General features: G+C 48.1%; 3 protein-coding genes across 6 annotated transcripts; 1 reads left to right on the forward strand and 2 right to left on the reverse strand.

Moving 5' to 3' along the window:
• Positions 1–7,388: 7,388 nt before the first annotated feature.
• SNX5 (sorting nexin 5) lies at positions 7,389–24,912 on the reverse strand. Of its 3 annotated transcripts, none has more exons than XM_056357180.1 (13): positions 24,757–24,912; positions 15,842–15,946; positions 15,242–15,352; positions 14,546–14,667; positions 14,099–14,222; positions 13,338–13,433; positions 12,362–12,467; positions 12,207–12,282; positions 11,307–11,346; positions 11,129–11,215; positions 9,876–10,035; positions 9,037–9,122; positions 7,389–7,955 (listed from the first exon to the last, which is right to left on the reverse strand). In XM_056357180.1, exons 1-13 carry the CDS (start codon positions 24,787–24,789, stop codon positions 7,908–7,910), a joined length of 1,194 nt encoding a protein of 397 aa, XP_056213155.1. In that variant the 5' UTR covers positions 24,790–24,912; the 3' UTR covers positions 7,389–7,907. The 3 variants fall into 3 exon arrangements, with proteins under 3 accessions (XP_056213155.1, XP_056213156.1, XP_056213157.1); XM_056357181.1 differs by lacking the exon at positions 24,757–24,912 and adding an exon at positions 23,834–23,966; XM_056357182.1 differs by lacking the exon at positions 24,757–24,912 and adding an exon at positions 23,834–23,966 and having other exon boundaries at positions 15,242–15,375.
• A 72-nt stretch (positions 24,913–24,984) lies between these two features.
• MGME1 (mitochondrial genome maintenance exonuclease 1) lies at positions 24,985–34,536 on the forward strand. 2 transcript variants are annotated; one of them, XM_056357183.1, is made up of 6 exons: positions 24,985–25,306; positions 26,542–26,733; positions 30,074–30,675; positions 31,875–32,097; positions 32,551–32,683; positions 33,895–34,536. In XM_056357183.1, the coding sequence occupies exons 3-6, from the start codon at positions 30,138–30,140 to the stop codon at positions 34,027–34,029; spliced, it is 1,029 nt and encodes a 342-aa protein (XP_056213158.1). In that variant the 5' UTR covers positions 24,985–25,306; positions 26,542–26,733; positions 30,074–30,137; the 3' UTR covers positions 34,030–34,536. The 2 variants fall into 2 exon arrangements, with proteins under 2 accessions (XP_056213158.1, XP_056213159.1); XM_056357184.1 differs by lacking the exon at positions 26,542–26,733.
• A 4,358-nt stretch (positions 34,537–38,894) lies between these two features.
• On the reverse strand, positions 38,895–47,144 carry OVOL2 (ovo like zinc finger 2). The gene is made up of 4 exons (XM_056357185.1): positions 46,896–47,144; positions 46,070–46,257; positions 43,655–43,844; positions 38,895–39,325 (listed from the first exon to the last, which is right to left on the reverse strand). The coding sequence occupies exons 1-4, from the start codon at positions 46,993–46,995 to the stop codon at positions 39,015–39,017; spliced, it is 789 nt and encodes a 262-aa protein (XP_056213160.1). The 5' UTR covers positions 46,996–47,144; the 3' UTR covers positions 38,895–39,014.
• Between the last annotated feature and the right edge of the window lie 5,551 nt (positions 47,145–52,695).

A 52,695-nucleotide genomic window follows, 5' to 3' on the forward strand; every position in this document is an offset into this window, starting at 1 on the left:
AGGAACAAGAGGAGCTGCAGAGTTAAAAGGAGAGGCAGATACTGCAAATTTGCTAAGTATTTTACTCCCAAGTGAAAATCCCTCCTGCTTCTCACATTAATCAGGGCACTTAAAACTAGTCCCAACCAGCTGCTCCCACTTCCTTTGTCCAGCTCTTCTTCAAACGCACACGCAGCCCACTAAGAAACAGAGCAAATATGTGCAAAGATCTGCAGACAAAAACCTGAGACCTCTGGAAAACACCCCACAGAAGCAAGCACCCCTCTCCCAGCACCGAGGCAGCTGTGCTTTACAGTAGGACAGTTTCCAATGTTTTCCTTCTCTGTGCAGACGAGGGATTTCCTGTCCTCCATGGCAACAACCTTGCATTTACTGAAGGAGGCTGTGCCAATAATCTCCACAGCAGAATGAAAAATTTTAAAGTGGCACTGCCTGTTAGCTCTGGGCTTCAACTTGATGTTTTCCACATCCACGGTCCAAATCCATTCTGCCACCCTCCTAAAAAGGTTTGCGAGTGGGGGGACCTAAACCTCCAGTGCTGCTCTGCCCATGCAAGGGCAGTTATTAGTTTCTCCAAAGTGATGGAAATCTTTCTGAACAAGTGACCAACCACCACCACCACCTCCCAGCAAGAGTTGCCTGTGCACCTTCCAAAGGACAAGCTTTTCCTAGTAAGTTCCCAGTTCAGAGGTGGTCCCCAGTATGCAAACAGCCCTGGATTGAGGTGGCCCAGGTCTTCCCGCTGCAGGGAAGTAAGGGCTGCCACTCTCTCCTGAAAAGGGAAGCACTTACTGGGCCAGCGCTGGCCCAACAGTTTCAAAACAGAGCTGAGCTGAGCTTCCCCAGCATGGGCTCCCCTCCCCACCCCCGGCAAGCCGCCCTCGCACAGGCCCGCCTGCTTCTCCGCTCCAGCCACACAGACTCAGCGCACTGGCTTGGCAAAACGCCTGCCTTCGTTTTGGCCCATCTCATGCCATTTTCGTCAGTTACATCAGCTTGGCACAAGGCCACACAAACATCAGGACCAGCCCAAGGGATGCAATAGGAACAAAACAGGCGGGGAAGTGAGGCCATCCCCTTTCAGTGGCAGCAAGCTCGTGATGAAACTATATCCATTGCAGTCTCAAATTTAACTGGACCAGTTAACTTTATTAGAACACTCTCTGCTAACCTGCTCATTTAACCACTTATGCCTAAAGAGGTTTTGTTTAGCAAGGCCTTGAAAGAGGAGCAGTTCCAGAAAGACCTGGAAGCCCCTAAGTGATACCAAACCTGAGGTATATTTCTGGGCTGAGCCACAGGTGCTATCTAAAGTTGTGCTGGCTTACAGTCAGGCTTTTTTTTTTTTGTTTTGTTTCTCCTTTTAAAATCCCCCAGAGAGGGAGCAGAAGAAACTTGATCCAAACTAAACTAGACACAATAAAGCAATACGTTGTTTTCAAAGCAGGTAGGAGGCTAGCATTAAACAGCAAACAGGAACTTTAAAGCTTTTTTTACCCTTATTTCATATGAGTGAATCAGGCTCTCAGGGGCATTTTCCCCGCACAGAACAGGCTTGGAAAACTGTTTAAGCAACAGCAAAACATCAAATACAAGAAACAGGGAATGAGAATCCCTCAACTGATAGGGAGATTTCTACAGCCTCACTTGAAAAAGTTGAGGTACCACAAGCAGTAAGCGCACACAACCCGGCCACCGTGCTCTACCTCTGAGTGCTGACACACAACACGCTTCCACCTGCCTAGACCTCCACCACCCTCTCCTGCAGAAAGTGACCTTGCAATTTTGCTGCCAAGTAAAACAGACCCACAGAAAAGAGCACTCAAAGTCATTTGAACTGACACGTTTCACTGCACCAGAGCAGAGGCAGAACAGTCACACTAGCAGTTACCGTGTCTCCACAGAAGAGCAGTAAACCACAGCCAAGGAATAGCCAAACTAGAAATCACAAGCACTCATGTGACTGCTTACAACAGCAGTGGATCGAGACAGCAGAAGCCCTGGCGTGGAATTTCACAGCAGGGTGGGGGTGGGCAGTGTCCCCCGGAGCCCCCAGCCCAGCCCTGCTGCAGCAGCTCTCCCAGAGCGGGCTGCACAGAGCCGCCTCCAGGCGGGTTGGGATGGCTTCAGAGAAGGAGACCCCACAGCCCCTCGGGGCAGCCTGTCCCACGGCTCCGACACCCTCACGGCAGAGAAGTTCTTCCCCGTCTTCAGGCGGAGGTTCCCGTGCTGCAGCCTGAGCCTCATGTGCAGATGCGGCCTCCCCAGGGCAGAGCAGAGGGGGAGATAACCCCCACCCTCCTCCCAGCGCACCCCAGGGTACCGCTGGCCCCTTGGCCACCAGGGCACGCCGCTGGCCCATGGGCAACTGGCTGCCCACCAGAGCTCCCAGGCCCTTCCCCGCAGAGCCGCCCCCCAGCAGGTCAGCCCCAGCCTGTGCTGGTGCGGGGGGGTGTCCCTCCCCCGGGGCAGGACCCTGCACTTGCCCTTATGGCCCTTCATGGGGTCCCTCTGCGCCCAGCGCTGCCCCTGCCCAGGTCTCGCTGCAGGGCAGCGCAGCCCCGGGGGTACCAGCCACCGGTCCCAGCTCCGCACCATCAGCAAAGCTGCTGAGGGCACACCCAGCCCCCTCCTCCCGGTCACCGGTGGGTGAGTGGAGCAGGACGGGACCCAGCACTGGCCCTGGGGATCAAAGTAAAGTTTCTGACTCTGACAAAAAACTCCCTGTGGAACAACAGGCAAGTCACCTTCTCCACACTCTACCTGAATTCCCTCCCCTGTAAAACAGGCACCGGTCTCGCTTGTCTGTTCAAGTTACAAAGCAGTGCTAGCAGGGATTATTTTTAGCACGCAAGTACAAAAACCCAGCTGAGCTGGACTCTGATCTCAGCTGGACCTTCTCAGTGGCTTTGTAATAGAAAAGGTAAACAAAAAGCAAGGCTGAGCCACACCAGGGTTCAGCCACTGGACAGCACTTTTGATAGCAGCTGAACCACCATCTTCAGAAAACAGTGAGCTGCAGGTCCAAAGCTGGAGCCAGGCAGCCATCTGAAGGATTAAGATGGATCGCCAGTATCTGCATTCATTGACTGGTGAGCAGTCCGTTCCAAATGGACAGATTTCAACTCCACTTCAGACATTCCACTACCACCAAGCAACAACACAGGTGTTAGAGCACAAGTTGAAATAACTCATAACCACGCTCTCAGACACAGCAGCAAGTACTGGGATAGCCGGAAGTACTGAAAGCTACATCGGAGAATGGGAACTCTGCAGAGCTCTGCTTCACAACCTAAACAAGCAGGTCTTCCCAGTCTTTTGAGAGAGACTGCAAGTGTCAGAATTTAAGACCTGCCAAGAAAACCTTTCCAGCTCCATGTTTTGGGAAACTCACATTTGCTGCTATCAGAAGCACAGCACAAGGCTACAAAACTGCTAGAGGTCAGAGCCTTGGATCACAGCTCCCCTGCAGAGCCTGCAGTCAAGAAGGAACAGGATGGAATGGAAAGGAGCTAAACAAATTGGGAGCATGTTTAAAAAAAACAAAACAAAAACAAACAAGCCATGATGAATCTCTACTTAAAACATCAGTAATCATCCCAAGGCAAGTCAGGCCACAGCTGAATTTCTGCCCCTAGTCAGGCCAGGGTGTTTAGCAGTTTCTGCAGCTTGTAAAGCCAGTCACAGCTGCAGAACCACTGCGGGAAGCAACAACTAGCATGAAGTGTCCATGCTCACAGCTCTTCCAGGCTTTCTGTATCCCAAGGACACAGGAACAGTTCCCCGCTTGCTTTACCAGCTTTAGTATCAGTGATGTGTCTTCCTAGAACCACAAGTAGTTGCATAAACCAGGGCAAACCAGCTCTTTCTTGAGGTACATTTGACCCTTAATCATTCCCTTTCTACAGCTAGAAAACCCTGCTTTATTGCACCATCTGGAATCACTATCTTGTGCAATAGAACACATTTATGAGCTCTCACAAGACCAGGTTGGTTCCCATCTGCAGTTTTCCAATATCCAGATACTGCCAGCTCCCTAAGCACACTTGCCACTTGTTTCACCCGCTCTAATGAAACTCCCATTTCAGTGTGCCTGACCCACTGTGAGCACTATACCAAGACTTCTGCATCCAGCTATCCTCCTGCTAGTCTCTGCCGGGTTTGCACTGTGATCCAGATCCACTGCTCTGTGTCCATCTTAATTGCTAGCTCTGCTCCCCTGGAGGCAGCCAGCCTGATCCCTGAACCACCCAAGGACTTGGTTCTTGCCCACCTTGACTGCACCATCACAACAGTCATCACTGCTTCTCCATAAGCACAAATACGCTACTGCTGTCCAGGGACACAAGTCACCTCCTTGCTCTCCAATGCTGAGCACACAGTTGGATTCCTCAGTATCCATGCTTCTGTTGGGAGAACAAAAAAAAAACCATGTTCCTCCCCAAGATGGATGAGAAAAAGCTAAATTGCAAACCTCCTACATGGAGAAAGGGAGCACTGTATCTTATAACACCCAACGCAGCCCAGAGCTGCACGCCAGCAGAAACAATCACCCATAACACAGCCCACAAGCACAGCACCAAGGCACAACGGGATGCACCTCTGCTACCAGCTCTGTTAAGAGTATGCTCTTGACTCCAGACTGGAGCTTTGTACCTGCTGAGCCGCCATGGGGAGAACCACTAACCCATTTCAGGCAAGGCAGGCTGGATTAGCAGAGACCTGCTATTTAAACTCTTAGAGGGAACACGGCTGAAGGGATTTCACAGAACTAACCTAAGCATTTGTGCTGCACACCAGTAGCATGCTTACCTTTGGGTAGTAGCAACATCTGCCCCCATCAGCAACACTACAGCTGAATGTCTAACAAACCTTAGTAAACTTAACCAAACAGTTTTTCCCTCTGACCTCATTCAAACAGACAGAGAAGAACTGACATCTGTCGTGTGTGGCTCTTCACATCAGTTACCATCACAGAAATGAGGTTTGTACCTGTTCTCAAAAGCCAGTTTGCAACCCATAAACCAGAGCAACAAGCCTGTAAAGATAAACTGCTTTACAGATGTGATCAGTAAACAAACACTAGTCAATTCTTGTTTGGGATATCTATGAAACTCTGCTCTCATACCCCCAGCCAGCCTTTTAAATTAAGTCTCAGCAATATTTCAAATTTTTTTTTTCATATTGATAACCTGCCTTATCACACTAACTAGCTTGTGCTGATCTTTTTTTTGCTAAGGCTTTATTCAAGGCTCTGCTACAAGGGAAGTCATATTACATTAGTTAAAAGATTTCTGCCCTTCCTTACGAGTAGGATGCCCACATATGTAGCTAATTTCTCTTACATATCAAGTTATTTCCAGCTGCCAGGTAAGAACGTGGGGTGCACAGCTGCCTTTCCCAGTACCTCATTACAACTCAGTCTGAGGGTAAACGTCATGCAATTAGTTACCAGCAGCTGTCCCAGCCTGCCACCCACCGGCCGCCAGCAACGCGAGCTGTGCTGTCACCAGCGTTTTGCAAGTCAACACATTTCAGACATTGCAGCTGACTGCAATGCACCCTACTGGCATAGATGACACAAAACAGCTTCCTCCGGAGCAACAGCGCTATTGGCAGAAATCTTACAGCTACTGTTTCTTACAGGTTTTGTAAATTAACCATAACTAACTAGAGCATCAGTATAAGGCCATAATTACACCCATTCAAAGTCTTTTATACCCTTTTAACCTGATCAGATTAACACTTTAGTAAAAATCAAGCTATGTCAAGAATTTAGAGTGCAAACATCTCATGAAAAAGCTCTATAAGAGTATTAAAAAACAAAAAAGGTATCTTGCTTGGCTTCAATGTTACTGGCAGTGCATGATGTGCACAATAGTCTAGGCTGCTCCTGGAGTAGGGACAGTGTCATTTGTCATGTTTATACTAGCTGCAGCCTTTCTCTGAGGAAGAGAAGAAAAGCCTTTGAACAGAGTTAAAGTAGTTTAGGGTAAACACAGTCAGAGCTCAACCTCCCCAGGCTCAGCCCAAAGGCAGTTCAGCATATAGTCTGCAAGTTCCTTGCTACTGTCTTTGATTCACAAAGACTACTCAGCTACTGGAGCTAGGTTTAGAAAGACTCGGCATATAACAATATTTTGCTGTAAAACAGCATAAACAACATGCTACTTCTCCTATGCCACAGGTACAAAAGGCCGTGAAGCAACTGTGGCCTCTGAGAGCCACGGCACACTAGAAGCTCATCCCAGCACAGCTGGCACACCAGCAGAGCCCAGGATGAAGTAGCCAGAAGTGAGGGCAGGAGGCACTGTGCACTTTTAGGAAAAGCCAAAGCTTTGCCAGCAAGAATTGTCCAGCTTCAGACCACTCACTGCCCCAGGACAAGGGGCTAGGAGTTTATATGACATCTGTCCTAGGTGACAGATGCTACCTACCAGCTCTCTCCTACACAGGGGCCACACATCCACAAGAAGTATACTTATGTGGCTGCTGCTGGAACGGAGCTATCTGGGTAGAAGCCAAGCGTGAACTCCAGAAACGTTAATCAACCACAACTTGAAACTGTTCCTGTCAAAGGTAAAAGGAGAGAGAATTCAGACATTTTTGAGCTAAACTCCTGCAGGTAAGAACTGCTCTGTTTTCATGAGGTACCAAAAAGAAAAAGCAACAGGTCACCAAAGAGTAAACTACCAAACAATCCTTAGATACTGCCACTGAGCTGCCCATTCTTAGAGCTTCTGATTAAAGATGCTTCAGGCAGTCTGCTCAGACCATAGCCACATAGCCTACTTTGCTTAATTTCTTGTGACTAAACTTCTAATCATGTGCAAGGCTCAGTACTCACTCAGAAAGCTGCCTTTAGAAGGGTATGGCTCACTGACCTATACCCACATACACCAAACGATAGCCAGCCTGTAGAATGATGACCCTAGGGTTTATATGCTGAGTTGCCTCAGCTATGGCAGTGTACACCGAGTTTAAAGTCTTCTTACAGAAGACTGGCTAGGGCTGTGCTTCCAGAATCCCTGAAGGTTTAAACAGCCTTCTGTTGCTAGCAGGAGGTATATAAAGATTGACAAAATATGACACATTGTAAATAGTCTGAAGGAGTCCAAGCGATCTATACATAACAATGCTTTTGAAAGGCTTGGTTTCCTTTGTGTGTAGCATATAAGAAGTAGAAGTTTGAGAGCTACTCAAACAGCAACATGACCCGAAGTCCCCATTTTTCATGTCAACACCCATTTCAAGAACAATCTTAGAGTCAAATATTTATCTCTAGTGCTCTGAATAAAGAGTTCCAGGTGATGAGTAACTTGTGATAGTTCTGTGCCTGAAACCTGTTTGTCATTTTACATCCCACACAAAGTCTTCCCATACAACAGTTGTTGTATCAGACATCTTTATTTAATGTATTGCCCAAGTGTACAAATACTGCATGTAGTTATAGAAATTCAAAATATATTTTGGTAGAAATCTGACTGGGAAGTGGAATGTTAAGATATTTACTTTATAAAGTCACTACACTTATAGAAGTCACTCCCACTTGCAAGTTTTAAATATATTAGGGCTATGAAGAGACAGATTACTTTATGATCCTGAAAAAAGTTCTTCTTGAAAAACATTTTCTGCTAGATGAAGTCAGTCAGCAGCTAATTGATTTCTTACATTTGACTCATTTTGAGTTAGCCAACAGGATGTTAGCTACATCCAGACAATACATACACAATTCAGCTCTCATTTATACCAAGAAAGTCAATGTATCGCTATCAACATATTTAAGTATTAGTCAAACAGAATCTCAGTGACAATATTTATTTTAAGCTAATGAAGTCAAACCAATAAGTTGCCCCTGGCCATTGAGTGCAATTGATGCTTTTTTCACATTTTCAGAATAAGGCGTCTTAGTTCTTGAACAAGTCAATACAGCTTTGCAGGAGAGAGACATTGTTCTGAAAAGGAAGAGAATTAGATTCAGCTAAGTATGACTGATAATTTAAATCCTGCCTTCCACAACAAAGTAGCTTCCAAAATAGTAGCTCCATCCCAGGATTCTGTAGCCCAAGACATTGCTAAAGAGCTTATATTGCAAAGACAAGCATTCAAGCCGTAAAGCATCAAAACTAGATCATACAGTCCAATCTACCTCTTCCTGCAGGCTTGCAGCCAGGACTCATTTTGTGGGAAGGACAGAGGAAAGAGACAGTAGTAAGTTTTGGTTTTTTGGGGTTGTTTGTTTTTGTGTTGTTGTTTTTTTTTTTTTTTAAGTGAGCCAAACTGAGCAGTATTGTCAGGCCTTTCATATGTCACATTCAAGCTCAGTACCAAAGTAGCTACCTGCGATGAAGTCCAGAGCTCTCAGGGAGTGGGAAATTACACTTTCCTTCTTCAAAAGAAGCTGAGGATGCACAGTTACCTCTCAAGTCTTTCTGCTTTGTTCTCCTTGGCACTAAACTAACAGACCCTGTAACCTGTGTACACTTTCCTGGATTAAGCTGGCAGTACATGGGGTGGTCTCTGCAGCCTACTTCAAGCCTGCTCCGTAAAGCGTGGCAGAGGCTGCTACAAAGCCAGTGTCCCCCTTCACTGACCAGCCAAGGGGGAAGGGTTGACAGCTAGATCACAAGCTGCAGGATGTGCTCTCACAGCACTCAAGAACACTTGAATCAGCAGCTGTGTCTAGATGCAGAAGAGATCACACCCCACAGATGAGGCTGCTGATGGGAAGTTAGGTGACCTGCTGTGTACTACCTGCAAAACTTCTTACTTGCAGTGCAATAGGCTGGTGTACTAAGAGCAACAGGTTGAGACCTGCTCTGTGCATGAAGTCTGTTAAGACTGTCAGCATTTGTTCTTTGTATGAACTACATCTACAGTTTTTTACTTCCTTTCCTTCCCCTCTTCAGATCTCAGCTGAAGAGCCCAGCCATTCTATTTTGCACTTTCTAGTTTTAAAGGGAACCCAGCAAACCCTCCAAGTTACACCTTACTCACTTCTCTCAAGCTAAGCCTGTTAAATTCCAAAAAACACACCTTTGCATGTTTTATTTCCAGTTCTGCCATTTCAATTAGGTTTTTGCGGAATGCTGCTATTCTCTTCTGTTTGAAGCTCATCAGCTCTGTAGGGAAGAATGAACAAACAAAGATAAGACAGACATACAAAGTGTGACTGAAGTTTCAGTAACGCCCCTTATGTTTCATGAGTTCTGTTGTACAGCTCCAGTTGCAGTATTCGACTAGAAAAAGGTTCAAAAGTTACACCTTGCTGTTCCTAGCCAGAAATGCATTCATCACACAGCACTGACATCTCTGTGAGGAAACAGACAGCTTGTCTAAGACAGAAAGGTTTTATAGGAAGACAACTGGAATAAAACAGAAGCAAGCCACACAAGCTCTGAGATCACAGAACATTTAAAAAACCAAGAACACCAAAAATGTGTACCATGAAAGTATGTTTCCTCTGTTCTGTACTGTCCAAAGGCATCTACTAAGAACCAGTGTTTGAAACTCTGAATGAGGCACTCAGCTGTACTGGGACAGAGTAAAAGCCTGTTTGCACAGTTCTAATTGAGATAATCAGAAGCCTGAGTAGTTACCTTCTGGTGGAGGCTCAGAACAAAAGTTTAGTCTGGAAAGCAAGTACCAAGGGCTTTTAATTAAGATTTGTCTTGTACTGACACTGCTCTGGCTTTAGACAATCATTCTTAAAAATATTTAGCTGCATTAATTTTACAGGCATCTGTACTGCCCTTGGTATGTCCAGACTACTTGCTTCAGGAGTGTTCAGAAGCTTTCAGTAGCTGAAGGTCAGATGGAAGCTTGGACTGTATTAAGATCTCCCTTCAGCACAAATACAGCAAAGCTTTGTTTACCTTGTTTTGCAGATTCAGAAATCTTTTCAAACTTCTGACAACAATCCTGTTGATGTGCCTCAGCCAGCCTCACATCCTTGCTCTTCAGTCTGGCTTTATCTAGAGCTTTGTTTGAGTTTTCATAGTCAACAAGAGCCCTTGTACGTCTGTACAGAAGATCCTGAAAACAGACAGGAATAGTGCATCAAAACTTTTAAGAGGACCACTTCCCGAACTGAGGTTACAGCTACCTTAGCAGCAGCAGGTTTCAATTCTTTCAGCACCAGATTCTGATCCTTCCAACAAGCTATTATAATCTGCTATGCTCTTAGCACAGCAACAGGAGCGTTTCACCAGTGCAGCATCAAGTTTTCAGGAGAGCCACTCATGCCTTAGTCAAGGAAGTCTGAGGGCTACTGTAGGCATCACTTCTTCCCTAAAAGTAGCTTTATCCTTCTGTAAGGCAGGCCTCTCCATTAAGGAGGAACAGCACTTTCTGAATTCCCTCAGTCTGCTTCTAGGAAGGAATACACTATCATTTCATTTGTTGGTGATCTGACAGTTTGACTGAAGCACTACACAAACCTAGACACAAGCAGCAGTATAGGTCTCAGCACCAGTTCTCTTCCAATTTAACAGCAGTATAGTCCCGATATCTGAATAGCAGTAGATTGCACAGAGCCTGTAGTGAATGTTCCAGGGTACGTGACATTAGAGGTACGATACCATATGAAGAGGCTCATCAGTTTTATACCTAGAAACCATTTCTCAGCATAGTCACCCCCTTGCCAAGTATTGATTAGAAAAGAGTTGCTGGCAAGGCTTTGTCAGTCACATCAATCTATCAAACCGCTCTTGGAAGTCCAGACTCCAGCAGCCTTCCCAGGTTACTGTACATTCATGATTAAGTACTTAATCAGTGGGGATTTACTTCAGGATTTTTAGTTATCACTGGGTTTACTGAGAAGTCATGAGTACTCAGGCAGGGGAAGGGTTAGCACACTGCTGCAGACTCAGATTCAGTTTGCTCTAACTTACTGAAATGTAAAGAGTTCTTCCTCTCTACCCGTACAAAAACTGGTTGGCCATCTTAAGCAGGCCTTCTGTAAGTGGGCTGGGACACAGCTAGCCAACATACAGTTTCTAAGCCACAGCAGAATATAGGAGTGACACATCTTAGGCAAAACAAGGGTCCACTTTCTTATCTTAAAGCACAAAGAATACCATCAGTGAGCCATAAAGATCTAAGCTTCAAGAAAGAAAACCATTCTCACCTTAGCAGCTTCTATATTGAGCATGTAGTATCTCAATAGTTCTGAGAGCTTTAAGTCTTCGTCAGACGAAACTCTACTCTCTACCTTCTGCAGAAGAGATCAGATAGTTGGTATGTAACAGGAAACAGCAACATCCAGATACACGGATTCTTTCCCCACTCCCCAGAGCTTCTCTTACCCTGAGTTTCTCAAACAGCTCAGCAACTTTCAACAAGTACCTAGCAGGGGGGGGAAAAAAAAAGCAAGCATAAATAAGTTTTAGATAGTTCTTAGCCTGATAAATGCTGGCATCAATTGGCAGAAAACCAAATAGCTTGAGGCCGGAGTTCACTCCCACATACAGATCCAGACAAGGGCTTGACAAGAACTCTGGTTTAAGCGAAGACCTAAACAAAAGGTTCAGTACAAGAGATGCTGGATCCCAGCCTAACAGACTAGTACAGTTGAGCAGCTAGACACCATTTAAAGTAACTACACTGATCTCTAGAGCGTAAGGATCTTGTGGAGAATTTCCCCTACAATACCCTCCAGAGGGATGAACAGCCTTGCTCATGCAGCTAAATACTCTGTTTTAACAAAGTCTTGGTGAATTGATAACAAAGTTCAGAGAGGTGGAAGAATTCACCTCAGAAAAGGTGACTAGTTTTCCACGGCTTAAAAAACCCACACCATTCTGGAATTTCCAAGGTCCAGAACATACACTAGGCCTGTATTCTAATGTGCTGTTGAATACAAGCACAGTTTAACACAGATGCATAAACCCTTTCTCCCATATTCTCTGGGAGTTTGTGACCTGAAGAAAAATTCAAGGAAACTTCTGCTTAGAAGGAGCTTTGATGACCAGCACAGTTCAGCTCTAGGGCACAACGGGCAAAAAAGATCAGCCAGTTAAAAGCTGGATGCAATTGATAGTTTTAGGTCTGATGCATCACAAGCACCAAAGGAAGGGAAGTTTCAGTGCCATTTTCTTGCAACTCAAGAAACTCAAACTGGCTATGACTCAACCCCTTGGATTTTACAGAAGGAACTTCATATTCCCAGACTCAGGATATGTTTATGAACGGTTAGAATTGCTTACTTTTTGATAACTGTAGGTTCTTCTAATGCCAGGCTGTTCAAGCAAGCTGAAGTATAAATATAGTCATCTGCAACATCTACAAGAACAAGACAAAATTTTCAGGCTTAAATCAGCAAGACTACGAGATCATTAGAAAGGTCTTTGAAAATATTTACTTTTATGAGATCTTGTCATCTTATCTGCTTTTGCACATGCATCCTTTATTCTGTTGTAGTAGTTTATAAGAAAAGTCTTCTCTTGCTCAAAAAAGTCTTCTACTTCCTGAAAGAGAGTAGGACCTGTTAAGTCAGTTACATTATACAGAATACAACCTCTTCGCTATTTTGGGAAGGGCCAAAGACATAACCATAGCCACCTGAGCATTATGTCTATTGATCTCCATTAAAGAACAGAGTTCAAGACAAGATCCCGAGTCAAGAGTTCAACAAACCAAGCTGTCTGGCAAGTGCTTTTTTCACAATGAAGTGAAGATGGACTTGACATCCAGCTGTTCAATGTAGCTGGTTGTCTGAAGCAGCCACTAAATTGGCACCAGACAGCCCTTAGGACTATCAGCTGCTGAAATTTTATTTCCCAGGCCTGCTCCAACACAGTGGCTAAGCAGTAAGCAGTTTACAAGCTTGCTTCACATCCGCAAATGTCACATGTACTGTAACGTTTCATGACATTGTGTTTAGGACAGCAAATCTATTTGAAAGAGCTACCATGGCAACATGATAGAAAAAGCTCAAGCTGGACCATTTACAGGAGCCTTTGGTATTTGATCTCATCTAGTGCAAGCAGAAACACATAAATCATGTCTGTTCAGAGCTCCAGAGTAGACGAAACCCACAAGCACATTTGCTGTGTAATCCTTTCCTCCCCACCAGTACTGGGTGTTAAGGCAACTCTTCTGCATCCACCAGAAACTTTCAATATACACTTAAATCTTTAACAGCCTATAGCTCCAATGTCTTATTTCTACAGGAGTCAACATTAATATAGACTACTCCACCCAAGCTGGGACATCATTAACAAGGGTTAGTAACTGAGCCCCACACGCTTGAAGCTTGAAGCAGACATACCTAACTTCCCCAGAGCAGGAAACAAGAAGCATCAAAATTAGGGTAAGAGGTAAATCAACTACCTCACCTTGACTCCAGAGAAGAGGACTTCATCAGCACTCTTTACCACACTTTTTAAAAAGCCACCAAACACCTCTTTCGTATTTTTCCTCCGAACACTCAGCTGCAACAGAGAGGCCAAGACAGCTTTAACATTACACCAAGGGGGAAAAGGGACTACTTTGACACTTGCAGTGTAGCAACATCATTTATATTTCACTTATGACAGAGCAGGCTGATTTCCAAGCTCTTGATAATACCTGTATAAAGATGGATCACGTAACAAATGGCTTGACTAATAGTCAAGCCATTTGTTACATGATAGTAATAGTACAGAATAGAATAGTTCAACTGTTCTGCACCACAGATTTTTCCCATTCCCAGAAACAGCTCAGTTTCTCCTCACACATCTTGGATCAGCATCTATCACTCATAATTAGGTATAACACAACAGATGCAGTACTAGCTTCAATACACCTCCATTCTTCTGTTTTAGGATGACGCAGCACACAGCACAGGTACACCTGAATACACTGGCTCCTTAGATAAAGGCATATAAAGTTGGCTTCCTAACCAACTTGACTAGGATTAAGAAATACTGATATTTGTAGCAGGAAAAGGTCTAAAGGTCAGGCTTTCATCCTTCAATCATCTCACAGAAGTACTGGCAGTATTTTCTTGCTGATGATGCACAGATTTACACAGCATTCTGACTGTGCCCAGAAAAAAGTGACAGCACTCCTAACATCTTGCCTCACTTAAAGGAGAGGAAAAAAAAGCACGCCTTACATCCTGGTCATACTCCAGGAAAACATGAAAATTGCGATCTTTGTTCAGCACAGGATGAGAAGAAATCCGCTGAAGGAAGATTTCATGTGATGATACAGTCTTCTTGAAGACAGCGAGGTATTCACTGAAAGGAAAGAACAGACCAAGATCCTCACTTGTACTGCCTTCTTCAATACACAAAGAATTGCTTTAAGTTGATCCAGTGAAAATATTCACCAGCTTCTGAAATAGCTAGCTAGTGATAGAAAAGCTATTTTCAATCTCTTTAGCTAGTAGGTTTTCCAGTTTGAAAGCTTTTGGCAGCTCCCCAGCTCCAGGATTTTAAAAATTATGCAGCGGCAGACACCTTCAAAACAGTCACACCCAAGATCAGTTATCACCAAATAAATTGCTCTCCCAGGAGGTTTCTCTAAGTGCAGCTTTTGCCAGTAGACTCATTCTACTTACGCTTCTAGCTCTTGCTTCATTTTGGCAAACTCTTCTTTTGTCATAGACACTTCTCCTTCCCCTAGTTTCTGCATCTTCTCTCTGGGACCATCAAAGTCAGGCTTTGAAGGTGCTGGAGGTATCTAGCCAAGGAATTGGTTAGTGATAGATGCTAGCAAATAAAGTTTTCCAAAATTACTTCTAGCCTTCTCTGGAAGGAGGCCCTTTTGCCTGGGTCATGGCAAGCCACCAAGGCTCTGCACTCAGGAATTCGAGGCATGCTGATGTCTAGGTCCCTGCTTGCCCCTCCCAGCTCTGTGCTACCCCTGCCCCAGGAGGGAAAGCCATCAAAAGGAACAGCCTCTATAATCCACCCCAAAGCCAGCCATCTTCTGTGGCCCACGGGGCTTCCTAAAGAATCATGATGGGAAGGACAGACTGTATTTTACAGCATTTCCTTGTGTCATCTTCAGGCAGATATGAATACCACTGTAGAGTCAGAGACTCTCAGAGCATCAAGCTTTTTTTGCTGCTCCAAGCTACATGGAAAGTTAACATACCACTCAAGGTGTTTGGGAATTAAGGCAAAAGGAACCATAGGGGAATACTCAAGTCACAAAACTCTAGTAACATTGGTAAAGCAGACTTCAGCTCTAACTAGTATGCGCTTTAAATTACTGTAGTGTTTCAGAATTACATTTTTTAGGAAGTACTTACAATAAGTCCTGCATACTCTTCAGTTTCGGTGAGCGTATCATGCAGCCACACAAAGTCTTCATGCTGCCTTGTAACTGAAAACTCAGAGCTTTGAAAAGCTGGCAGTGTAGTCTGGAAGAGAAGATATAGAAGGCCTACTGTTTTGTAAATTAGTGCTTTTAGAAACAGTTCTGTCCATTTCCAAAGGAAGCTATTTTGCCTAGTAAGAGCCTTGCCTACTCTTTTAGCTGAGCTGGCACTCATTCCGCAAGCCATACCAGCAAGGAGACTATTTAAAGAAAAGGCACTGTTGTGGAACAGCATTTATGCAGTTTATTTTGTGAAGTTTCACAGTAGCTGGTTTCCCCACTCCTACTCCCCAGCCTTCTGGTGTCAAGCTAGGATTCCTTTGCAAAGACAATCTAGTGTATCAGCTACCTTGCCTCTATTTAGAGCGTTCACATCTTCAGAAATCTGAAGTTTCTGCATAAATATACACCCGCAGGCCACATTCAAGTGGAAAATTTCCGTCATTGCCAAGTTCATCTTTAGAGATAATTGTAAATACACATATTACAGTCATAACATTTATGAAGACCTCTTTCTATACCATGATCTTACCTTTGTATGCACAGTGAACTTGACTCTGTCCTTTTCACTTAGGGCATCAGGTATATCAATTTGGAGAGAAGGATCAACGTTCAGGTCTACAGATACAGACCTCAGCTGCAACAGAATTCACAGTATAAGCCTTGGTCAATCATCCTCCTTCCAGTATTTCTCCAGCTTGTTTACTTGGAGCACACCAAGCCAAAGCCTATTACACCATTTAGAAGACAGCAACAACCCGACAAGTTCTCTCTTCATTATCCTGTGCTGCCAAAATAAGGTGGCAGAACAGCTCCTAAGGGCCTAGCCTTATGATCCGTTTCCTCACCCTCCAACCTAAGAGCTGCTTTAATGCAAGGTGAGAAGAATTAAGTGCTTCTATTTCTCACAAACAGCAAGCCATAGACAAGAGCCTGATGCTTCCTCACAAGGCTTGGATTGGTCAACAGTACACTCCAATCTCCCAGAACTACTGCACATGTTCCAGTAGCTGTTCTGACAGCTGCAGAGGCTACATTCTCTCTGATCCTGGGGAAAAGTGGGGCATGAAGCCTCCTTAGGCTCCCACAGAGTCTAAAAGCCAACTGTTTGCCAGAAACAGGACAAAACCCAAGAACACTGTGGCACCATCACTGCATCTGTTTAATCCTATTTTCAGAATACCTGGTATCATATTATTCATTGCTTCTAAAATGCACATTTGCTGTTAAAGAAAGCCCCAATAAGCTGGTACAAAAACTAGCCTCAAAGATATCCGAGTTTTGTTTTACAGAAAGCTATTTACTGCTTGTAACTGCAAGTCTCTTCCGCTCCTAAAGTCAGGTTTTGTCTGTCCTACCCTTTCTAGACAGAGCTTTGTGCCTGCCAACATTTTAGTGCTATTTGTTTCTACTCAGAGCAGCTATTCAGGTTTCTGAGCACACTGTGTGAGGCACCCTTTACAGGAGACCTCCGAGCCTACCAGGTTCAATAAAGACCAGACTTGCCTTCCCAGTGCTTCAGGTAGGCCTTAGAGCCAGCATCTTCCTTTGGGGACTCATTTCTTCATTCCAACAGCCCACCCCCAGAACATAATTTCAACCATACTCAAACTTTTCTAGAGCGGTGGAATAGCATTCTCAGTTGAAGATGCTCTAGGTTACACACCACTAACACCCTCAAGTCATAGTCCTACTGGAATTCCTTGCAAGGACAGAGCTTTCTGACTCTGAGCCAGCAAGGCCTTGGTGCTCAGCCTGCCACCCTGTTCTAGGAAGCGGCCAGGTTGCCCTCATGGGTGGTAACACTCAGCATAGCCACCAGCTCATGTCTCCCTCCAGTTGACAACCTGAATTTCCTTTACCAAGTCATAGTTCACTGCTTGTACCCAACCATTGAGGACAAATGGCTTCAATTCTCTACATGACCTCAGAAGTAAACAAAAAAGTTTAGGCATACCCAGCATAGATTACTAAGGTTCACACATACATGGATGTGCTTGAGGTATGTACTGGATGTATTTAGATACCCTGAATAGACTTTTACAAGCTGTTAGATGCTGGTGATCAGCAGCTTCAGTCAGTCATCTGTACTTCAGAAGCGTGCAGAAACCTGAGCCTATCACATCATGGTGGTTCCTGTGCCATGAAGCCTGTGTTCTGAGAAGCCCTCCCTTCAGTGCTGCAGCATAAGCTCAAAATAAAAATGGTTTGTTAAGTGAGAAACTGCCAGAGATCAAGGCCACAACACAGGAAGTTTGCCGAAGAGTGACCAGAGCCAGGCTGAATCCTAAGGTTATTCTTCAGAAGTAATTCCAAATACCTTCTCAGGAAACAAGCTAGAGAACCAGGCCATGACTGATGGTGTTTCACCACCCTGCAGCACACTAGTACACAGACCCCACCAGCCAGGAGCTTGCCCCTACTACCTGCTAAGCACGGGTTTCAGCATCAAAGCCTCTAAGCAAACTGTGCCAGACAGCATCCGAGCAATCCTGTCACATCACAGACAGCTTGAACACTGCCTTAAGTTCCTGTAAAGCTGCATAAGAACTGTTCAGAGGTTGCCCTTTATAAGATGAAGCTTTGCTTCCAAAAGATTTGAAAGCTCCCTCCCCCTAGTCTGGCCATCTGTGTACTGCAGCCCAGATCTGGTAGATGACAAGTCTCTCTGACTACCTGCAGAGGACACAGCTGTCAGGCTAGCATGTATTTGCCTCTACCCAGCCTGCCCCTGCCTACACTCCCACTACCACTGATGTCTACTGTCATCTATGATTAGGCTCGCATACATAAATGAGGAGTACCCTCATCCTTCCAGCCACACTAAAAAGACTTCCATCCGCTGCATACCAGCTGTTAGCTAGAGTTAGAAGGAGCTAGGTAAGAGACATCTTTTTAAGCCTTATGACTATGGAAGGGCCTTGTACGCAGCACACTGAGCTTACCATTCTGAGTTCTGTGGGACAGGAAGCTTTTATCCCATCCTGGGTATTGCCTTTGCAACAAGCAAGAGTGTTCAGGTTAGAGCTATGCCCTGGAACACAGCTCCTAGCAGTCCCAGCACTGCTCACATCCAAGTGGACATGGTGGGGCTCCAAACACTACAGGGACTCCAACAGTACAGTCATTTCTCTCCAGTCACCCCATGGGACAGATTATTCCCCTACAGGCCCGTGACTCTGGTACTTGCTAGGAAGACACAGACCATACAGCACAAAGGTACATGGTTCCAAGGTCACCGACACTGGTTTAGGCAGGAGCTGCCCCATTCAAGCACTAGAGGAAGCACAGGCCACCATTCAGATACTAGTTTCACTTGGAGCACAGCTTGTCGTGTGTTGCCAGCTGAATGAGGCAAGTTGGTCAGTGTTTCCCAGCCAGATAACACTAGCAGCCAAAGCAGTGAGATGCAGACCCCCAGTGTTTTGCATCCTGCTTACTTATCTTTACTGTCCAAACAGGATCAGCAGTGCTAACAATATGAACTGCTGAGTCTGGAAAGTATGATAAGCCAAAGGAAACTGCTTCCTCCCAGCTAAACTAAGGAAAGGATTACACAAATCAGCCAGTCCTGAATTTGTGAACTTTCTTATTAAGTCTTGCAGAGAAAGTAACCCATGATCAGATGCCGCCTGCACACTCCCTCATGCCTAGCAGTTGCCTGCAAAAGAGACAAGCAGATATAGACACAAAATGGTATTGCTTTGTCAGATTAAAGCAATTCAAGTGTCACAGGCGCTTCTCGGCTGCACTAGCACCATGACCTGCAGAGGCAAAGCAGCAAGAACATAAAACCTACAGCTTCAACAAACCCCAGAAATGCTACTGCAGGAAAGCTTGCTGCCCCGGCTGGGCCTTCCTTAAAAAGAAGGAACTGGGAGTCAACAAGCAGCAGTGCTCAGCTATGCGCTCCAGAGCAGTATGTACTATACATATGGCCCAAAGTGGGATACCAGCCCAGACACAGGGCAAGAGTCAAGAACTCCCCTACATGTAGCGGTGGGATTCTGCCCCTCAGGACTACGTGAAGCCACTTGCTAAAAAAACCTCTTTTACATCTCCTGCCTTAAACATCTGCTGTATAAGTATAGGCTGGGCCACATACATTAAGGCCACTGCAGGCTCAAACATCAAGCCTCTCACTGTTTGAAGACAGGACAGGATTATCACTCCTACCCTTCAGGAGTCTGCTCTTCAGTGAGGGACCTGGAGCCACATGAAATAGAGGATCATAAAACCTGGTCTACTCTAGTCCTGTGAAGGTCACTGTGGGCTTCTAACTCTAGGCCAGAGACCTTTAGGATTACACAATCATAGCAGCAAGGGTCAGACTACAAAGAGAGTATTCACAGTCTGACTTCAGGAGGACAAAGTGCCTTGTTTCCCTACAGAAAGTGCTGGAGCAGCATTTCTCCACTGAACTGGAGGAAAGAAGCCCCCCTCTTGTTACCACAGCTCTACAAAGCACTACCTCAGTGAGCACCTAAAGTAGATGTTTTACACCAACCTTTCACCTACACAAGCACCTGCTCCTGCAGCATTAGCAGCTCACTGCTCAAGGCATTTCATTCTACCACTCATCCTGCACCCATCCTACAAGGAGGAATGAAGACCAACTTGCTTGTGGTCACATGAAGGCTTGTGCAGAGCAAAGGAATTAAACTTTCATCTCCAGCCCCCAGGCTTCTTCCTGTATCACAGCAGGCACCCCACCTAAGGCCTTCCCAGGAAACCACTCCATTTTAGCTCTCTGGCCTGCCATATCTGGCAGCTCCATCATATCTGGAGGCATTTCTCTGCTTGGACATCATTGCTTTTTCCCTGCACTCCAGGCAGTGGGAAAAAGAACTGAGGTTTCTCAATCCCAGTTACTAGAAACCAGTTTGTCACCCCACACCCTCAAGGGGATAATTCAAGATCAGCAACTTGCAAGAGATCATTTCTTCCTTACTTGCAGCACATGCCACAAAGAGCTATAGAGGATGATGACTCTTGAAGCAGCACGGGGGGAAACAGCTGGGTTGGGCTGCAAACTGAAACACTCACCCAAACCCAGCACAGTGCCTCCACTTTGATCTCTCACTTCCCTTTCTCAGAAACAACTTAGAGGCTTCTGGTTTGCCATGACTACAGCAATTGTTACAGCTGCTCTGATGCCCCCCCACTTCTAGGCCGATGCCTCTTCAGTGACTTGTACTGAGATCCCCAGGGCTTCTTGAGGATTCAAGAAAAACTTCTCTTTCTTGAGTAAAGATACTGCCCACCACAACTGTCTGACCTGGAAATTAGAAGACATGAAGCAGAGCCCTCCAGAACAACAATCAGTCATCATATCGATTAACATTTCTAGGCTTCAGGACCAGAAGACTAAAAACAGGTATTATGGTACTAATTAGGACACTGTGATAATCATCTGATCTGGTAGCCCAAGAGATAGCAGAGTGCATTACTGTGACCAATCCAGGTAGCATTTGACAGCACTTTCTTCTATTGCTTGGACATGTTAAAAAAGTAACAAAAAATGTTGGATCATTTTAGTACAATCTGGTGATGACCATCAGCTACCCAGACATAAGTTTTGATCAGGCCTCACCCAGTGCAAATACATCTTCACACTTGCAGGCATTCAGTGGAACGAAATAGTCTCAGCCACTGAAGCTGCCTAGTTCTGTTGAACGGCCTGAACTCCTGCTTTTAAAATTACACCCTTTGCAGTTTGAGCATCAGTTCTAGATGACTCGATGTTACTTCTGCATTCTAACAAAAGAATCTGCCAGTGCAAGCAACAGTATACAACATCTGATTGCTAGGGAAATAAGAATCCATATTTGTTCTCAAAATCAGATTAATCCAGGAGTCTTCCACATAGCTGGGCTCCCAGAGGGAACAAAGCCTTTCCACAAGGATTTACGTGTCACCGAGCTTTCTGCTTACTGTCAGCTAGCTTATAAAAAAACCCAACCTACACCACAACTCTTATGATCAACTCCTTGCTGTCATTCAAGCAACAGCCACAAACAAGACTCCAGTAGTAATTCCATCTGCCACTATCCAAAATCCATCACATTTTTTACAGAGCAGTCTTTCTCAGAGCTGTTTAAGTGTTCTCCAGAGAACACTAAAAGATCATGGTGCTTTCTGGCAGTTTATACCAAGTCCTGAGTTCCAGAGGGCCTGGTTTCAACACCCAGGAGTTAACCAACAGTCTTTAGACTATCTGGCATTAGTTGCTGGAACAACACTTCAGTCATATTCATCACAAGTAGCTTAAGTTTCCCTTTAATCAAGATACTAAAAATACATCTGAAAGTATACTACATGCATGCAGCAGTAAAGAACCAATACAAAAGATGCAAAGCTTTGATTTTGCAGCCTTCGTGACAGACTTGATATTAGCTCTCTGACATTCAGCTGAAACAATCCTGAAGTAATCCCAGTTACATATAACGAGGAAAATTGAACCAGCCTTCTTGCGTGCTGCCCTCATGTTGCTATTTATGCTATAGAAAATGCTTTCCCAAATTTACAGCTTCTGACTGTAAAATTAGTGATGCAATGGTTTAATTATTTTGCTTAAAACAAAGATAAAGAGGGAATAACAGCTCAATTTAGTCACACTGAAATGGCTTTCTGCACCAAGCACAGTGCTTGGCAAGTAAGCAGAAAGCAGCCTCTATAGCCAGAGCACCTGTTGCCACTGGGTGTGCAATAAGCTGGCTGTTCACTTAGCTCTCCTGTCAGAAAGATCATCTGCATCACTCTGCAGAAATCAAGTGGTCACACACCTCCTTACAGAGGTAAGGAGCCGTGGGAAGGACACCATCAATGCTCAAGGATCCCACATTCTGAGCAAAAGCTTCTCTAGCTCACCTTGTTCCACCTAACAGCACACAGGACACCTCCATCCAACCCACTGCTTCCTCAGCTCTAGGGGTCAAGCAACTGCTTTGGCAGTGCAGGCTCTATCTACCCTGCTGCAGCGGTCTGCCTGCAGAGCACAGCCTATAGCTAAGCACTTTTAGCCCATATGCCATCTGCACCACAAAGTACGCCCAGGTAAAATGGAAGTTGTGCAACAGAAGCAAACACCTAAGCCACAGTCAGCATCTACAGAATGTTTTGCTGACCTCCTGCAGTGAGGCCAGAGCTGGTGGTAGGGAGTCTCAGCAATGCAGACTCACCATGCCCTCTTCACCTCCCATGGACATGAAATTGTGTCGTTAGCCCAAACTGCTGCACCAGCTTCATGGAGACTATGTCCTTGACAGTACATCATCCAGTCGCTTTCACCTTGCTAGCGGTTCATCTCCTCCCGCAACAAGCAGAAGCAGTTTTCTTGCAAAGGATAAGCAAGATCTGGAAAGTGATGGCCTACTAGAACATGTAGCAGAAGTTGCCCAGCACCAAGAGCCACTGTTCAGGAGTTGTAACAGCAAGTCCCAGGCTATGACACACCATTTTTTCTTCTGCTGACTGTTCTCAGAAAGAGGGGCTACTACATGCACTCTCAGTATTTTGACCTAGAACAGTTTAACTGCAGACTGGAGCCTTTAAAATACCATCAAGCCACTGACATTAAGAAATACCAGGGTATGTGCACAACCTTAGTTTGGCAGTCCCCATACTCTCTTCACTTTCTCAAGTGCTTTTTCCTCCCCATGACAGATTACACCATCTTTCCCACTGCACTTCCAATCACGCTTATCCTACCCTCCCTTCCTCTTCCTACATATCCTGATCCTCTCCTGCTTCATCACCTCAGGGTCAGTTTTCAGTTTATACTTACCAACAATCCCTATTCAAGGTTAATACCTAACGAAGCTTCTTTTATAGGCATAGGCTTTATCTACTAGCTGTGCACAAGTTCCATGTTGCTGTTTCTTTGCCTAAACAGGGACAAGATAGGAGTATTTCTCTCCTCCCTGCTGCTGGTGGAATCTCAAGACAGCCCTGCTACCAAACACAAGCTAGTTAATCTTTGGCCATTGAGCATTAGAGTTTAAAGCTACTCCAGCCCTCACTGTGGGAACATTTTCCCTTCCCCCCCCAATATTCCTGTCTGCTAAGTTAGAAAGGGCACATAAACACTCGGAGCACTACCAGTTGCTGCAAGGCAGTTGATATTTTACCTTCCCCTCCACCCATCACCTGCAGGTCCTGCAAGCCTATACACTGGCACTCAGTATTCTCAAATGGCAGAAACTTTAATACTAATAGTTTCACATGCAGCAGAAATAAGTTGAAGCACTGGGTAATTCACAGCTCAAAGCAAGTAACTAGAAAACAGTTGTTCAACAAGCTTTTGCATGTTCTACTGGATCAGGTTTTTTTAAACTATTCATATGCAAGAGAAGCAAATGAAAAGAGTTAAAGGCAGGTGTGTTTCTAGCCCTCACATCAGTTAACGTACACCTTTCAAAAAGCTGGAAAAAACACAGACTGAAGAGACTTAAGCACCCTTAGCAACTTAAACACAAGTCATAATCCTGCAAGCGAGTTAAGTTTAGTCACAATACAAAACTACCTTCAGGTGCAACAGGATGAAAGTCAAGTGGACAGCTCACAGATTGTTACAGGGCTATCTTGCCTTCTATTCAAGGTGCATGGAGTAGTTATTAAACCAGGTATTTTAAGCCAGGCAGCTTGTCCAACATGAGAAATAATTCCACACTCTGTCTGCATACAAATACATTAATTCAAACAAACACAGCCAGTTCCCAGTTTAGCATTTAGCTTGCATTTCCTCTGAGACCTTGAAAGTCTTAACTTCGGGTAACATCTCATACTCCCCCTCAAAGACAAGGCGTAAGCCTCCCCGGCACTCAAATCTTCAACGCTACCAGAGAAAGGAAAACCAAGGCAGCTACTGATGTGACAGCAAAGGGAAAAAGGCATCCCAGCTGAAGTGAGAGCTGACAGCCTAACGAACACAGGCCACACACCCAGGAGGCTGGTCCCAGGCACAGCAGGCAGCTGGCCCGCTGGGGAAGAGCGGGTCGGAAGGCCTCGGGCACCGCCGGCACCCCGCGGGGCAGCCCCTGCCTCCGGGCCCCGCTCCCCACCTGCGCTGCCTCACGGCAGCTACACAGCCCTTCCCTGCTCCCCCTTCCCACCCTGGCTTTAGCTGTTCCGTGGTTTGGGGGGTTTACCCCCGTTCCCTCCTTTCTTTAGCCTTCTCTCGGCATCTTCAGGGACAGCACTTCACGCTCCCCCTGGGCGGCTACCCGTCGACCAGGTGCCCTCAGAAGCCCTCGGCCGCAGGAAGCAAGCAGCACGGGGGCTAAGAAAACTAATATTTAAAAACCAAACCCTAAATCGAACAAAACCCCGTCACCGCCCCGGTGCGGCCGGGGGCGGAGCGGGCGGGGAGCCCCCTCGCAGCCCGCGGGGCCAGCCCGGCCGTAGCACCGCCGCTCGCCTCAGCCCGACTCGGGCCGCCGCCCTCACCTTGCTCAGCGCGTCCTCCCGGAGCAAAGCCATGTCTCACCGAGCACAACCACCGCTCACCACCCCCCGCGCCACGGCGGGCGCCGCCGCCTCATATAGCCCAGGGCGGAGCCGCGGCCGCCACACGCCCCCAGCGACACACCCCCACCGTCCCGGCAGCCCCCGCGCCGGCCCGGCTCTCGACGGAAGCCGCGACGCTCACCGCCCCGCGGGTGGCGGCCATCTTGGGTGAGGGCAGGTTGGTGCTTGCCTTCATCCAAGATGGCGGCATTAGACTTCCATTCCTCCCCTCACCCCCTTCCTGTTTTATCGCTTTCGAAGTCTCGGGTTAGGTCTCTTTAGAAGTTTTCAAAGAACACTCAATACAGAAAAGCGAAAGAGAGAAGGCACATTTCCCACACCGCTGTTTTTCGGGGCTCCAGCGCCGACAGCTCAGCGCGGGGCCGGCCTGGTGGCGGGGCAGAACTACAGGTCCCGGGAGGCGGCGGGGCGAGCCCGCGTGCAGCGAGGGGCGGGCGGCGGGAGCGCCGGCGGGAAGCGGCGCGCCGAGGTAATGGTCGCCCGGGGTTCGCTCTCTGGGGTTGCTTTTCGTGAGGGGGCTGGGGCTTCACAGCCGTGGGGAGGGGAAAAGGGATCTCTGTGGGGGCGAGGTGAAAGAGGCCGGCCTGGCCGCCACGCCTGGGCTAGCTGAGGGAGAGCGGCGGCCCGCTGCGGCTGCCCCCGCGCCCCAGCCCGCCAGCGGCTGCCCGCCCTGCCCCCGGTGCGGAGCCGAGCGGGGCTCATGGCGGGACCGCCCCGGGCGGCGGGCAGGGCCGCTTCCCCGGAGCGGCTGAGCCCCGAGGGGGCGAGAGGGGAGAGGGAGGCCCTGCGCACGCTAAGCTACCCGGTGCTATCTGGGATTCTCAGGCACCTGGTGCTTAGGTGGTAACGTGTCCGTCTGCTGCAGGGCACTTGCTGGTCACCGATAGTAGGCCAGCTCTTTCAAAAACGCTTTGCCGAGACTGCTGACTTTGTGTTACAGCCCCGTTGCCCGCTAATTCCCTTCCCAGTGCTGAAGCTTGTTGTCCTTCTGGTCCAGTGTAGCTCTGTGGGCTTGTGCTTTAAACTGAGTTGCTAAATTTAAATCTCCTTTATCACCTCATGCTCTTAACTTCCCAAAAGAGGGAGGTGTGTTTCTAACCTGCGCGGGCTCAATGGTTTAGCTTACAAACTGCAAAGAACTAAGGAAAATGGGTTGGGGGCAGGGAATGGGCAAGTGTGAAAATCCTGAAAGTGATATAGCTGTCGAAAGCCCTCCGTTATTAAGCTGTAACCAGAAAAAAGAGAAAGTGGTCGTTCCAGCAAAGACCATAGATTACTGTTGCCTTTCCAATTCAAATAGTAATACTTCTTTCTAGAGAAAAGCCTGTGATGTTAACTTAAAATTAAACCTTCACTACTGGATTTGCTCTCCTCAAGTTAGGGACACAGAGCAACAGATCTGAAACTATGTTTAGTAGTCCTCTTTATCCCTGAAATAAACTGGTGCTTTTGTTTGCTTGATAGGTGACGCTGGAGAAAATGCTATACTGGTTATTGTCTGAAACCATAGTTGGAGGAAGGTTTTCATGGATATGAACATTTTCTTAAGTAACCCGTTTTGTTTGCCTCACTTAGGCCACTCATTCCTATCCTGGAAAAGCTTCCTCGATTGTGTTGGTGCAGTTGTTGTTGAAGCTGCAAAGTCGGTTAGCCTGGGAAGCTTAAGAGAAGTCCCTCCTCCTTTTTTGTGTTCTTTTCCCCCAGGTTATTTTATTTGTGTTGAGTTCTCCAGCGTGGCTCATCATGCAGTACTTGAAGCAATTCTACCAGTCTTCGAATGCAAACCATTTCAGAGAGAAATGAGACACTTCCCCAGAGAGTAATATTAATTGAATTCTGTTCTTTTTGTGCAAGGGTAGATCTGTACCACTCCAACTCTATTTCTTTCTTTTAAATGTAAGTTATTTGCACAGAAATGCCACTGTAATGTATTGAAAAACACATGGTACTTTATTCCACCAGATAAAAGCATTCTTTATTTCTTAGCAATCCTAGAACCTCTGTCCTTTTGTAGAACAGCACAGCAGCTGACAAGCTTTCTGTTTTCTGGTGGTTTAGTTCGTTATGGGATGCATAAACATTTCCACAGATATTACTCCAGAATGATATAGGCTGTTAATTTCAAATTCATACTAGATGTTACTGAAACACTGTATCAGTGTTATAGTAAATTAGCTCTGCGGCTCTTGTGTGGTTTAATAGCCCTGTGATTCAAAACACTGATCTGGTATAAATTTATTCCTTAAAAAATATTGAGGAGGCAGCTTACTACAAGTGATCTTTATGCTGAATCGGGTATCATTTTGCATCCTGCAGCTGACACACAGCCAGAATAAACTTTTTCTTTTGTACTCTGGCTAATGGAACAAATCCTCAGTCTTGACCCAGCATTTATTCTGTTCTGATTTATACACTTGGGTAAACATATTAATGGTCATCAAACAATAGCCTGAGAAACTATGCGCTTGGATATTATTACATTGGAATAAGCGGGGTTTTTTCTTTTTGTTTTATTTTAAATCACAGTTTCAGCAGCTCTATTTAGACGTAGACCCCAAGAGATAAGATTAATTTTTATGCACTGCTTTTTATGATGAAAAAGTATGGTGAAGCAATTTGCTTATGGTATTAAAGCCTGACCTTTACATATCTCTTTGCTGCTTTTACTGGTTTTTGTTACCTCCTGCAGCAAACTGACACCTGTTGTAATGTGATAGCGTCGTTCTTTATTTCTTTTTCAGCAAAGGGCAGATTCTGTCAGATAACCATCCCATTCCAAAACCAAAAAATCTATTAAAAAATGTCATAGTCTCCTGAGAAGAATGAGTTGCTGTAAATACTGGCATAGTAGCTTTGCAGAAGTGAGCTGCTTTATGATAGTCAAATGACAAAACATGGGAAGCTTCTTAAAAATAAATTTATTGGAACAATTGGTAGCAATAGCGAAGACATACAAAACTCACTGACTGAAAACCTGAAGGGAACTGAGAAATTGAAACATATACTTCATAAAAAGTACCTCTTTATGCTGTAGAAACAGCTTTTTGACATCACATAAGAAATGAGAGGTGAAAAAATTCGGTTACATTTCACCTAAGTTTTTAAAACTTCCTCACATGTTCATGAAATGAAATGGCACAACTTAAGTTACAGAACATAGACAGTCCAATATTTTACTGCTGTGTAACCTGTCTAAAGCAGGTTGTTCAATGTTTTGGCAAAACTTGCATATTTGTGGCAATAAAATGCTTGAAATTGTATGGTTTGTCCTTTCATAATGCACCTGACTTGCACTTTTGTCATGTGCAGGCAGGAGAGCAGTTTTGACAGGAATCTGAAGGTCGGAGGACGCTCAGAGGGTCATGTCCATTCTTGCTGTTGAATACTGGGAAATGAGAAAACAAGTGCAGCTCAGCCTAGCCCCGTTCTGAATAAGGAAAGCAGATTTAGATTTGCTTCAATATTAAGTATAATGTAATGATTAAAAAAGGGAAGCCACACATTCAAAGTATCTTGAATGGTAAGGTTTCCCTTGTAAGGTAGCTTGCTTTATATCTAATCAGTTTGTAAAAAGTCAGTAGCAGAATTAATCAGTTGGTACTTTCATTATTTTCCTCTATTACTTTATTATAGGCCATGAAGCAGTTTTAAAATCATTAACTATTTTGAGTGATATGCATTGTAATTATAGGAAACCCTTACTAAAGACTGAGACCACCTAACAACTGTACGGCAGATCTGGCAGTTGGGCACCTGGTAGTGGGTCAGAAATGCCACTACCACATGACACGAAGTCCTGATCCAACCTAATTGTGTTTTCCTCCTTCAGATTTGCTTTTGACAGGTTAATTTTGTATCAGGCTACAGAGCAGTTATTCGCCCAAACCATACAAAGTAAGTGTGAAAATGTAAAGCCAGTAAAGAAAAGAACGGTGTATCTGCCTACTCCTGATTAAACTTCTACAGCTAGATGGTTTTGTCCTTCACAGATGAAGAGTAATATTTATGGAACCCTGAGTCCAAGGTCTCAGCCTCTTGTTACAAGATGCCTTGATGTAATCAGCTGCAGCGGATACAACCCCATTTTTGCCAGCTGTTCTGTGTGACAGATGCCTGCACCCACGCGTGGGTGTCACTGCAGTTCTGCATCAGCGCAGGACCTGTCCATACAAAATAACTCCTCCTACTATGTTTTTGTTCTCTGTGGTGCCTACGGCTTGGGCAGTGTATAAAGTGCTGTGTAAGAAGTGTGGGGAAAGAAAAGAGTAACGTTCAAGTATTGTCAGGAACAGAATGCTGATGTTAGCTGGCAATGTGCATTCCCCGTAGTCTTTGTTTGCAGTAGATGGAAGGGAACTTTGTAGTGGTAAGCAGATAACTTTCAGAAGAATAGGGCCTCAATTCTGCAAGTTTTTAGTGTTGATTTAAATGCCACTATTCAAGTGTTTACATTTTATCCATGTGCATAAACTTCCCTAGGACTTACCACTGCAGTTACAATGCAGTTTTGAAAGCTATGCTGTGAACAACATTTCTGCTATACTGTTTTTGCTTTTAAACTTCCTGACTGTCTTGGAACACAACTATGTTTGAAACTCAGTTGAGGAAAATACCTTTATATTTTACTCTGATCTTTAAAAGATTTATCTCAGTCTGAAGATAAATCAGTACATCTGGTTTCTCTTTGGCTTTCCCAGTCTCAGGTATCCCAGTTTCAGAAGGCATATATTGCTGCTGTCTGCTTTCTTCTAGGTATAAAGAAAAATGTTTTTATTCTTCAAAAGGTACTTTGCCACCATAGTCCCCTGAAGTTGGGCAACCGCTACAAACTTACATGGTTTTAATACCTCATAACAATAGATCTGCTTCATTCTCTTCTGCATAGCCTTTTTTTTATTTCCCCCTGCCTCTTTTGGGGGGGGTGTTTGTTGCAGATCAGTTATTGTGTACTTTCATGACAGTTCTGATACAGTTGCTGTAAGGGCATCATCTGCTGCAGCTTTTGCAACTTGGAACATCTTTATGTGTTTGCCCTAATTCAGATTTTGCAGTCCAGCACTCATTCTTTTCAGGATTGTTTCTTCTTTTCATTGCTTGTTGGTTCTTTCTCTTACTGTATTATTTATCTAAAGGAGTTTTGGTGGCATAAAGTGTATGAAGACCATGGCAAAGGGCAAAAATAGATGGGTAGCAAGAGTTTCATGACTCTGGAAATCACAAATCTGTTTTTCCACAGGGTGAAAATATGGTAACCTACAGACTGTTGCTAACAGAAGAAAGAAAACTTTAACTACTCACAAATGCTTCCTGTCAGAATGAAATTCCTACAGCTACTGTCCAGGAAACCAGGGAAACTGGAAATGCTTTTTCAAATACCTTTTTGCCAAAAGCAGTTCCCATATATGTGTCTGGGTACCTCCGTGTGTCTTTCTAGTAAAAAGAAAAAAGTCAACAGTTATGAACAAGTTGATCAAGAAAAATACAAGAACTTGGTCTACTCTGTTACATCTTACAAAACCAGCAGCCAAAGACCAGAGACAATACTCGAAGAAGACAATTTGTTATCTGGGCCACCAGGTAAACACAGACCTCCAGTGAAAGGTGGAACAAAAACTCTGAAGAACTGGGTTCCTTTAATAAACCCCAACAAGAGAAGTACCCTTCTCAACAGTGATTCAAACCTCCCCATGAAAATAGCTTTACAAAAAACGAAAATGCCCAGTGTTACCCATATTCTTCAGCAGACTATTTCTCCTCAGCAAGCCTTTTATCTGGAAAGATGGAAGCAGAAAATGATACTGGAACTTGGAAAAGATGGTTTTGCAGAGTATACTAAAAGTAAGTCTAATCACTGTGTGGTTACAAGGTAGAAGCAATAGCCTGGAGAGCTGTCTGGGACATGCTAGCTTAGCTGGAGTATCTGGCCCTGTACAAGTCAAGTGTTTTGAAATCCATTGTTTCCATTTCAAGGGGTGAGATCATATTGGGAGCACACCTGTTGTCAATGAATCTAAGCTATGAACTTTGCTTTTTGTTCTAGGACCACTGAAATGGATTCAGAAACGTGTGGGAAACAAGAATTAGACTTTAGATGTTCTTCGCTCTATCCTCTCTGCCCCTCCTTTATTTCTCCATTTGCTAGTATCTATTTGCAAATAGATATTTTCCAGCTGATATAATTAAGCCTGTTTGCAGATAAAAGCTACTTTGTAGCACGATGGAAATAAGCATTCTGAAAGCATATCGTCTTGAGTGTTTAAAAACCTGTGTGTCTTGCTGTTTATATTGAAGTTCTTCAGAAACTAGTTAGTTTTTCCAGTATATATAGCCTTTTCCATGAAATTGCCATTCATTTAAAGATTTTCATTTGTTAAGACTTACAAAGGTGACTTCCTCCAAGCTGTAGGACGGAAGGGGGTCTGGGAGGACCTGGGGGATAGTAGGTAGTCTCTTGTAGCAAGGACGATAAATACCCGAGCACTCCTTACATGAATTATTATGCTTTTTAAAACTGAATATCCTGTATTTATGCTTTTTGAGTTACTAAGCACTTCAGCAGATAAGGTGGTCTAACAAAACTTACATAACGATTTAAGTTTTGTCTTTCTTGGAATCATTTCCGAGATAAGCTCTTACTCCTAGAACTATCCTCACTCATTTCAGAAGGAGGTTAATTCCGTTCAAATGAACCAATACAGCAGAAGAAACAAATGCAGCAAAAGCAGTCTAGAATAATATTTTTAATTCATATAAATTTAGAAATGCCTTTGAATAACCAATAAATTAAAAATTGTGGTTTGTTTCTGAGTAATTAGTGAGACCGAAAAAGTAAAGTAAGCATTAATATAAGAGATACTAATTTCACTGGTGATGATTTATTTTTCTGTCTCGTTCCCTTCTCCTCCCTGCATCCTCAGGGTTTCAGTACAAAAAGCAGGACTGGTTTAAGAGCTATGTTGTGTGATATCTGTAGTACATGTCCATCAGGTATTATGAGTAGTGTTTGAAATGTAGGTGTGTTTTCACGTTTTTCTTAGATCTCTTCCTCCAAGGAGAGCTCTTTCATGCAGCTTTGGAATCTGTGTTCCTGTCTGAAGAGATGGGAACTAAGGAGGAGAGAGAAGATGTTGATATTTCTGGCTACTTATCAAGTGTGCAGCATGTCTTAAAAGATATCAGTGAAGTGAAAGCTCTGGAAAGTGCAGTTCAGCATGAGACTCTTCAGTATCTGGGCCTGGTAGACTGCGTGGCTAAGTATCGGTGAGGTACTGGTTGGCTAAGAAATCTGATAATGCCAGTGTTGTGTGGTGCTCCATGGTGCATGGGAGGTGTGTCCCAGGATGGAGTGGGTGGGTGTATTGGTGAGCTGCTGGGGGGAAGCTAGATGGACCTCTAAGGGTGGCAAAATGGATGAAATCCCCTGTATGAACCTGATGTCAGAAGTGCTGTTGTTTCTTGTGGAGAATTCCTTACTGGAGCAGGGTATGAGCAGGGCAGGGTTAAGTGATCCTCAGCAGATATTATTAAGTCTTGATTTTTGAGATCTAAACTCCCAGTGTGGAAGAGACTTGCTTAGACATAATGATGAGCAACATGACATCAGAGTGAAACAGGCTAAGAGTGATACAACTTTCTTTGCTGTCTCATCCCTTATTTCTTACTTATGACTAAACTTAAGATTAAAACGTTGTCCTATCTTATTCTCTTATGCAGTGGCCAGTTGTGTGTGATTGACTGGAAAACATCAGAGAAATCAAAGCCATCTCTGAAGAATACATTTGACAACCCATTACAGGTTGCAGCATATATTGGAGCCATAAATCATGATGCCAACTATGACTTCCAGGTCAGTAGGCCTGCTACTTGCCAAGACGAGCAGCAACATTCATGTTATTTTCATTTCTCCCCACCTACTGCCTTCAGCACCTGCTGTCTATCATGGAACTGTTGGTAGGACTTGTAACAAAGCAGCCCAGTCTTAGATCAGGTTAAGCTGACATAGTAAGTCCTCTACTCTTGCTAATTGTGTTGCCTTTGCATGTCAGCAATATATTTTCAGTGGTTTTAAGGAACTGCTCAGTGGGACCAAGGGATGCTCAGCATCTTAAGAAGTTGGATGAATTCACAGTGACTTGGCATCTGGGCAACCCCCAGTGCTTTGTTCTGAGTGGGTTTTGCTTGTGTCAGGAGTGGGAAGCAGGACAAGGAAATGGCATGGGAGGCCATTGCTTACATCATGTGTTGCCATATCCCACTAGCAAATGAGGGACTAAGTGATGTACTTAGTGTTTGGAAGCTGTACAGTGTTTCCTTGGAGGAAAGCAGTGTGTTGTCAATCACTTAAGCAGAAAACGATGGAATAATGTTTTTAAGGACTCCAAATGCAATTCTAGCCAGGCCTGCTTGGCCTGAGGGATTGTTATTTCAATACGGAGCATTGAAGGGGGGGAAATACAAAGCAGAAGGGAGCAGGGTAATTCAGAGGTTGCACAAAGGACTTTCTGGAATACTGTAGAGGTCAGTAAACACAAGTACTTAATGGCCGTGATCCTTACAGAGTGAAATATAGGCAGTAGTTCTAGAATTCTGTTAGCCTCCTGTCCCCCACTGGTTTCTTTTCATGCTGGTGGCTGTTTGGGATTTGGATTAGATGGTTGTCAAGTATGAAGGATGTCAGAACATACCTAAGTAGCCATTTCCATTTAAACTGATGCTGGAGAATGGCATCAGTCTAGTTACGTGACCCCAAGCAAAACCTTTTCAGTCACTGGGAGTTTTACAAGCACCTGCAAGGTTTAAATATAGACCGTGTCACTCTGATGCTCAGAGGTCAAGCCCTCTGGTTTTCACCAAAGTCAGTCAGAGCTTTGGGCTCTTGACTGAGTCATTGGAGCATTTGAATGTTAGTCCCCAAGTGTTTTATGGTAAACTACTGCTCTTTTTTGTTTCCCGTTTCTTATTTAAGATACTTACATGTTAAGGTGATGTGTTTAGAATTGCTGATGGAAGTTGCATATTAATGTCAGATTTCTGACAGCCTTCTGTTTTCAACTGTAGGTTAGTTGTGGACTCATTGTGGTTGCCTATAAGAACGGCTTCCCTGCACATCCGCACTTCATGGATCCTGATCTGTGCTCGCAGTACTGGAATAAATGGCTTTTGCGCCTTGAAGAGTACATGGACAGAAAGTGACCCAAACTGAGCTATGCAGAGGGAAGTCTGAGCACAGAGCCGAAGCAAGAATTCTTTGTTTAAAGCTGCCATTTTAATACACGTTCCTTTTTGAGTAACTTTGGCTAGTTTCTTAATACTAGGGGTTTTTTTTCCCCCCTAAAAAAAAAACCAACAAAAAAACCCCAAAAAACAAAGACATTTGGAAAAGGAATGTGTATTTGCTTATATTGTAGGTGACTTCAGTGGACCGGGCAGGAGAAAGTCAACTTAATTAATCTCTGTTTTTCCACACACAGTTTACACAACCTGAGGTTGATAGGAAAGTTTCTATTATCAAGTAAAACTGTTCAATCAAATCATCCTGTTGTCAATTCTGAAAAAACAAAACAAACCAAAAAATCGTTGCAGAACTGAGGCTTTGAAAATGAAGCTGCTGAACTAAAGCAAAACATCTGCATTGTCTGAGCTGAGAGAAATGCAAATTATAAAGAAAATAATATAGTAGACTGGGTTTCAGTCAACTTAGTTTTTGCTCTTTTCAAAGGTATCATCTATTAACGGGCTAGTTACTATTTGTGGTTTTTCTTACAGCAACAACTGGAAAAACTGCGCTAAGAATTATAATCCAAGTTCTCATAAGCGCTTATTTAAAATACTAAGGCAAAGTGATCATTTAACAGAAGCAGCTTAGCAAAAGAGGAGCAGAATTGTATTCGATACACTTAGACATTGCCATCAAATGTTCTGAAAGATGGGAAATCTGATGGCTTGTAGTGGCTCCTCCTGCAGGTGTCTTAGCAGGCTGTGCGGCCCACATAGAAGAACTGAGAGTGTACAGGGCCTTTGTACCTTAGGCTGTGAAGCTCTGTGCAGGCCAAGGCTGCCACTCTCTTGGCTCTCCTGACTCTGCTGTGGGTCTGAGACGACAAGGAGCCTACCCGTGTGGAACGATCTCCAGTGTCAAGTTATAGCGTTTGTCAGTGTGTGTAAGCTTCTTCATAAAAGCAGGCTTGTGACTTTGAAGCCAGGCCTTCAGAGGAATGAAGGGCTGCTGAGGGGTTTTTAAGAAGTTGGGGTTTTGTGTTTGATTTTTTTTTTCCAAATAAGTTTGTGAAAAAGCGTTCTAAAATGTAAGTTAATTCTGAAGCCTGTTTCATAAAATCAAGTTTTTAAAACACAGCAGAAGCCTTGATGATGTCAGGCAGTATTACTGCTTTGTGTGTTGAACCCCTGGAAAGGTTTTTTCCTCATTTGCTTTCTTTTTTTTTTTATTTTTTTGTCTCCTCTGAATTGTATATATGAGTTTTCATAATACCACTGCAGATTACAAATAAAAATATGACCAACCTATAAGCATCAAGAAAATCAGGCAGAAATATACCTAAAAAAACCCCAATGGGCAGGCTTGCTGCTGAAGGAACTTAAACCTCTGTAGTGCTTAATCTTCTCCAGAGTACTGAACTTTGGAAACTGCAGTGAAACTTCGTTATAGCGGTACTTGCTTATTCAGACTTGGTCTGGTGATGTTATAATTACTCTGTGCTTAATTAGATTTCTATCTAAAAAGACAAACCATGGAGACTGAGAAACTGGGTTCAGAGATGACTAACGATGCGATGCTGCATGAGCACTCAGAAGTCCTACCTGTTCTACAAGTATCTTCCCACATCACAGAATTTTGGCGAGTGGGTGGTTCAACATAGCTGAACACTGTCAATTTTCTGTGAAAGATAGCTCTGTGGATACAAAGAACGTAGGCATAAGCAAGAGGTAAGATGCCCTGGGCAGAAGCAGGAGGTGATAAAACGTGCTGAATTTCCTGTGTTGATTGGGAAAATTCAGAGTGTGGAACAGTTGGGCAATGTTTGGGTAGGATTGTCGCCCTCATCAGTGCATCATACAGCCATTAGGTGTCTCTGAACTATGTAAGATTTCAGCCTCATCCCACCTCCCAATAAATAAGGACAAGTCTGGAGCCTGGGCAGTGCGGGCAACTGTTGGTTTCACCTGTGTTTATTTGTTTAACAAAAGCCTTGTTTCTGAGGAAGGCTGCCAGCTTACTGGCAATGTCAGTTTGTAAACCTATCTTAAAGTCCTGGGTGAGTCTGTATGTCAGAGAGCCAGGAGAAGGCAGGCAGCCTTCAGAGACGGTAGCAGTGGAAGTTACTCGCGTTTAGCACTTCTGAAAGTCTGGCTGCCTGGGGCATTGCTGTGTGAGCACTGCAACGCTTCTGTAGAGGCACAAGCTGGTGCCAGTTTTGTCCCGTAACAGAACTGGCAGATGGCCATTGCTGGTGTCATGCAAACTGAAACCCACTTTGTGACCAGTTTAAACTAACTTGCCAGACTGTTAAATTCACATGCCCACAGCATCTGCTACAGGCAGTATCTGTCCTCTGCAGAAAAACCAGCCAATCAGGGCAATTACTCCAGCTACAACATCCAGCTGTGTTTTTTCTTCCGTGTGCTGCTACCTGCTGCTTTCCTCTGTTGCTGTGAATGTTTTGTTTGACTGAGATCACATAGATGGACCCACCTGAGTGTGTCTGTAGTTCTTTTGGCAGGGACGTGCTTTGGCAGTGATGCTGGAGGGAAATCAAAAGTAGCATGTGCTCCAGGAGGGGGAAGAAAAACCCCACAAACACACACACATAGCCACACAAAATGCCTCTCCAGCTAGACAGGGAGGGTTTCAGCCACACCTCTGCTGCTCCAGTTTAAGGGCTGAGGTTTCGGCAGAGCTGAGCACATGAAGCCGTTCCAGCTAGGTGACCGCTGGTGGCTTTGCTCAGATGGCCCCCACCGAACAGTCCCACCTGGGAGCTGAGCTCAACAGCTCAGTTTGCTGACAGCCCTCACTGAGCAGGAGTGTTGCCAGCACCATTGGCTGAACCAGCTTTTCTCAGCCCGGCAATTTTGTCCATGTATTTGCAACACCTTCCATTTATACTCCTCGGTTATAATGAAGAACCGGGGATCGCCATACAAGCTTTAGCTCTTTTTGCCAAGTAAGGCTTTTGTAATTAACCTCAGATGCTTTTTTCCCCATGAACTTCGTGTCTGTTCAAGTATTGTCCAAGCTTTCCCGTTACATAGAATGACAAGTTTGTTCTTTATACAGTGGCATCACTTTATTACCCTCATTTTCAAGGTACCAAGCACCAACAGTTGTGCTGAATTAAGTATTAATATAATTAGAAATGCTTTTAAACCCCTAGCTCTTCCACACAAGACCCCAAGCAGATGTCTGTACAAAACTGAGGCAGATTTAGAAGATTTGGATGCTTCTTGCAGAGACGCTCAGTGTCATTTTAGTAGTAATGACTGTGAAGGTCCTGGCTAGGATGCGGTATTTTAGGTGGGTTACTTTTCAGTTGTTTCAATGTATGTAGAATACAGCGTATCCTCCCCAAATGTACAGCTTCATTTTGAGCATGAAATGGATTTTTGGCATTTACAAATGAAATCCATTACTTGTTACATATTTAAATTGATGTAAAACCTGTTTAGCGGCTGTGTCCATTAAGTTAAGAGGCAGATGAATTACACACGCTTGGACCAGAGTAGCTTGTGGTTGCTGAGGCAGTTGCCACCCCACCCTGTCGCTCCTAATAAAGATACCCAGGTGCCCAGTAAAGGCGGCAGCAGCTTCTGAAGAGTCTTAAAAAGTGTCAGGTGGTTTCAGCAACGTGAGTTGTACGGGCATCCCTCTCCCCTTTTTGTTAAATCCCTAAATTCACACTCTGTAGTCTCCATAGGCTAGCCTCTTGGCTGTCCTGTCAAGGGGACAGGTTGTCGAGAGGAGCTGGAGCAGGACTACAGGGCAAGTCCAAAAGCACAGAGATGTAGCACCAGTCCCTCCTCATCATCGCCACCTCCTTCCCTCGCAGCATCAGTCTCACTAGGAGCCTTCTAAACTGACCGGTTACCCATGAGAAGCCAGATTTGTGCCTAGAGGTTTGCTCTGATCTCATGAGGCAGAGACGGGCCACGTCTCCCTTTTCACTGCATTGCACTGCTCTGTCGTGTTAGTAAACAGATCATTAAAAAGAAAAAAAATACACACACACAGAGACACGTACACCCCATAAAATACAAAACTGCATTTCACTATGACAGAAAATATGTATTTTCAAGTCACTCAAGTGTTTTCTTTGGGTTTCTGAGTTGATACTGATGTATGTTAAAGTGTTGTGGTAATAATCCCCAAAGTGAGCGTGACAAGCCCAGGATCTTGGTAAATCCAGGAGTTAAGGTTACACTTAAATCTAAACATGATAAAAGTTCACAGCTTAAAGTACCTAAAACACAACCGTAAGCCTGCTGTGGACTAATGTAATTCGCTAGTAGAGAAAGTTTGGGAGGATAAAGTTCTGCATCCTTTAAAAAAAATAATTCAGCTCACCTTGGATCACGCTTCCATAAATCGTTATTCTACTGCACAGGGGGCAGAGCTCAGGCTATTTGCGTGTTTTAACTTATTTACCGATACAATGTACTCCTGTTCTTAAGACCATTTTAATTCGTTTTGCATAGAACAATGTACCTAGTAGCTGATCTTACGCGGCACTTTTCACCCAAACCTCTCAAAAGCAATCTGTGCGGGAGGTAACGGTTACTATCGGTACAAAATACGCTGGGGAAGGTGGACTTATTTGTCAGCGGCCACTCAGAAGCGTGGTGGAGCTGAAACGGAAAACAGGTTGGCTGAACGTCAGACCGGTAAGTACTCCATCCAAGAGGTGACAGCTTCTTCCAAGCTTTCCATTTCTTTTGGCCAGATAAAATTCTGATGTTTGCATTGTATACGGGAATATTTCTTTCAAGTTGAGATTCTACCAACATCAAGAGATCCTTTCATTCATCAAGAGATCCTACCAACAACAAGAGCATCCCTTTCATTTCAGGGATTTCGTTCAAAATGTTTTTTAAAAAAATAATATATATATATATATAGTCCTACATGTAAACTTCATTCCTTTAGACCACTGTAATCCATTGTGTTACTCATCTTTGTCGTCATCTTTGGAGTCCCTCTGCAGGACAGGGCTCAGTTTGTTTTGCAAAACCGCTGCAAGTTTTTTAGAGGTTTTTTTCAGGAAAGCACTTCCAGGGTGAACGTTACTAACGTGCAGGTACAGGTCCTCCTGTGTGGGGCCTGTGTAGCCGCAGTCTTCGCACACGTAAAGTTTATCTCGCCTCTGTTTGTAGGCGTATTGCTGCTGCACGCCGTGAATCTTCTTGAGGTGGGACTCCAGGGAACAGCGCTGGGTGAAGGCTTTGTTGCAAACCTCACATTTGTAAGGGCGAATTCCTGCAGCATTAAAAGAGGGTGATTACTGCTCTGATTTCCCTTCCTCACAGCTGACAAAGGAACGGCAAAGAGCAAGGCCCTGGCGTATCAGCTATCGAGCAAAGACCTAGCAGCAGCAGGGAGCTACTGGCCCAAGGAACTATCTGCCTAGATAAAACGGCTTACTTTCAGGCTAAAATTTTCTGGAATGGGTTGATACATTCAGGCACAGAAAACCCAGAAATGTTTTTGAGAAGACATTGGCAGGCAGTGAGGATCACAAGTGCCCTTGGCGCATTGCTCCTAAAGAAGCCATTACCAACGCTTGCAAAACTTACTCCTTTAGACCCCCCCGACTTTTTGAGTTCCTCTGATTAAAGTAAATCAAAGCTGTCCGTTTCAGCTAACCTCACATGTTGGCTTTCATAAGGAATGAAATCCCGTATCTCAGCAAGATCTTAATTTTTAGTGAGCCTTTGCTCGCTGCGATGAGGTTTCAGCGAAGGGCAGCCCAACACGAACAGACACCGATCGCAGGACTTCAGAGGAGAGCGTTTACATAGGATATAGGTTTGATGACTGAGATGACAAGCTCAAGTTCGAGAAGTGCATTTAGATGAAAGAAATATGTTTGTGTGTCTCCAGAGGAGGGAGAAGGGGCTGGCTTGTGATGTCAGCGCCCGAGCAGTGTCGCTTAGTGCAGACAACGAACATCACTGAAATACTGAGCAGCGAAGAGCATCCGTCTTACCACCAGTCAACACCGATTTACCAACACCCCCTGCAGCACCAGGAACAACAAATAGCTGAGGGTTTAGCAAAACAGCTGAGGGGTTTAGTTCAAAAAAACCTAAACTAGTAGTGATTTGACTTACCAGACTAGATCAGTAAGGTTTCAAGCAGAGACCAGCCTTAAAACTGACGTGAGGAGTTCCCTAAACCCCTTTCTTTTCCCAATGCAAGGCGAAACGCTGGTGTGTGGAAGAGCAGACCCCTGGTGAGCTGGGCAAAAAAGGGGCAGAGCACAGGCGTCCACACAGCCAGCTGTCACTTTATAGTCACACTGTGTGAAGTTCACCACTCAGTCGCAGATTTGTCTACCAGAAATCCAAACTAATTAGCAGTTCTAATAAGCAGCATCTTGACTGCATTTTTGCAAGTCTTGTAAAAGGAGGTTGCCCCAGTGCACCGGCTTAAATTACTGAGACTACAGTTTCCTAACGCCTGCTGCTGTGAGACTGCATCAGTTACATTCAACTCCAATTGGGGAGAAACTCCAAATCCTCATTAGAATTCACACACAAAAATGTACCTTTTACAAACTACTTTGGGTGCGTTTTCATGCTCCTGAAGGCAACTTAAACCGTCACTGTCCTTGGTTCCTGCTGCCCATGGTGCTCCACGGGCCTGAACACAAGCACAAGGTGGGGAGTGCCAGGACGGCACAGACCATCAGGGCTCTGGGAACCTGTTCATTGCTTAAGAATAATTTGAAAATTTTATTTCGACGTGTATGTTAGTTACCTTTTAATGTTTAGGTCTGCTTATACCATGAAGCTAGACTGGGATCTTTGACCTTCACCTTCTGACACTACCCTACTGTCACACAGTGGGGGTACAAATGCTGCACCGATTTCCACTGGAACACCAACATTCAGTGAAGCACGTGTAGCCGAGCAGCTGTAGCTACAAAATAAAGCCCACACTACCATTTGCAGCCTGTTTGCCACAGCATCCCGGCAGGGTGGGGGTGGGCAGTGTCCCCCGGAGCCCCCAGCCCAGCCCTGCTGCAGCAGCTCTCCCAGAGCGGGCTGCACAGAGCCGCCTCCAGGCGCGTTGGGATGGCTCCAGAGAAGGAGACCCCACAGCCCCGCGGGGCAGCCTGTCCCACGGCTCCGACACCCTCACGGCAGAGAAGTTCTTCCCCGTCTTCAGGCGGAGGTTCCCGTGCTGCAGCCTGTGCCCGTTGCCCCTGTCCTGGCGCTGGGCACCCCTGAACAGAGCCTGGCCCCGTCCTCCTGGCACCTGCCCCTAAGACATTTATATACACGGCTAAGATCCCCTCTCAGTCTTCTCCAGGCTGAACAGCCCCAGCTCTCTGTCCCCAGCAGGGAGATGCTCCAGTCCCCTCATCATCCTCACAGCCTCTGCTGGGCCCTCCCCAGTAGCTCCCCATCTCTCTTGAACTGGGGAGCCCAGCGCTGGGCACAGCACTGCAGATGCGGCCTCCCCAGGGCAGAGCAGAGCAGAGGGGGGATCGCCTCCCTCCACCTGCTGGCCACCCTCCTCCTAGGGCACCCCAGGGTCCCCTGGGCCACCTTTTCTTTAACATTCAGATACAGCCCCGCTCTCCCGGACAGCAATCAGCCCTGACATAGAAAAGGCTGCCGCTTTCAGATGCTGTGTGTCAGCCCGGCAGAGGCACATGCCAGTCCACGGTCCCGCTGCCACAGCCAGCCTTCGCCCCCCTCACCACCCAAGGCACCAGGCAAGCACAGCAGATGTGAGCACTCATCCTGGCTTTACGCTGGAGAGGAGAAATAGTGATGCCAGATTTCTTCTAGTAAATTTGGAGACAATCTAACCACAACATTCACATTTCCAGGACAGCAGGTTTTCATTCCTGTCCAGTACAAAGACCCTTCTTCCCTTCCAGAGTTTTGCAAAATTGGCTCCACTCCTGCACAGCAAGTTCAACCCTACTTGCCACATCTTTAGCTTCTGAGCAGAAACCCTCCTGGATTTAGTTTCTGAAATCTCAAAGGATGAGGGAACAGGTTGAAAAATCACTGCTTTTAGAAGCACTGACTCTGCACTTCAGCCATACCTCAGCAGCAGCTCCACGCTCACAGCCAAGCTCTTTCCTTTCCACATGAAAGCTTTGCAAACAAACCAAAAGAGGCCAAAACACTGCAACGGGCGGCATTGTTTTCCTGAGCTCTCCTGCTGCCTACCAATGTCTTTGCGTCACCTTTAGCAGTTCACCTGGCTAATGGTGCCTAAGCCGAGAAAGGGGCATTGCAGAGCCAGCCTTGGTAATCGGCAGGTCCTGTAGGTAACCACAAACCTGGAAAGCTGGAACGTGCCCAGGAGATGCGGTGGGTGTATGTTCCAGGTGCCCGACAGTGCAAAGTCCAAGCCTCCTGAGCAAAGCCGGCCTGGCCTGCCAGAAAGCATCTTGCTCGGTGAGGACGGGGCTGCTAGTCTATTTAAGCTATCACGTCCACTAAGAAAAAGAAAAACAGAAAGGCAGCCTTCCCCCCGCCTCAGGTTAGGGCAAGCACCTCTGTGACCAGCAAGCAGGGTTTGAGGTGACTGATGCGGTTCAAGGGAACACGAGCGCTGCTGCCTGGGGTGGGCTCAGGGACTGACCCCACCGCACAGCGGCTGTGGAAAGCGCATCCCTCCAGCCCCGGGGCGCGACGCGGGGGCATGAGTGAGCGGAGCAGGGGGAGGGGTGATTTTCTTTCCTCTGGTGCCATCACCGGCTTAAATCACAGCACCCTCGGCTGTGCTGGTACACCTGGTGTAGATGCAAGCAGGGAGGAGGGAACTAGCCCAGATTAAAGGCAACTCTTTTACTCCCCCCCGCAACAGGAACCACTATCAGGAGATTTGCAACCCACCGCTCCCGATTTGCCACCCGTGCTGTGACTGCACAACAGGTGAGCAGAGACCGTTTAGGCTGGTGGCTGAACCGATCTGAACGGCCAGACGTGCAGCGGGAAACACCTCCCAAAGGGGCCGGAGGAGCTGGAAGGCTGAAGCCGGCAGGGATGCTGCGCGCAGGGTGAGCAGGAGCCAGATGTGTTGCCCAGGTTCCTTAAAGAAGCCGGAGGCACAGCGTGAACCGCACGGCATGAACCGCACCGGCAGGGCCGGCGGGGAGGGCTCGCAGGGAGCTGCGGACCCGCTGCGCGCCGCCTCTAGAGGGCAAAGCGCCTTCACCCGCCGCTGCCTCCGCGCACCGGTACCCGCTGCGCTGGCAACAAGGTGCGGAGTTATCCCGGGTGGGTTATAACTGGTCTCACTGGCCCCGGCACAGCAGCACGCAGCCGCGTATACACCAGATATGGATGGCGCCTCACGCACCCCCGCTGCTTCACACCAATTTCATTAGTTCTCCTCGATTTTGTTAGTCCCGAGACTTTTTATCTGCTCACACTCACATCTTCCCCTTTCCTCCACTGCACCCCTGCTATTTTTTGCAAATGTTGTTAACGTAGGGTTTTGTATTATTGTCTTGCCGGGTTACCCGAGCCGTCTCCTCGCCCTTGTCCCATCTCACCACCTTCTCCCACCTCCCGCTACCCAAAGCCACCCGCAAGCCCCTGGGAAATACGTTCTCACCGGTATGGGTCCGGACATGTCTTTTCAGATCAAAGGTGTCATTGAAGCCTTTCCCGCAGAAGGTGCACAAGTGCCTCTTCACCTGGCTGTGACACTTGATGTGACGGTTGAGCATCCGCTGCAAGCGAAAGCCTTTGCCACACAGCTCGCAGCTATGCACTGTAGCATCGTTACAGGTGCCGGTGGTGAACTGAGGGATGGAAGAGGACTGGGTGAGTAGGCATCGAGGTGACAAAGACCAACAGAAAACAAAATAAGGAGGGATGGCTTCCTGTGGCATTAAAGACTCTTGGGATATAGTCAAAGTGAAAACTGAAAGCATTCGGGAGATTCTTCCTAAGTAAAACCTTCACGCCCCCCTTGCCATCAAGTGGGTGACTTAATGTGCAAGGTTTGGGACCGACGCAACCCTGGCCAGCTCGGCTTCAGGGCTTACAGCCAGTGTAGTGGTGCCTCCTGGACGCAGGAACCCTCGCCCAGCTACATCCATAAGCACACAGGCTTCGGCTACGAGCAGCTCTCCATGGGGCCACGAGTGTGCTTGCGCCTGCACCAGCTCGTACCCTGGATGGAGGCAGGAGACCCTCCCTGGTGTCAGAGAGCGGTACCCATGCGTCGTCCTCATCCTCCAGCTGCCGTGTCCCTCCAAAACCAGCCAGCGGCGAGAAAAAGGGTAGGTTTGGCGAGATAAACCTAAGGCACATTGTGCTGACTCAGCAGAGACCGAAACAATGGCACTAATCTCCTCTAGTTGGTCTCCCTGACTCGTTAATTAATGGCAGAGTGTCATTAGGGGTTAATCTCCTCATTCCCGCTCCTAATACCAAAAATACTGTGCCAACACCATGACCTAACTTGACTAAGGGAGACACTGATGATTCAGCTCTGGGGAAGAGCGTTTCCTCAGAGGGAAGGCTTAATGTCTGGAAGATGCAAATACCTTGCTGTTAGTTTAATTATTCACGGGGGAGCAGACGTGCCTGCCGCTAGCCGCTTGGGATGGGGGGAAGCCAGCGGAGTAGGCGGCACCGTGCACACAGCTCCCATCGGCTCCTGTGGTGCTTTTGGGGAGTTTCTGTGGCACGCTGAGAAAACCCAGCTCTGCCGAAACGAGTTTTTGCTGTGACAGTTGCTAATAGCCCAGGTTAAATTATACGAAGCAGGTTAAAGTCAAACAGCAGCGGGGCAAGCTCCTCACAGAGACAGGAATATGTTTGGGTTTTCTTTTTCCTGAAAGGGCAGTTATTTTTCCTGATCATCCTCCTTCACTTACTCCTGAAGCAATGCTACCTGAAATTGTAAAGTTGATTAAAAAACAGGCAGCTGTGAAACCAGGAGGTGCGAAACTAGAGGGGGAGCCGTCTGGGAAGTATTTATTGGGCAACAGGTAGGGCTCCACCTCGTGCGGCTGCATATAAGCAGGGTGAAAATGTAGACTTAATCATGAGATTAATAACAAGGTGGCCGACAGGCTGCCATCCCAGCAGAGACACTGGGAATTTGTACAGCTCCAGCCAGCAAAGCAACAGCCAGGGTTGGTTTAATGAGGTATTAACTAGCCACCCCGGTAAACATATCTCCTCCCTCCTGGCACTGGGGTGGCCTGGCTCCACCTCTGCCCAGGGGAGCCCTGGATGTTTGGGGATGGACGTGGTCCTTCCGCCCCATCTGCACCACCACCGCGCCTCAGGAGCTCGGTGGTCTTGGGTTCCCAAGTACCATAAGGAACCCATGAGCCATTTGCCTGCCTTGGGAGGGACATCACTGTCAGCTCTGCCCGGGGTGGGGACAGACAACGAGAGCTTCTGCCCATGCCGCGGAGAGGCTCTTCAGCAAAGTAAAGGGACAGAAGTGAAGCAACGTGCGTCACTTCACCCAAGCCTGTGGGTCCACCGCACGGTGACAATGGTCGGAGGAAGGCCCTTCCCTGGCTGCTGTCTCGGTAGGGTCGGTGGCAGCGGGCAGATCCGCCGCAGCCCCCCTTGGCGAAGGCTGGCTCCAACCTGGAAGGGCCTTTTAAGGAGGCCCCACGTTAAGGATCGAGATCCACCCACGCACGGTGGGGCATGACTCCTCACTGCCAGGGCTGGTCCTTCCTGGCTGGGTTCAGAGCTCCTGCGGGACCTGAGCCAAGCGGGTCAGGGGCAGCACGTCCCAGGCTGGGATAAGGGAAGGCAAAGGGCGCTGGAAGATTACGGTACATCGCTTACGAGGCTTGCCCTGCCGCTGCCATCCGATGGCCAGCCGCTCTCGCGGGCCTCCGTCTCGGTGGGTGGGACAGGTGCTGTCACCTCTAGCAGAGAGAGCCCAAGGGACTGGTGTCACCGGGTGTCTGCGAGCCGCCAGCCGGGCCCTGCCCTTGAAGCGGGGTCACCCCATCCGCGGGGACAAGACCGCAGCGACGCGGGTGGTTACCTTGATTTTCGACCTGACCACGGGGCGCTTGATGGCCAGGTCCAGCAGCATCCCCCCGGCCGGGCCCAAGGCTCCGGGGGCGGGCTGGGGCGTCGGGGGTTCGCTGGGCTCCACGTCGCGGGTCCCGCTGCTCCCGCTGCTCTCCAGGCTGCAGCTGTCCTCGTAGCCCAGCACGGAGCCGATCCCGCCTGCACGGGGGGTGCGGTGAAGCGGAGCCGGGGGGGCCCCGCCGAGCCCCTGTTTAACCTGCGGGCGGGCCGCGGGGGAGGATCCCGGCTCCGCTGCAATCGGAAACTCAAACACGAACGGTCCCAAAGTTCAAACAAGCCAGCGCCGCCGCCTTCCCGTTATACCCCGGGCAAGGGCAGGAGGAGGAGGAGAAGGAGGAGGAGGAGGAAGAGAGGGGGAGGCCAGGAGTACATCACACACCCCCACCCCCCCGCCCGGGGCCCTTTATTCGCTTCCCCCCGCCACCTTTCTCATGCAAACGACGTTTCCCACCTTCCCGGGCGGACACACACAGACACCCCCACCCCCACCCCGCCATGCCCGGGGGGGCTCCCCGGGGTGCGAGCCGGTGCCAGGCGGAGGGGGGGGGGGCTGCATGGCCCTGCGGGGGGCCGGCCCCCCGTACCCCGGCCGCTGGCGGGGGTCTCCCGCCGAGCCCCCCCCCTTCCCGGCACGTTCCGCACAGCCCCCCCCGGCCCGGCAAAGCCCCTTCCCCAGCCCAGCGGGCGCCAAGCGAGAGCGGGGGGCTGGGGGGGCGCCCCCTCCTCCCTGCCGCCCCCCCCCCGGCGGCGAGCGGTGCCGGGGCCGGCAGCCCTACCTGGGATGTAGGTGTCGGCTCGCTCCTCGTCGGGCAGCCCATCCCAGCTGCGCACCGCCGGCTGCGGGCTCCGGCGCTTCACCAGGAAGGCTCTGGGCATGGCGAGGGCAGGGGGCTCGGCTCGGCACGGCTCGGCACGGCTGGGAGGGGAGCGGAGCGGAGCGGCTCCCCCCGCCGCCCGGCCGCAGCCCGGCGGGGCGCGGGCGCTGCGCTGCCGTCCGCGGGGAGCGGGACCGCACGCACCGGGCAGCGCCGCCGAGGAGCGGGGAGGGGAAGGGGAGGGGAAGGGGGGTGGGGGGGTGGGGGGGAGGAAAGTTTCATAAGGTGGAATAGAAAAATGCACCAGGAAACTTGGGAAGGAGCATGCGTGCTGCAAACATAACGGTGTCAACAAGTCTGCTTACCTGTCCGACCGGTTGGAGCAGCTGAGCTTTGTTCCAGCCCTTCCTAAGGCATGAATGTTTGCAAAAGAATTTAACGTCTGAAAATTAAAAAAAAAAAACCAAAAAAAAACCAAACCAAAAAAAACCCTCACAGACCGCCGTCCCCCAGGAGGGGAGCCCTGACGCTGCCCGCCCGCCGGGGGTCCCCGGGGGGCCGCCCCCTGCCCGCCCGGCCCGGGACGCTGCCCGGCTCCCCCGCCGCGGCTGCGGGTCCCACCGCCCACGGGGGCTGCGCCCGCGCCCCCGGCAGCCCGAGGGGCTGGGGTGGCTCCCCCGGGTGCTGGGCGAGGGGCTGAGCTGTCCCTGGGGCAGCCGCGGCGCGCAGGGAAAGTTGTTATTTTTCTTAACGACAAGCCTTTCTTCTCGGGGGAAAAAAAAAAAGAAAGAAAAAAAAAGCCTTTATTCTGTTTCAATCATTGATTTAAAATGAAAAACGTGTCGTGGCCTCAGCCTTCCACCCCCCACCCCCCCTTTTTTTTTTTATTTGCCTCTTGTCTTCTCCCCCCCTTCCCGAAGTGGAAATGAAACAAAAGACAAGAGGGGCGGGGGGGGGGGGGGGGGGGCGGGAGGAACCAAAAGAAACAGAAAACCCCACAAAACTGCGCTGGAAAGCCTCCAAGCGCCAGGGGTCCAGCAGCGTCCAGGGGTGCCCTGGCCCACCTCCCCCCGCTGCTCAGCCTCCCTCGGTATTAACGGCGCTGGGAAGGCGCCCGGTGCCTTCCTCCCCCAGCGCATCATCACGGCACGGTGCTGAGCACCGGGAGCCGGCGCTGGGCTGGAGGGGCTGCCGGGCCTGCGGTGCTGAGCACCGGGAGCTGTTTTCCCACGCGCAGAGGCTTTCGCCCGGCATCGCTGGTCTCTGAGGCTGCCCCTTTCCTCCCAAAGGGCAAAGCGTGGGCCAGGGGGAACCGACGGGAGTTTCACTGTTGGGTTCATTGAGACAAAGGTTTGACTTCGGGGCTGGACCTGGAGGTTCTGGAAAGGACCTTCAAAGGTGGTGGCCAAACGCAAGAGCTCTGCGTGACGCGTGTCCCCAGTTACCCTTCTGGGCAAGGACCACCAGTGCGGGGCCATTGGGGTCTTTATCCAGGGGCAAACTGGTGTGAGCTCTTGCATGGGTCTGAGTGCTGGGGGCGTGGGACTGGCTGGAGCCCCAGGGATGGAGGAGCCCCAAGCCCAGTCCCGCACCCCACACTGGCTGCCACACCGCCAGAGCAGTCCTCCGGGCTGAGCAGCCCAGCACAAGTGCTGTTTCCAGCCAGGACATCCCAGCAGGAGAAGCAGCAGCCCTACCCGCCATACCCCATCTCGGGAAGGTCTACCAGGGTGATGCACAGGCGCGGCCATCTTCATCCCAGCAAAGGGGTTGCCCCACCCCCCCGCACTTCGTCCCCTGGGAAGGCTTCGAAGCCCCGACCGCTCACCCAAGGGACAGCCCTGGGTGCAGCGGTGAGGGCTGGGGGCACCTACCCACTCCCCCTGCTCCTGCCGGGAGTTTACCGTCTCCACAGGTACCGGGTGAGAAGCCACCTCAGCACACCTGCGGGCAATACCTCCGCAATACCACACATAAAACATTCCTTTTCTTTCTTTCTCTTTAAGGCTATGTAATTTCTCTGTTATGTCTGAGATTTTGCTCCAGGTCAAAATGCAGCTATATGGGTTTTAATTGATTTTTTGCAATGCTTTCAACTTGAGGTTTCTTTTATTTTAACCACTCCTTGTCTTTTAAGCCAAAAGAGGTAGCAAATGACATTAATCACAACACTCCCCAACCAAGAGCTTGCTGTGACTACTTTAACGTCGTCTGGGCTTTTTCAAATCCTGCTTTGAGGTTCCCACTTAGTGAGGTCCTGGAGCTCACACTTCACTGTAATTGGGTGCTCTGAGTCAGACATGCACTTACAAGCACAGCTGAATCAGGAACTAAATTATTATTATTATTATTATTATTATCATCATCATCATCATCATCATCATCATCATCATCATCATCATCATCAGCTCTGGAGCTCTGACACGAGTGGTCAGGGCTGTGGTGTGCCCAGCGCCGTCAGAGGCACAAGGTGGAGAGAAAGTCCCGCAGCCCTGGCACGGCAGGAGGAGCGTGATGGAGATGCGCCACCCACCCTGCGCGGAGCACCCCGGCAGCAGTGGGCTGCCTTCCCCTCCAGCTGCCAAGTGGGAATACAGACCGTTGACCCAGACCTGGTGTTGCTTGGCTGCAGCCCAGAAGCAAACTGCACAACCTTTCCCAAAAATATGATTTTTTTGGTATTTTTTAACCTGGAGGAGGCTGGGGAGCTGCTCGCAGCATGCCCCCCGCCAGCGCCGCTGCAGGGAGCCACGGGCAGCATCCTTGGGGCCATGCCGGCTTCAGCCAGGCAGCCCACGGCCACGGCACCGGGAGGCCGGCGTCCTGCTCCATACACCCACTGCAGCAATGTTGCACGTACAGCCCGAGTGCTGTAATTACTCAATAAATAACAACGCTAACGAGATAATGGCACACAAACCTTTCTGTAGGATCGTGTTTAATTTTCAGCGTTAGTTGGGTGTGGGAGAAAATCCAGTACGTTAAATTAACATTTTGGGTGTAAATCAAATTAAATGTACAAAACGCCCTGTAGGGTCAAAGCACAATGGGACCCACCCTTACAGATTTGACTACTAAAATGTGTTTCATTTGACTCGAATCTTTTGGGACTGAGGAGGGAGAGATGGGATCAAACAATGCATCAGCCATGTGTCGCTGTCGCAATCGCACCCCGCTCCTTCCCCAACCAACCACGGGTCGGGGGAGACCGGGGGCCGTGTGCGAGGGGCAGAGGGGACCTGTCCCTCCTGGGGGGCTCCCTCACTGCCAGCCTCCCCCCAGCTGACACAGCACCTAGGAGGCAGTGGGGAAAGCGCGCCTGGGGGCAAGGACCTGGGCGTAGGGAGCGAGGGAAGGAGCTGGGCTTGGGAAGGGAGGAGAAGAGCAGGGGAGAGATGCTCAGCGCAGGAGGCATAAGCAGAGGCACATTTCTGCTGCTCAGGGGACGGTGGCTCAGTTTTATCTAGGAACAGGGAATATTTTAGCTGAGACCCCAGGGAGCTGTGCCCTTTCTTCTTCTTGCCCAGGCTACCTTTCCCCATGATCAGCACCATGGGGCTGCAGGAGCAGGCATTTGCCTGCACGGTGGAGGGACGTGGCCCACGCGGGGGTGAGGGTCTGATGGTACAGCCAGGCAGAGCTGAAAGGCACCGTCCCGCAGCAACGCAGTGAAAATGTCTGTGAGCTGGGCCCTTAGCACAGCATCCAGCACAGGGACCTTCAGGCTTGGCCCCTGGTGGGATCTTGGCCCCCAGCATCACTCCTCCTGCACAGAAGTGGAGGGACACCAGCCGGTACACCTGCAGGGGCTGCGCTGGGGAAAGCCTGCCCACGAGGCTGAAAGCACAGTCACCCAGTGCCCTTTTTCTGGTGATTCCTCATGATTTTGAGCCAAACCAGGCTGGATGGAGGTGAGACCCTGGCTGGTCCAGCAGCCCAGCAATGCAGCAGCGCAACCTTTGGTCTCTGGCTCCCAGCAGAGCTCAGATGGGGGGATTTACACAAGTTTACTGACCATGGAAGAGAAGCCACAGCTTCATAGCCTTGGGAAGGTGAACCTTAACCTTCTGGGGTCTGTGGTGTGCCCCAGACATCGGGGCTGGGACGTCTGGGCTGCTGCAAGTCACCCAAACACCCTGCTGACACCCCCTCGGCTGGTGAACCCCCGTGCTGCTCCCAGAGGCGTTTTGGGAGAGATGGGGAGGAGGCTGGGTGTCAAAATATGCCCAGTCCTCTGCGAGAGGCATCCTGGTGTGACACCTCTTCCTTGAAACACTCCACGTTTCCCCACATGAGGTGGGACGGTGAGCACAGAGCCACACCAGTGCCCAGGAACGGGTACCGTGAGGCCACCGGGAGCCCTGGGCTCACAGCATGGCCACGTTACAGGGAGAGGGTTTGCAGAAGGAAGATGCTCTCATTGCAGCCAAATCAAGATGAGAACAAGGGACAGTACCTCCTCTGCAGCATTTCCCAACCTGCTTTCTCCCTGGATTATCCAGTGGAGGTCCAGCATGCCATAGGGTCTTCCCAGAAGGATCACAGGGACCTCTGAGGACCACAGCTTAAAAGCCCACAGAAGAGCACAGAGGAAAGGTCCCCCTGCTCTAAAATAAAGCCTTGCCTGGGACACAAGCTGTTTCCAGCCCCAATTTTCCTTACACCTGGATGTCTGCCCTTGCTCTCGCAGCTCAGCATCTGCCTGTGAAGAGCCGACATGCTCCTGGGGGGATGCTCCCCTCCGCCCCGCACCCCATAGCACACCTGCAGCACCAGGGGTGACTCAGCTGGGTTTCAGCAGCCGCCTGCACGCACACACCGTGCATTGCCGGAGGGGTTGCCATCGCCTCCAAAGGCAGGTTCCCACCCAAAGCGTGGCATCTCCAGTGCCAGCATTTGGGTGAACACTGGCCCCATGGTCCCCTGGAGGTCAGGGGGATGTGAGTGCTGCTGGGGGTGGCACAGGCTGCAAGAGCAAAGCTACTGCCCCGGTCGTGCCTGCGCAACACTCGCCTGTGCCACCAGCTGTGGGGGCCAAGCCCGACCACTGGAAAGCTCTGCTTCCAGCCGGGACCGGGCAGCTCCCCTGCTGGATCAGGAACCGCTTCACCACAGTGAATGAAGCCAGGGTGGCTCCGTGCCAGGTTATCTCAGAGAGAGAGAGCAGCAGCTCCGCAAGCTGCCCCGGTTTGGAGGGTGATCTGCTTTCCTTGGCGGAGCAGGGAAGGAGGGATGGAGAAGGTGCCAGCTGGGGGAAGATGGCTCCCCAGGCTGCGGCAGAACCTGCCCTGCCTGTGCTTCCCCGCTGGGTTTCAAAGCACCCCACCGGGTGACTCACCGGGCTCCTGTCTCCCTGCCTCCCACGGCCCCTGCCACTCCCAGCGTCTCCCAGTCTTTCTCCACCGATACCTCCGCTTCCTTCCCACTCCCCCCCGCCGGCTCGGCGCTGTCTCTCCGCCCGCCCACTCGCTGTGGCGCTGCTCCCTCGGGGCGTCCGGCGTCACCCCAGGTTGCCCAGCCGCTCCCCACTGAGCCCCACTCACCACGGAAACAGCACCCAGTGTCCTTGTGAAGACCATGCTGGATGCTGGACCCCGACAGCATCCCCCAAGCATCCTCCTTGGTGGCACCTGCAGCCCTGAGGTTTGGGGGACAAGGCTGCCAGAGGACCCGTGCTGCCCACATCTCCCACACACGGTCCAATACCATTCTGGGAGGATGGGGTGACCCCCTTGGAGAGGTGTCTGCTCTCACAAGGTGG

Source organism: Falco biarmicus, chromosome 12 (genome assembly GCF_023638135.1).
Source record: "Falco biarmicus isolate bFalBia1 chromosome 12, bFalBia1.pri, whole genome shotgun sequence".
Classification (NCBI taxonomy): domain Eukaryota; kingdom Metazoa; phylum Chordata; class Aves; order Falconiformes; family Falconidae; genus Falco; species Falco biarmicus.

What these genes read in the sequence shown, in the direction of transcription:
- MGME1 (XM_056357183.1), top strand. Translation starts at nt 30,138, where the DNA reads ATGCTTCCTGTCAGAATGAAATTCCTACAGCTACTGTCCAGGAAACCA. An exon ending in TTTTGCAGAGTATACTAAAA is followed by an intron (nt 30,676 to 31,874) that starts GTAAGTCTAATC and finishes CGTTTTTCTTAG; the next exon opens with ATCTCTTCCTCCAAGGAGAG. An exon ending in GACTGCGTGGCTAAGTATCG is followed by an intron (nt 32,098 to 32,550) that starts GTGAGGTACTGG and finishes TCTCTTATGCAG; the next exon opens with TGGCCAGTTGTGTGTGATTG.
- OVOL2 (XM_056357185.1), bottom strand. Translation starts at nt 46,995, where the DNA reads ATGCCCAGAGCCTTCCTGGTGAAGCGCCGGAGCCCGCAGCCGGCGGTG. An exon ending in AGCCGACACCTACATCCCAG is followed by an intron (nt 46,258 to 46,895) that starts GTAGGGCTGCCG and finishes CCCCCCGTGCAG; the next exon opens with GCGGGATCGGCTCCGTGCTG. An exon ending in TGGTCAGGTCGAAAATCAAG is followed by an intron (nt 43,845 to 46,069) that starts GTAACCACCCGC and finishes TCCATCCCTCAG; the next exon opens with TTCACCACCGGCACCTGTAA.
- SNX5 (XM_056357180.1), bottom strand. Translation starts at nt 24,789, where the DNA reads ATGGCTTTGCTCCGGGAGGACGCGCTGAGCAAG. An exon ending in GGGAGGACGCGCTGAGCAAG is followed by an intron (nt 15,947 to 24,756) that starts GTGAGGGCGGCG and finishes ATTCTGTTGCAG; the next exon opens with CTGAGGTCTGTATCTGTAGA. An exon ending in TGGAAATAAAACATGCAAAG is followed by an intron (nt 7,956 to 9,036) that starts GTGTGTTTTTTG and finishes CTTCCTTTTCAG; the next exon opens with AACAATGTCTCTCTCCTGCA.